This window comes from Cibotium barometz, chromosome 1, assembly GCF_041138505.1.
Source record: "Cibotium barometz isolate CiBa-2024 chromosome 1, ASM4113850v1, whole genome shotgun sequence".
In the NCBI taxonomy this organism is placed as follows: domain Eukaryota; kingdom Viridiplantae; phylum Streptophyta; class Polypodiopsida; order Cyatheales; family Cibotiaceae; genus Cibotium; species Cibotium barometz.
In genome coordinates this window covers 78,183,315-78,248,405 of record NC_141046.1, presented here as the reverse complement: position 1 = coordinate 78,248,405, position 65,091 = coordinate 78,183,315, and the positions used below count along the sequence as shown (strand labels likewise).

General features: G+C 38.7%; 1 protein-coding gene across 1 annotated transcript; it reads right to left on the bottom strand.

The window, feature by feature from the left end:
• Positions 1 to 26,548: 26,548 nt before the first annotated feature.
• LOC147642456 (uncharacterized) lies at positions 26,549 to 31,334 on the bottom strand. The gene is made up of 4 exons (XM_086806794.1): positions 30,187 to 31,334; positions 28,074 to 28,123; positions 27,896 to 27,921; positions 26,549 to 27,796 (listed from the first exon to the last, which is right to left on the bottom strand). Exons 1-4 carry the CDS (start codon positions 31,021 to 31,023, stop codon positions 26,823 to 26,825), a joined length of 1,887 nt encoding a protein of 628 aa, XP_086662920.1. The 5' UTR covers positions 31,024 to 31,334; the 3' UTR covers positions 26,549 to 26,822.
• Between the last annotated feature and the right edge of the window lie 33,757 nt (positions 31,335 to 65,091).

Sequence of the window (65,091 nt, the reverse complement as noted above, 5' to 3'; positions counted from 1 at the left end):
CCAAAAGAAAGTCATTGAGGAAGATGAATATATTGTCGTATTGTTAAAAAGTGTTGACAAAGAACCTTATGAATCACTTGTTTGCTACACTTAAAAATGTGCCCAACACTAAAATTCAAGATATAGAATCATCTCTACTTGAACATGAATCAAAATTCAAGGATAAAGAATCATTCAAATCACATTCAAGTGAGAAAGCACTATATGCAACGGGTGGGAGATTTCAAAGAACAAATCAATCAACATTTCAACTTCCAAGATGCTAACTGCAGAATACTTGGTCATACCAAGAATGAATGTCACAATAAAGATAAACCAAAGCTTTTTTGTGACTATTATGGAAAAATTGGTCACCTAGAAGAATATTGCTATCACAAAAAGAAGAAAGCAAACTACATCGAGGTCAAAGCTTCCCCAGCTAAAGACGCACTCTTCTAGAGAAAGAACCATTGTACTTTTCACCCCTCTTGTCTCTACAAAAAGTGTGATGTAATCAGACTCTGAGGCCATATAATGCACTCAAGCTGAAATTCATAGCCAAAGTAGCTATAATGCCAAAGTGGCATAAGGGCCAAAGTAGCCTAGCACAAGGGGAGAGAGTGGAAGAGTGAAGCCTGAAAATTATACCTAATCTAGCATCAAGGGGGGGGGGGGGGGGTGTTGAAATGAGTGATGGTAGAGTGTCAAGTCACGTAGCCAAGTTATCCCACATGATCTATCATAACTTTTTTGTATTCTCCTTATATAAAAGGGGGTCATTTCAAGCAATGTATCAAATCAACTCAACTCAAGCATCAATATCAAGTAAGTCTATTTAGTTCATATTTGTCTATATTTTTTGGTCTTGCCATTTGGTTAAGTAATCATGTTTAGCATTCTATTTGATCCACCATAGTTTAGGCTAGCTCTCAATACTGGCTTAAGGTTGGGGACACTCCAAGCAGGGTGTTCTTCAAATCTCTTAGGGCCAAGAAGGATGCTGACCTTATCTACAGTCAAGGACTCGGACGGTAGGATTACAGAAAATGAGGAGGAGATAAGACAGCTCTTTGTTGATAGCCTCTCCAACATTGTAGGCACAACATTGGACACAGCAGGTGACTATCAAGAGAAACTACAACAATTTCTGGAGCTTGTACATGATGACATCACACTGAGGAAAAAAGGCATCTATTGGGTAGACCTTTTTCCCCTTATGAGGTTGAATATGACATCAAGTCTCTGAAAAAAGAAAAGGCCCCAGGCCTTGATGGTTTGCAGGCTGAAGTGCTTCAAGAAATGGTGCCCTACGCAGTAGATGACATCTGTGAGCTTCTTAATGCATGCAAGAGGGATAGATACATGCCAGGGAGCATCAATACTGGACTTATTAAACTCATACCCAAGAATAGGGACAAGTATGAAGTAAATAACTATAGGCCTCTGACAATGCTAAATACAATTTACAAAGTTATGGCTAAGGCTCTAGCCTTAAGGATAAAGGCACTGATAAGTACCCAATGCAGTATGGCTTTGTGCATGGCAGGAGCATACATGAAGCTATCTTTAATGTCTTAACAACCATGGATTGGGCCACTGAACAAGAAGAGGACTATGCTATGATTAACATGGATCTTGAGAAGGCATATGAGAGAGTGGGTTGGGAATTCATATTGGCAGTGCTTAAGAAGATGGGCTTTGGGTCAATGTTCACTAGCATGGTACAAACACTTTTCAATAATGCCTATGCTACTGTTCAAGTCAATGGATATGTTTCCAACAAGTAGGTTGTTCACGTTCGTGTAGCGTCTACACTAGCTAGGGCAAACGGACACTCATTTGACCCAACGAAGAGTATGACAGGCCTCTTGAGGCTATAACGTGTATACTTAAGAAAAACGGACACTCGTTTGACCCAACGAAGAGTACGCCAGGCCTCTTGAGGCTGTAACAAGCTATGAGAATATATAAAAAGGAAAAAAAAAAGGAAAAAAAACCACACATGTGCTTACTCATTAAGGAGAATTTGATAGCATCAAACATGGCAATGATAGAGGGACTACGTGGGCCGACTTTCTAACTGAACCCAATGGCTAACATCTTCAAGCCATTGAGATCTGAGGAGATTAGTAAGACAAGGTTGCCCCCTTGCTCCCCTTCTCTTTACCTTAGTTACAGATCCTCTGCTAAGAAATATTGACTTAGTTATTCAAAGAGATGCACTAAAACCTCTCCCATTGCCATTTGGCAGGAAATTTGCATGCCAATTGTTTGCAGATGACAACTCCAATATAGTCAAGTGTGAACAACAAAGTCTAACTAGCCTAATGGAAGTGTACAACCAGTTTTACAGGGTGTCAGGTTCCAAGATTTCTCCACATAAAACTAAATGCATTAAACTCAAATATGTGGACCAAAAGGATTGCCTAGCAGAGTTTGACCTAAAAAACTTGGGACCAAGAACCATAGTTAGATACTTGGGCTGCCCAATTGGAATAGGGCTGACAACCCATCAATGTTTTGAGTGGTTACATAAAAGAATCATCTAGAAAGTGAAAGCAAGAGCACATCTCAGATTGAGCATAGCAGGGAAAGTAGTTACTCTGAGACACATTTTGACAGCTCTGCCAGTGTATGTTGCATCCTTGATCAAATTCTCTAAGGCAAATTGGCATAAGATTGACAAGAGTCTCAGAGAGTTCTTGTGGACCTTTGCTGATAGTACGAAGATGTGGAATTTTGTATCCTGGGAACAAATATGTACTAGCCGGGAGAATGGTGGCTGGGGCATCCCTAATCTGGTAGACAAGGCCAAGCAATTACTGAACAAATGGGTATGCAAGCTAGAATCTAACCAACCCTAGGCATGCATAGCTAGATGGAAACTTGCTACTACTAAGGTGGAAAATCAGCCCTGGCCACAAACACAGTGGATGGACAAACTCATATACCCTGGATCTATTCAAATACAAGGTTCTAGATACCTTCAATTGTTGGTAAGTAATTGGAAAGAAGTGCTAGCCCAAGCAGAGTGGATAGGGGGAGGCAGGGCTGATTCATCCCTGGAACAGAATGTTTGGCTAAGTAAAGCAGCCATGAAAGATGGCTCTCCAGCACTATGGCTCAACAAAAGAGTGGCCAAGAAATTAGAAGCCAAGGGTATAGTCAACTTTAAGGATATATGGGACAGGGATACCCATCAATGGTTAGTTTCGCATGACCAGTGGAGTCCTATCACAAGAAGGGAGTAGAGACATATGCTACATGTGATCAGCAACATCAAGGAAAACTGGCCCTCCACATCCTTTTGCTCCTCTGAACAGAAGTTGAAGGAATGGATGGTGAATGGAGTAAGGTTAGATAAAAAGTTAAAGAGGAGGAAACACATCACCAAATTGGTGGATGCACTAGTTAAAAAGTGGGAGAAGTTGGGCTATAAACTAGCAACTCAATTCTGTAGGAAAGGCCTAAGGCTATATGGAAATCTACTGGTTCTGGGAGACTTGACATGCTGCTATGGAGAGTCCTCCACCATAAGCTCCCTGTTAGACAGCTCACCTGTAAGTGGCAAGATGGCAATCCATGGTGCGCACTGTGTAAATGCCAAACAGAGACACTAAGACATGCATTGTGGGAATGCAAGGAGGTCTATCCCTTGTGGGCTATGACTAAGACCCTCCTGTCTGAATGTGGAGTTGTGGATAGGATTAGCTGGAGGCAGGCCCTACTTGGATGCAAAAGCAGAATGAATCCAGCTATCTTTAAGTTGTGGCATGCAATGAGAGGAGTTCTTTTGAGTGTCATCTGGGAGCATAGGAATTCCAGGGTTCATTATGCACATGGCAGACCACTCAGTAGCTCAAGAGTTTATGTTAGGGACCTCCTAGTTGAAGTTTGCAAACTAGCCATGGATAATGGATGTGAAAAGAGATCTGGGACAGCTAAGCTTCTATACAAGAAGCTAAAGAGAATTAAGGTGGGTAATGTATCATTTTGATACCTTTAATATAAACAATCTCTTGCATCAAAAAATATATATATATGATATTTCATTGAGAAAACTGTTGCAAAAGAATCCTTCATGCTCACAGTATACACGTTTTCGAAAAATACCTTTCACCTTGGACCCTTCATTATATACCTCTTATATGCTGCCAGACAGGTCTTATGACTCTAGGTAGTAGGAGGCCCATAGCCCCCATTGGTACTGTAGCCACTCTGCAACCTCAAGCTGTAACGCCTTCAGGTGAGAAGCTCAAGCCGCCTCTGAGCGATATGAAACCTTGCGACTATTTAAGGATCTACCCATGGAAGAAAAAAAAAACACACTATCTCTGCCCTTTACCTGGCCTTCCAAACAAATACAAGAACCGTAAGATCGCCTTTCCTATCACCCCATCATAAGTCCAAATATAGTTGGATGGCTAGGCTAGATGGTAACACGAATCATCAATGGATTGTCCTACATATACACACACAATTGATCCAAATTTAACAAAACTTCAGATCTACTAGAACTTGAGTATGAGATCGCAGAGGCACACATAGTAGTTCAACAATGCATTCAAGCATGTAAAATTAGGACATAATTACGTCGTGTAAGCATCGAGATGGCTTTAGGGCACGCACATAGTCTTCTATACATGTTCTTGCAGCAGCTAATGGTAGCTATGGCAAACATTAGCTAAGGAATGCGGGCGTAGAGTACGGTGGAGACTGCCAATCATTGGTATAACGATAGTAAGGATATGCATTGTGAAGATGCAGTCGAGAGTTTGTGACCGTGCTCGCTCTCTTCTTCTTGCAAAGGTTCCTCTGTGTCGTCACAAGAAGCTTCAATTTCGGCTTGTAAAATATCAATATTTGGAGCATTTTTTTTTTCTAAGGTAAAGGAAATTTACACACCCAGCCTCCGTGAGGTGGAGGCGGCCCCGCCGGGCTGAGGCTGGCGAACCCATCGTACATGCTTATATCAAGGGTAGGTACTTAATGAGGCCCCCAAGACTTGAACCCAAGACCTTGGGAGTGGAGCCCAACGCTCTACCAGATGAGCTAGCACTTGATGGTATATTTGGAGCATTTTTGAAATTTTAACTTTCAAACGTGTTGTCATGGATAAACATAAATGCTTCAATTATTTAGGCAATTGTTGGGATTGTGTGCTAGAATTTGAAGGTTGTAGTACCCTTCCAAGGGGGTCAAAACCTTCACAAGAAGGGTGAAAACACAATTACCTTTAAAAAAAGAAAGGTAATTTAGTTATATGCCCTTCCAATCTCTTCATAAAGAAAAGCTAATTAAAGAAAAGCCCTTCAAAAGAAAAAATAGGGGTGCCCTTCAAATTCTAGGCCTGTTCAACTTGGGAAAAGGTTTGCTCAACTTGAAGGTTGTAGTACCCTTCCAAGGGGGTCAAAACCTTCACAAGAAGGGTGAAAACACAATTACCTTTAAAAAAAGAAAGGGTCCCGAAAAATTTAGTTATATGCCCTTCCAATCTCTTCATAAAGAAAAGCCCTTCAAAACAAAAAATAGGGGTGCCCTTCAAATTCTAGGCCTGTTCAACTTGGGAAAAGCTTTGCTCAATTTGAAGGTTGTAATACCCTTCCAAGGGGGTCAAAACCTTCACAAGAAGGGTGAAAATACAATTACCTTTAAAAAAAGAAAGGGTCCCAAAAAATTTAGTTATATGCCCTTCCAATCTCTTCATAAAGAAAAGCTAATTAAAGAAAAGCCCTTCAAAAGAAAAAATAGGGGTGTCCTTCAAATTCTAGGCCTGTTCAACTTGGGAAAAGGTTTGCTAACCGGTCAGGTCAACCTTCGGACTATTGAAAATTCAAAATGGATCGCAAAGGTTCCTCTCCAAAAAATTTGCATACCTATTCACCTTTTTAAAAACTAAGGGATAGAAAAAAAATTTCTCATTGTTTTACTAAGGTTCTTACCTTAGTATTTTTTTCGTTAGGTTTAGACCTTAGTTTTTATAAAGAATTATATATTTAATGTTTTGTAAAAAATATTTCTCTTTAAAAAAAACCATAAATTTACAAATTGCACCACTAAATTCAATGGTTTGCAAAAAAAAGAAAAAATCTCTCTTGTTTTTATAAAATGCCAAAATTTGACAAATTGCACAAGATAGATAAATTTTCAATGACAAAATATATATATATGAATTTCGAACAAATTTTGCACAAAATTTCACAATGTACAAAATGACATTTTTCAAAAAGTTATTGTATATATTTCTTCGTGTATGTACAAGGGTGGAGTACTATTTACATTGTATTCTGAAAACTGATATTCACATCAAAACAAATTAGTTTCTTTCTTCAAAGTCACATGAAAACAGCATGTTTGGTTGTCTCACAAGCACAGAACAAAGGCAGATAGTCGGAGCCATCTAGAAAAGATCCATGATTCCCTTCTTCAAACAAGGAACCCAACCCAACCTAGCCCCGCAACAGAGAGCCTACGACAGTCAGATAGACCCAACCCAACCCCAATAGTGAGTCCCCAAGTCCACAACACAAAGCCTACGACCCAACGCTACGCCAACAGTGAGTTCCCATCCACCCAAGTGCCCATGCCGGCCCAACCCCCACAACACAGAGCAGACAAAGCCAACCCAACCCAAGCTCCCAAAGCCCTCCACACAAGTGCCCTTTTATTGCCCTAGCCAACCGTACAAAATCACATCCCACCCACGACCGTACCAAAGGCTCCCAATCCAACGCGGATTTGTCGTACGTGCCCTCACGAGGTCGACGTACAGAAAGATATTAATTAGTTTTAATCTACATTTAATTACTCACACATTTAATCTACATTCAATTACAGAATCTCACTACACAATTAATCTACAAAAGCAGAAAGAACAAGCATTAATTAGCAACTAATTAATAAAATCAAGATTTATAGGGTTCTCATCAAATCGAACCAACAAACAAGCATTAATTAGCAACTAAACAATAAAATCGAACCAGAAACTAATCATTAATTAGCAACTAATCACATACCATCACATGAACTAGCACTAGTCATTAATTAACAACTAATCAAATACCATCACAGAACACCACACAACTAATCACAGACGATGAAGCATAGACCTCCAGCAACCAACCACATACCATCACAGCACAGGCCACCACAGACATGTGGACGCTCTGAGCAACATGCAGAAAGAAAGGAGCGAGCCGCATCTCACCTCAGCACGATGCGCAGGCAGAGGAGATGCTGACAAAGGAGCAGGCCCACACCACAAACCACGTGACCCCCTGCCCTAAACATAGACATCAACACAAAGGAGATGCCAACGAATGAGTAGCCTCACACCACGAACCACGTGACCCCCTGCCTGGAACACAGACAGCAACACGCAGGAGCGAGCCGCATATACGAAGGAGCAACCCCACACCACTAACCATGCGACTCCCTGCCCTAAACACAGACATCAACACACAGGAAAAAAGGAGCTAGCTGTATCTCACCTCAGCAGAGCAGAGCAGATGAGGTGCAGACGATGATGAAAGAGACTCCCACGACCGATGAGCTGCCCTATGCACCCCCTTAATTGCCATCTAGCCCCCATGCATGCACATTGCTCCAAACATTTCACAATCATGCTAAATCCTACATAAATCCAAAGATTTCACAATCATGCTAAATCCTACATAACACCCAACTATTAGACTTATAAACATTATAATTTTTTTTAGCCTTATAAACCTTACAAAAAAAATTCCTCGGAGGGCTCTTTAGGCCCCCTCAACCACCATCTAATTAATCAATCAAAATATGTTCTAGGGGGGCTTTAAGAGTCCCCACAAGAAGCTTCAATTTCTACAAGATTGTAATTTGTTTTATTTTTTTTTTTAAGAAGAAGGAAAAGACATTACATTTTGCTTTTTTATCCAAGAAGCTTAACTTAATCCCAAGCTTATTTAACCAATGTTTTTTTAATTGAGAGGGATATATTTTTATTTTATTTTTAGTGTCCATTTTGAACCACCAAATCTAGAATGTTTTTTTTTATGAGGGATATTTTTTATTTTATTTTTAGTGTAGTGAGAGAATAGACATACCACATGCCATTTAGGAATGCGGGAGGAGGGGACGAGTATTGAACCCAAGTCGTTCGCAAGAGCCTTTACCATTGGAGCTATCCCAAAAAATGCAAAAATAATGTAAATGTTTCATAAAGTATGGCGGTATGTTTTTTTTTTAATTTCTCGTAGTAGCGATCTTCTATCTATAATATAACGGGCCTTCTAATGATGTGCCACTTGTTCGTTTTTTTTCTCTATCGATTTGCCCCACCGCCCACATGCACGGGGCCCTCATGTGCAGCTCGAATCCCCACATCGACTTGCCATCGCCCGCCCTCCATGCATGCATGCATGCAGGCTATCTGCACAAGCTTTCGTCGCCACCCTCCCTCTAGACTAGGTTGCAAGCTTTCATTGCCGCGGCCCTCCATCTAGACTGCGCTGCACTCTTGATTCAAATTTCCTTCCTCGTTGCCGCCATCGTTGTTGTTGTTGGTGAGCTCGCGCTCTCTCTCTCTCTCTCCTAACTGCCTTATTTGTGGTTATGCAAGTTGATGGCGAGGTGTGTTGTCTGCGCATTTATAAGGGGCTTGATCAATCAACATTCATCAACAAGTAAGGTCACGTTCTATGCTCTGTCTCTTTTTTTGTTTAAAACGCTTACATATAGTAGCAAGAAGTCCATGCTATGGTTGTGTGAGAGATAAAGAGAGCTTGTGCGTATGCGTGTGCGTGTGCGTGTGTGAGTGTGAGAGAGAGAGAGAGAGAGAATTGTACATACCGTTGTATCGTGATGATTAGAATTAGCTAATGTTTGATTATTAGTATGTTTTAAGCTTAGATAAGGGATTCTTATCACTGCAATTTTCTTGATTTGGAAAAGTTATTTGAGTGACTCAGAAGAGGATTAGTGGTGAGCTAAACTTTGGATTTGTCTCAATACTCTCCAAAGGTTGTCCATTCTCATCCAAAATTCTCCCCACCACTTCCCTACTATTCCTCCCTTTGGCTAGTCTAAAGACATAGCTCTCTAGTTTCCTTCTATTATTGAAAGATTTCCATTTTGCCCAGTCTCCCTCCTCTCTAGCACACCTATCATCCTCTTTTTTTTAATCCAAATTGACATTTGAAGTATAGATTAGTCTCCTCACCAGCGAGTTTATCAACCTGCCTTTTCTTTTGTAGACTCTCCAATTGCATTGCCAACATCTTTCTTACCTACCTTCTCTCCTCAGCTCTCAGTTTGCCAATAGCTCTAACGATACCTTGCATTTCATTGGCAAACTGTCTCCATGATCCATTTGACATACCTCTCCTTTTCAGCCTCCCAATGGCTTCCTCAATGTATTCAACAAATAGATCATCTCTAAGTAGAAAGTTATTAACTCTCAATTTCCTAGTAGTAGGAAACTGAGTCAGTTCCTTCTCATCATTGGCAAACCAGCTCCATTTCAAGGGCATATGATCCCAAAGTCTATGGAAACCCTTAGGGTATGAGGGGCCCATGATGCTTGTTGACTGAGGAACACTCTGTCAATTCTGGAAAAAGAAGTGATGTATTGTAGGCTAAAATAAGTATGGCTAGGGTTATCTCTCCAATCCCTAGATTACAACTATCAACCAATCCCAGTTTACCTCTCAGCTCCTCCCATTTTCCTTTTTTCTTGACCCATTAGAATGGTGCTTCCCCCACACCTATCTACTAGTCTCGCAACCAAATTAAAATCACCCAAAAGGATGCAAGGAACTTGGATGTTCAGATTGGCAATCCAATTCCACGTTTCACTCCTAATCTTATAATTATGAGCCCCATAAATGTTAATAAGCCAAGTTCTTTCCCCCCTAACCAGGATTTCTACTATAAGAATCCTAACATTAGGATGATTGGCAATAATATTACTGTTAAGATCATTTCTAACTATAGTCATTACACCACTATACCCGGAATTCACCCCCCCCCCCCATACATCACAACCCAATCTCTAAATCTATCTTGCCTTAGGATATTACCAAAAAGATTATGCTCTTGTATAGCCATAACAGATAACCCCCATTCCTTAACTAGCCCCCAAAAAGAAGCTTTCTTTTTTTTTAATCTTTAATCCCTTTGGCATTCCATGTACAGCCTGAGAATTCTACTGACTTATTTATGACAAAGCCATTTTAGGAACCATATCAACTTCCTCCCCTTCCCTTGGTGACACTTCCTCCTTCTAGATCCCCTTCCAAGCTTCCTCAACTTCAAAATCGAACCTTTGAACCAAAGAAGGGCCACTATCCTGTTCTCTCAAAGGGCTATAAGGATTGGAGTACACTATGGGACTCAAGCTACCTTGCGATTTGCTTTCTTTTCCTTCTCCTCTCAGATTAGCATGATTTTTTATGGCTTGCCTAACACTAGTCTTCCTTTTTACTCTAACCCACTCCCCTCCAGATTGACCTCCACCCCCATCAACACCATATTGGGGAATATGGGAATTTCCCACAAGTTTGGGACACGTGGTCAAAAGTTTGGATTAACCATAACTTGAACACCACTAATCCAAAATGATAACTTTATAGCTCTTTAGATTCCATTTTTCAAGCGCTTTCCAACGATAGGTCATATGATAGGGTTTTGAGAAACTTACAAACATGTTATCCATGTCCCCTTTTTTAAGTATTCAAAAATGGGAATTGGAAAATTCCCAAATTCACTAATATGGTGTTCATCCTGCGATTTCTCTTTACCTTTTACTTCTTTCCCCTGGCTAGCAACCGACTTAGTCTTTTTGACATTATTTTTGCTTACCTCCTTTTCCTCCTCAAGTTTACCATGTGGCTGTCCTACACGGTTTTTGGCTATATGTCCAAAGCCTCCACACTTAAAACACGCTCCAGGAAAAGGATCGAATTTTAAACCCAATTCGAATATTCCCAAATCCCCTAAATCAACCTCAACAATTTTCAGGGTGTCAATAGTAGTATTCCATGAGATGCATACGCTATTAGCATGTCTACCCCTAGCCTCATCATTTGGAAGGTGCAACACTGTACCGAATGAGTAAGCAATATCCCGCAGAGCTAGCCTAAGCCAAGGAGGAAGCCCAACAATCTCTACCCATACCGGACAAGCATTTTGCAGGCTTTTATTAACATCAAACAATATTATGGATCAACGGAAACACATGCACCAGCCTCTGCCCCATGAAGAGAGGACCTTTCGCAAACAGTTCCGTCAGACTATCCTTTTACAAAAAGCACGTTACAGAAACCATTAGGGAAAAAGGGAGCTCATTTTGGGGCCCTGTAAGAAATTCACTATTTTTCGATTTATTTCTCTCCTAAAAGACCTCAAAAATAATAAAATATGGAAACGTGGCTCAGAACTGTCAGTAAGGACTACCGAACTGTCAGTTCAGAAAAGAATAAGATAATCTTTTGTCTAACTAACACGATTTTGCATTAAATATCTCCTTAATTTTTTTTTGTTTCTCGAAGATTTCGCATCTCTTTTGACGACGTGTGCAGGCCTCTCATAAAGAATCCATCACTGAACTTAATGATTGTATGAATACCGCCACACTTCCACGATTCATGTTACAAAAAGACTATGAGATTGACAAGCAAACTTTGCAACCTCAGAAGCACAAAAAATGGTCGATACTAGTGAGTTACAATCTCAAAAGAAGCGATTACACCATCTTCACATCGACTTAGAAGAACAATATGCTCCAGCACAAAAAAGACGAAAGGATACGGTGCTGAATGCTCAACAACAGGAAAATATAAGAAGAGAAGGGCTCCAACATATTGACTTATGGTGTGATGGAAGTATATATCCAAAATGTCTAGTAAAAAACTCTACACCTCCATTTGTCAATCCAACCACACTACTGAGGTTTGCGGGCGATGGACAAAATGGACTTCTTGGTTATATTTCAGCACAGTCTGCATTTGCAGAAACATATAAAACAATGTACCTACAAGAAAAGGGGGCCAGGATTCAAGAGATAGCTATTCGTGCAAAATTGGAGTAGCAGTTGCAGAATGAAATTGAGGAGCATTCAAAGAGTAAAAAAGAGTTGACAAGATCAAGAAGGAAGAGAACCGTGCTTGGAGACAGACAACGAAGCAGGAAGATTAAAAACATTGCAAATTTGAAGGCTAGGACTGGTGGATGCAAGCGAAGAATTCAGGAAGCAAGGCTAGTTTGTAATTTTTTATTTTTTATACTCAAAAATGCTCTCAAATGACTATATCTATTTTGTCCATTAACGCAAAACAGGATTGGAAGTGTTGAATAATATAGGCATATTGTGTTATTACTATAAGAAACTATTGGAGCCTGCAAAAGAAAATATGGATCCCAACCTTCTTCCAGTTAAACAAATGAAAGGATTGCTTTTTTGTGGTGTAGCAAAAGGTTTAATTGAAGAAAAAAAATACAAAACAATCAAACGCAATGTTGTAGAGGACTTTATATCCAATAATCAAGTTGATGGTACTACAATCCAAGAGGCTCTTGATGTTAGTGGAGTTAGCAGGAAGGGATATAGTTCGATTTTCCATGCGATATCCTCAACTTTGAGAGATCAAAGGATTAAACGAGTTTTACTGCCAAATCCAGCAATAGTGTGGAAGATAAGAGGTCATTTGAATGAAAGTATAGATGAGTTTATTGGACAATATATCCATATTGAAGAAATATTTCATGGTGGTAAAGGAACCACTGTGTATGACCCTTGGAACAATATATTTGTAGATCTACAACAACTTCAAAGAAGAATGGTCGAGTTTTATAGAATAACATTTGAAGAGTGCAGAGGCATTTTGAAATTTGTTATCAAACTGGATGAGTGTGAGGTTGTAAAGAAAAAGAAAATGGAAAGGATTACTATTACATTGATGAATGGAGCACTTAATACATCATTGACTGAAGCGAGTTCGAAGTATTTTAGTGTGCAGTCGGAGAAACACATAGGGTGGTTAGGCTCGTTCTAGGTATGATCATTTTTTATTTCGTACTTGATTTTAGTCAATGTTTTCAAATCTTTTATAGTAAGACTTTTGTTTTGTATAATCACAGGTGAAGACAGAAGACCATGAAACACTAGATTGGGTGTTTCACCACACAGAAATACCAAGAATAATTAAAAGACAAGTGCAAGGAGAGAATCTCCATGTTGCAGGAAAAGGTGATTTTCAAGTAGAGTGGCACATGGCGGGGGATCTTAAAACACTTAAGTGCATGTATAACGTTAGTAAAGGAGGTAACTCAAAGTCTCCTTGTCTTTACTGCAAAGAATCAGCTCAAGTAATGGATTCTAAATGGTGGAAGAGAGCACCTAATAGAGATAAAGTTGACCCTGACTTCAAGGCCATTCTTGACATTCCACTATGTAATGTTCACATATGTACATTGCATGCTCTATGTTGAATTATTGAGAAATTGGTATTTTTGTATATTGGATTTGCTTAGAAACTCCGTCCCGAAAGAAATAGAAAGGATGCTCTTCATGCATTGGAAAAAGTGTTATCCGATATAGGTCTGCATGGAGATGATGTTCATATCACAAAGGATTTTAAAAAGTCTACCAATGGCAAGGAGGTACCAATCAAGCCCTCTATTGGTGGTGTTAAGGCAAGAAGATTCTTGTCTCGACCCAAACACAATAGTAAGCAAGTAAGGCAAGGTAGAACAGTTTCAAGGATTAGTTATGGATTGTGGAAGCAAGTCCATAATGCCGTGAAAGATCATGAGGCAGATGGGGAAGCACGAAATGTGAAGGCAGAGGTGTGGAGGTCTCTTGATCAACTCTTCATGTTCTGTGACAATGTAACATGGACAAAGAGTGATTACAAGAACTTTGAAGAGGCAATTAAACATTTTGGGAAGTCAATGAAAGATGCGTGGACAGCCTGCAATATAACTCACTACATGGTAAAGTGACGTCTTCTTCTTTTACTTAAGTGTGATCCTCTTTTCTTTTATAACTTACTATGCATTCTTATGTCTCTGTGAAAACAACATATCATCTACAACCACCTTCCCTATTTTGTCAAAAAGTATGGATGCCCAGCAATTTGGTCTACCCAAGGCATGGAGAAGTCTCACTACATGGCACGTAATGCATTTTTCAGACACACACAACACTATGGAGGGAGTCAAAAGGCAAATAGTCTGAAGGAAGTCTTCCAATGGTTTTACCGAGGTATTCTACAAAGGCTGCATGCTAAAAGAAAAGTTGCTAGTTCCAAAGTCAAGCTTGCTTTTATTCTAGCCCAAAAGCAAAGACGAAGACAAACTTTGGACAACTCAATGGTAGCAGAGAGACATAGACAATGGAGGGATTCAAAGATATTTAGAAACCATAAATGGACAAGTAAACATGAATAGCAGTTTGTAACTTATTGGTGTTATGTCCACATGTTTTCAAACTCAATCAATAGATTTTTATTCTGTGGAACAAGTGACTCTTGGTGTTATGCCTATATGTTTTGAGACTCCATCAAAAGTATTTCTTTTGTGAAACATGTGATCTATATTAACAAGCATCAATACATCCATGATCTACACACAAAAAATTCAATCAATACTACTTAATTATGCTAGACACACTATTGATCCTTACCAATAAGGTACTGAGTGTCAAACGCTTTTAGAAGCTACTGAGTGTGGGAAGAGTACTGAAGTGTCATACGGTGATGGGACAAATGCAAAGGGGTACTGATCGTCCGTACGGACAAGGAACTGATGAGGATCAAAGACTTTGTACAAATCAGTTCAACTTCAACATAATGTTTGTGCTATATTTGATGACTAAATCCTATTACTCCCAAGGCCTGCCAGTCAGAACTCTCTTTTTGAACTTGATTGGACTCTTTTTCTTCCTTGTTGGCTTGATGTCGACTGTCTGTTTATCAATGCTTATCTCTGTTGCTTGTCTAAGAGGGGTATCCTTGTCTAAGAGGGGTATCCTTGTCTTCAGCTATCTCCACGTGTTCTTCTTCTTGGATTGTGTGGCCTGATGCAATCATGGGTGGCTCTCGAAACCTTATGAGCTTGTGTTTTCCATAGCCCTCCAGACATTTGGGCTCCTTAACACCACATGCTAATGCATAAGAAGTGTAAGACAAAAAGTAAGAGGCCCTAGAGGCCTGCTTATTCACATAATCCCCAAATATATCTATGGCGGACAACCTCTCTATTAAAATGATCTTTTCCTTTTGCCATGGAAGATCATGTCCACCTAAAACCCTAGACAAACATTTAAAGAAGTAAACAATGGCTTCTCCATTGTTGCTCAACTGCCTATGGTAAATCAAGATCTTAGCACTGCCTAGATCATGAATATAATGAGCTAAGCTTGACATTTTGCCAAACCCAGCCGGCTTGCTTCCACTTGTTCTCTGGAGGAATGTGTCATCCTCAATTTGTAGCTGCCATGTATCAAAAGATTAGAGTGAGACAATAATACATAACTACAAAACATTTAAACACAAGATAAAGTATTTGATTTGAAGTAATAATATCATACCTTCTCATTTTCATCAGCAACAAGAAGTTCATCTTTCCAAAGATTTATTCCTCTTCCCTCCAGTCCAGCCTCTTCTTTAAGCTTTTCCTTATGAAGTGCTGAGAGATTCATAGCTTCCTGGGTGAGCTGGAAGGTAGCTTCATCTGGCTCTTGGAAATTTTTAGCCTCTTTGAAACAAATAGTAAGGGCCTCTGTAGGATCAAAAGTTGTTTCCAAAGCCAGTATAGTGAATGGTCATCCTCTATGCCAACCTCCTTGTCAAGCCTTGAAGCCTGGGCAATAAGGGAAATGGCATAGTCCTCTCTCAAATTGAACATACACTCTATATCATGGAGGAAAACATAATCTTTACCACCAATCAAGACACCTGGAAGCATGGGCACTGCATAGTTGCTGCTCTGAACATCAAAATCTTCAACTGGCTGTGCTGCCCTAAGAGTTTCAGTCCTCAGTTGAACAAGGTCAAAAGCAGCCACTTTCAGCCCCTCATCCTCAAGGTTGATATCTTCTTCCTGCTCTGCCATATCTATTGCCACAGGAATATCCTCTTTTACCTCCGCTACTACAGATATATCTTCTTCTTCAGCCTCCTGCAATTGCTCTTCTAGAGATTGCTGATGGAAGACAATGTACATAAGGAATGCCATGGTTTTCTCAAGCACTGTACACTTTCTGGTGTGCAAGATACAGCTGAATTTATATTCCTCAAGCAGGCTGTCAAATCTTCTATTCACATGGTACCTCAGCCTGTCAATGGAGACAATATGATTTATATGCACAAAAACCTTTTCACCTTCCACAATTCTTCCTGCCTCTGTCAGTTGTTTAAAGGTATCCCAATGGTCTGAGAGAAAATCTCTCTGATGCTCCAAAACAGAGCTCATAGTGAACTCCCTGTTGAAAATACTGTGGTATATGTGGAAGTTTCTCTGAGCCTTGCACTTGTGAAGAAAGTCAAATAGGAGAAAATCTGGAGATTTGTCCTCTTCTGGTTCCCTTTGTTTTGAAAGGGAAGACTCACCTTTCTGCTCTAGTCTCTTGCTTTTGCTTAAACAGAAATTTATATATCATGAATTCTATATGCTGACATATGCAATCAGGTAATGTATAGGATATCACCAAACAACTCTCTTCATGAGCACACATGAATCACCTGGTGATTGCTGTGGTCTGAGTATAGCAGCAGAAAAGTCCAGCTTCCTCTTGAAAGAAGGGGCCTGAGAATCAACTGTTCCAAAGCAAAAACTTTTCTCATCATCAAGAAAGAAATCCCCAGGGACATAGAAAGCAAAACAATGAGGAAAAAGTGAAAACCAAAAGGGACACAAGAATTTACAAGAAAACGCGATGCAGGGCCATTTGGAAAATGTCAAGTGCTCTCCTCGCATTTTGTTGCGAATTCTCCATTTCTATTGACATCCATCTCCAATCAAATGCTAGGAACATCTCACAATGTTCTGGACAGTAAATGACACTAGGAGGAATTCCCCAGGGCACAAGAGAGCAAAACAAAGAGGAAGAAATAATAATTGAAACTAATATCAGAATTTGTAGGAAAACGCGATTTGGAACATTTGGAAAATGTAAAGCACTCTCCTCGCATTTTGTTGCAAAATTCTAAGTCCTATTCATATCCATCTCTAATCAAATCCTAGGGTGATGTACCAGATTCCTAGGCAGTAAGATTCAAGAATTCTATAGATGGAAGAAATATATATCAGAAAACATTGAAAAGAGTATAGATCTCTGACCTTTCTTTTCCTCTGCCATACTGTTGGAGTTGCCCTGGTGATTCTCTTGCTCTCTTCCAAACTTGAGCTGCAGCCCAGGTAACCTGAGATCTGGCAGTGGTAGTAGTCTTCAGACAGGTTGCAGAGTGGGTGGAGTGTGTTGGGTAGGAAGTGATCAGAGGGGGAAGAAAAAGGATGATGGGAGGGTGCTGGCAGGGATGGAAGACAAGGAGAGAAGAGTGTTAATGGATCTGATTATCAAATCATGATTGGCACAATTTCCAAGGCAAAAAGTGACTTTCACACTTGTCAAATTTCAAATTCCAAAAGATCTGGGTGGGACCCACACGTGTGAAAAAACGACTACATTTCACACGTGTGGTATTTAATAGCTACTTTATTTGTATTTTGCAATAATCTATTCTCCTAACTCAGCTCTCTTGCATCTCTACCTCCCTACTCTACACCATCAGCATCCAGACCAGCAGCACAGGTTCATCCCCAGCACAGGATACTCATCATCAGCACAGCAACCTACAGATAGCTTCCAGGTCAGTAAGACACTCTATTTCCTTCTCTTCTTGTTTAATAGTATATTAGGGTAAGGTATTGATTGATGTGATGTAGGTTAGATATTATGATAAATATTATATGCATTTCTTAGATTTTTTCCACTGCAAGTAGAAGCAGGGAGACTTTTTAATTGGGCTTGTTGTGTGAGAGCTTGCTCACTTCTTGCTTTCTATAGACTCAATCCATCTTGCACCAAGTTGTAAAACCACTGAAATGACTGAAGGCATGCTCCAGTATGCTGCCTCAAGAATTTGCAGTAAAATGCGAGGAGGGGGGTTTAGAAATCCCAAACAGCCCAAATCGCATTTTGTTGCAAATTTGAAACTGCTGCTTCATCCACCCCTATCATTGTGATTTTGTGTCTTTCTAGGCTATTCATGGCTGTATACTCCTTGCATAAACATAATCCATATTGTTTGTAGTTGTAAAGACAGAGAATTCACTGTAGGAATGCAATAGCATGTTGTTTCAAGTATTTGCAGAAAAACACGATGATGAGCAGTTAGAAATTTCAAATTATCATAATCGCGTTTTGTTACAAATTATTAAATTTTGCTTTATCCAATTTGTCATTGCCTTCTTTTATCATTCCATGTTCTCCATGGTTGTAATCTTTTTCCATTGCTTTGTATGCAGCTTTTCAGAGTGATGGCAAGGACCAAGGCAACTGCAAGGAGGTCTGGCAAGGGGCCAGGGCTTGCAGCAGCAGCAGCTGGAGCTGATATCAAGGAATCTAGTGTGCCTCCAAAGGGAAGAGTTACACATGGCAGGAAGGGGAAGCCAATGAGCATGCTCCAGCAAAAGTCCAAGAGATTAAAACATTCTGCAGGTGTGCTAAAGGAGATCAGGAAACAACAAAAAGCTATAGGCTTTGCAATCCCCAAGACACCTTTTCAGAGGCTAGTGAGAGAAATATGTGATAGTTGGCACCTTGGTTTCAGGTGGAACAGGACTGCCATTCTTTCCTTATAGGAAATGGCAGAGGATTACTTGGAGAAGTACTTTGAAGATGCAATGCTTGTAGTAGCAGCCCATGCTCACAGGGTAACTCTGATGACCAAGGACTTCAACACTTTGTCCAGAGTGAGATGGAGGTATGACAAGCTGGTCCATCCTGTGGAATGGTAGGACATAAAAATGAGACATATTATTAATTCCACCTACAAGGAAATTGAAGGTAGATAAGGTGAAGGTTGTTGAAGTGACCCACTCAAAGAGCACCAGAGGAAAAGCTGCTTATGAGGAGTCACTGAAGCAGCAAATAGAAGAATCCAAATCTGCTATAGATGTGGAGACTGTACAGATGGAGCTACAGATACAGAGAAGGCTACAGGAGCTGGGCCCTAACATAGTTGTACATATTGAAGATGAAACTTCAGAGAATAATTTTGACTTGACAAAAGCATGCTTGGCAGCATTGGCTCATAAGAATGAGTATTGCTCAGATACTATCATTCTTGCAATGCTCTAGTAAGTGTCTTTTATTTTACATTTGTTTGCAAAACAATCCTTATTGTACCTCCTCCCTTACACCTTACCCTAATTATTGTTTTGTCGTAAGTAGCATGATGAGAAGCTGGCTGAACCATGCTGTACAGCATACAGTTCATATTATTGATCCTGCAATTTCCTTCAAGTTAAGAGATCCAAAGGAAACTCCCATGGATATTTCCAATTGGTTCAGACACTGTGATTTTGATCATGTTGATATTTTGCTACTTCCATACCATAACAAGTATGTGGGTGACTGCTTCTTTTGGGATTTTTCTTCAAGATTGAGTACTCTTGTAGCCTTTGATTTCTTAATGCTTTTTTCTTATGCAGTGACCACTGGAGCTTTGCTTCTATTGACATCCAGCAGAAGCAATGCTTTTTATTCAACTCTCTTAGAAACACACACAGAGAGGTGAAATTGTAAGTGGTCTGTGTGCTATTTTTAACTTTAAACTTCATTATTTGGATTTAATGCACACTAACTGAATTATATGTATTGCAGTTGTATTAGAAGGCTTCTAGATGCATTGGATCACTGTCCTCCTAATGTCATTGGATCACTGTCCTCCTAATGTCAATCTTTTGGATTAGAAGGCTTCTAAATGCATTGGATCACTGTCCTCCTAATGTCAATCTTTTGGATTCAATAGAGCCAATAGATTTAGAGGTAGAAAGTTGTTTCCTCTACTGATGTCTATTTCTTGCTATGCCTTTGAACTTATTGAATAATTTTATTTTGTTCAGATATTAACAGTTTCTAACATATCTTTCCAACTATCCAGACACCACAACAAGATGATTCAAGTAGCTGCGGCTGGAGAGTGCTGATTAGTGCCAAATATATACTTTCAAGCTATTTTGAGATAGGACAGCCAGAGCTTGTAAGAAAAAATAATTTTCATTTAGCTTCAAAAAATTTGATATTGGTACAGTGTTCTAAATCATCATATCTCATTGCAGATGAGAGAAGATAGCTTCAGCTCGAACTATGTATATAGTTTCAGAGCTGATATAATTTGGAAGTTTTTGAAGTATGCCTCCCCCAAACCTATTGTACCAGCTACTGTCGAGTTGGGTGAGAGCTCTAAAGTCCGAGAAGGTGTCATACACCTTGATGACACAAATGATGCAGATGTGGTGCCACAGGAAAAAGGACCTAGTGCTGATGAGGAGAAGCCACAAGAACAAGGACCTGCTGCTGCTGCTGATGTTATTGAGGAGATGATGGAGCAGCAACAAACAGATGCTCCAGGGGCAGTAGAGGAGACAATGGAGCAGCACCAAGAGACTGTACACGATAGGATGGAGCAGCAGAAAATAGATTCTCCAAATAAAGATGATACGGTGAGCTTGGACCATGTAGAGCAGCCTCTAGATCAGCCTGTAGATAAATAGAAAATTGTTATCAAGAATATGTTCTACATATATAATTAAACACTTCTGTACAGAATTCTACTTTATTGAATATATTACCTTTGTTTATGGAGTCTGTGTGTTATCTCAATTTTCAAATTTTCAATGTCTTTGCATTTTATTGAACTCTCTCTTCTTTTGAGCACCTGCAAAAAAGCAATATGAAACAATAGGGTAAAGTAAACTAATAGCAGTGCTTAATGAGACTAGGATAAGTCACATGGTATACCTTCTTATTGTTGTAGATAAATAAAAAGTCCTTTGAAATAGAACCTTCTATCTCAAATAGAATGTCATTGCGCAATTGAGCTAGGGAGCAACTTTGTCTTAATGAGATATTGACTAGCACATCACCATTCTCAACAACATCAATATCAAGAAGTTTATTTTCTGCACCAAATGAATTCTTCATCTTGATCCATTGGGACTAGTTTTGTACCTAGCATTCGACTGCGCTTATAATAAAAAGAAAAAATGAAATTTTGTGATGCAACCATGTACTTCAGTTGCATAGAAGATTGGACAACCTCACAAAACACTGAACTACATGTCTTCTTATCCCAACCTTTTATCCAAAAATTGTGGCATGCATGCCAGACTTGTTGCTTTAACTGTGAACATTGTTTTTGAAACCTTCACTGGAAAGGTATTAAACAAGTCTACAAAAACTGTGAGGCATGCATAAAGAAATTTTTATTATCCTTGTGGCAATATTGGGCCTCAGAGCTTTCTGTACAGGCTTTGAAAAGCTTGGCCCTATATGCCTCTGTAACACTAAAATGTGGAGAGGCAAATCCACTGAATTCCATGCCGAAAGGTCTTGTTTTCTTAACACACCATGTGTGTTTGCATTGTCCAGCAAAAACTGATAAAAATGATCAGTAAAAAATATACCGGATTGAGCTAGCTCTGTTGCACATCGACCTTGGTATTGTTGTTCTCCTATCGATCCATGCAAAACATCTATAAATCCCAAAATACAATCGATGTTTTGCCATGTCTCATACGATGAAGGGTATAAATCTGAAATAAAATAACACAAGAATGTCAATAAGCAAAGAAAGAAAGCTTTATCTTAAAAATCCATACACCTCATAAAGAACAAAACCACAATAGAAAAATATACAATTAGGCCTATGTTGCGGAAGATCATTTGGATAGTCTCGCAAGACAAGTTCTTTATGCATGTACACATGCTGAATCAAAACTTCTTTCACCGATATCTTCCCTCTGGTGATTTTAAAATCTCGTACTCTTCCCTTCCATGATGCCAAGAAAATGTTTTTTGTCTGGGGTCTCTTTCTTTTGCTAGGTTGCATGAGCACCCATGCTCCTTTCGAAACACTAAACCTTTCCCAAGTTCCTTCCGTTTTGACTGTACTTGAATTCTCTACCGAAAAAATAGAAGAAGCAGGTCGACGGGGTAAGGATGTGTGGTATAGTTCTGCCTTCATAGCATTATCATCCACAGAGCGTCTTCCACAAGAACGGCCATAGTTTTTATTCACCATGGAGACCTTGTGAATCTGTAACCACAGCAAAGTAATGTAAACAAGATAACAAAGTGAAGTTTCAAGAAAGAGAAAGTGGGCAGATAGACAGTTGACAAGAAACATCTTACTCTAAGCCAAACAGGATCAAGGGAGCAGTTTTGGAAAAGAAGAGCAGTGGTGTAGAATGGTAGACCTTTCGAAGGAAAGGCAGCACAACATTTCAAAGTTTAAAGGAAGGTGGAAGCGGGAAGGCCCTTGTCAGAGAAAATGTCAGACTAGATTCTATCTTCATGTCCAAAGATCTTGTGAGAATAAAAAACCAATCTCCACATTAATGTAGCACGCTTGTACCTACATAAAATATTGTTTCTTTTATCTATTTTCTCTTATTTTTGTGAATTTCCAACGTTACGTTGGCCCTCTGTTCACTGGTTGAGAGCTTATTTTTCCAAACCGTAAAAGGTCCCAAAATGAGCTCCCTTTTTCCCTAATGCCTTGCCTAGATAAGAGACTTTGGAGACCACCTTATCATGCAGAACATCCTCTTGGAGCCCGGCTCGCGCCAACCTCAACCTTAGAAGGCTGTCTCCCAAGACAAAAGATAATAAAGCTGCACAGAGAGAAGAGCCCGACCTGATTCCTAATCAACTCAGGGTTGATCTTCAAGCATACCTTCTTCCCTTGATTCTAAGCCTATGCACTCAGCTTTGCATTCATCCAATCCGGAACATTCTTCTTCCTCGCACTCTCACCACCTTCCTCTTCACGGAGCCGCTTCATCTCTTCCGGGTTGTCGGCCTCCCAGTCCCCCCATTTGTCACAGTTTCTACCACCCCATGTCGCCAAAGACAAGCCATCCCAAGCATGCAATTCCCACCTAGTCGAACTCTCGTCGACGTGTACGAGCGCATGTGCCCACCACGCATGGAGTTAATATTAGTACCGCCCCCACTCCGATATCCCACACTTGACTACTCGTTTTGCTCGTCTCATATCTAGGTCACTTTTAATTAACATATAAAATAATTATTAACCTATAAACTTTATTAAAGATATTTATTAGTCTTAATCTCTAAATCATAAATTCTGAGACCATTGATTGGTCCTTTTTTTTCCCGAATAAAATATACTCAAGGACGGTTTTTTTCTGACGCGGCAGTACAGTATCCGCACTCCTGCTCGTTCCCACGTGGCACGGTCCACCTGTTACTGCTCTGGTGGCCCACCTTCGATACCTTCAACTCCCGCTCTGCTGGTCCACCTCCCCATCAAAGCGTTCCCATAACATCAGACACCATCGTCTCTTATTGCATCGTGTGTGTGCGTGTGTGTGTGTGTGTGTGTGAGAGAGAGAGAGAGAGAGAGAGAGAGAGAGAGAGAAAGCAAGGGAGCACTTATTAGTGAGGGAGGGACATACCGTGAGAAAATCTCCTACTACTGCGAAGTGCAAACCAGAAAGGATTTGAAAGAAACAGAGAATAAACCCTCTTGCTGTGCGTAGAGAGAGAAATGCATAGATAAGAGGAGGGCTGGGTGGAGATGCCCGAGGTGATGAGGTCGTCCGTGGAAAATTGAGCAAGGACCCCCCTTCGGCTGAAGTGCTGAAGTTGTAGGACAGCAGAGTGTGTCTCCAAGGTTTGTAGGTGTACTTATTGCACTAGGAAGAGCAGAAGGGGCTGGCCTATGCAGACCGCTTTGGTATCACCATGCCCGTCTGAGTCACCCGCCCCATCGAAGGGGCCAGAGGTATCACCACCAGATTCGATGTGTGCAGTTTGGAGGAGGGATGCCAAAAAACAAGTGATTTCCTCTTCATCCGCAAAATCGAATAGGGGACAAAAGAATGGAGAGAGCCTCTGGAGTGAGAGTTGGAACGTCTAGGCTATCGATAGGGGACAAAAGAATGGAGAGAGCCTCTGGAGTGAGAGTTGGAACGTCTTGAGCCTCCATGGAGCGAGGCTGTAGACCACAAAGGGCGCTTTGGGGCTAAAGAGTGTGTTAGCACCAAGAGGAAACCAGGAGGAAGCGATGATACCATGTGATGGCTTAGAGAGAACCAAGGTAGCCTTGTTAGAGACTGTAAGTCTCCATAGCTGCATAGAGAGAGATGAACACAATTACCAAGAAGTGTATGTATTAACACTATTATAGTGAGCAGGAGCTACATCTGCTTGAAGTCCGCATATTTATTGCCTCCCTTTTCTCATTAAAGCATTCATCTCTCTTTGGAAAGGGCTAGGATTTGGATGCATAGAGACAAGGAACTAGAGCTTGGAGGGGCACAGACTCCGAAGGGGTGTAACAAGGTCAAGACAACAAGTGAAGAAGTTGATTATGTGGTAGGAGGTCGGCGAATGAGCCATCAACTAAAGTGTGAATAACATGTGTTTTTTTTTTATAAAGGTGGTTCCTTAACGTAATTAGGATCACAATAACTAAAGTGTGAATAAACACAAAAAGTATTCGGCTATGTTACAAGGAAAATCTTCTACAAAAATTATTAAAAATCGCCAATACTTACTAGTTTTGAGTGTGTTATGAAGATAAATTGCCAAAAATCTACTACATGTAAGCACATAAGATAGAAATTTTGAAAGATTTATCCATTGTTTCTTTACTGTCATATATATGAAAAATCTTATTTGCCAATGCTTCTAAATTTACACCATGACAATAGGCTCTTATTTTCTACCCTATCTTTTAGCTTATGTAAGGCATGCTTTCAATCTAGCCCAAATGATAGGCCATTTGGCTTTGTAGTAGATGGATAGAGGCCCAATTCACTATGACGGACCAACAGATGCTGGAAAATAAGTTGTATTGGTAGTCTACCCTTGTCCAAACATGTTAACTTAACCAAGAATTTCAAAGAAGATCCCTTTGTTCATATATTGATGTGATCGAGTGGGACATCCAACTCTCGAGGTTGCTTCACTGCTTTGCAAGAAGTCAAAGAGGTGCCGTGTGTCCTTATGTCTGGGTAGCCACTTGTGTTGGAAGGTCTAAACACCTCAACTAAAAGGTCAAGATAAAGGAAACTTTATTTGTTGCGATGGTAGCCACACATCTCCTTTTGCCATGTATAAGAATATACAAATATAGACAAGAACTTTGCCACCCCAAGCTACAGGGCCATGCTTAGAATTTTAAGACTACATTAGTAACTTAAAAGAAATCTTTTACAAGAGCTAATTACAAAAACACTTCCTTTCACATCTAGCCTATTCCCAGTCACTATTCAGCAAGCTACAGATTTGGTCCCATCTCTTATCCTTCCAAACAAAAGAAGAGTGTTCACAAAAGAAAAGACTACAATACCCTTTTAACGGGGGTTTATACTTCTGATAAAGTGTGGAAAAAAAAATCTCAAAGGGTGCACTATGACGAAATCCTATGTATCACGTGCGTTTAATGAGTATTTAAAATATCCCATGCACTTACATACTTTTGTGAATAAAATAAACCCTTTTTCTACATAAACTTAGGGTTTTTTTAAATTTGGTTTAAAATCCCCTTCTATATATATAATTATGTAACTTTTTTAAATTAATATACCCCTCTTGATGAGCTCATGTGCTCCACTTACATATTTTTAGGTGAAGCTCCTAGGAAAAAATTACCTTTAAAAAGAAAGGCATAATTTTAAAAAAAGTAGTAGAATGTCTTTCCAATATATTCACAAAGAAATAAAACAGTGATTCTGGGGTTTCCCTTCAAAATTTTAGGCTACCAGGGACATCTAGTCGAAGTATATGCACCAGAAGGTGGGCTCCTCTTCGTGTGAGGACTAGTACATCGATCTAGGTCACCCTTTCTACCATTGTCCACTGGTTTGTGTTCATCTCTCTGTGATAGTAATTTATATCGCTCCTGAATCTATTAGAACACACAATTATCTACAAAAAATTTGAAGCACACTTTTCATCGAACTATCATTAATAGAAAAGCTAAATCGTACGCATACATGCTATTGATCGAATGATTCTCAATGGACATGCTAAATCTCATGGTTGCAATTCTTGAAATATGTTGTCCTGCCATCATTTGATGAATTATTATTTATACATAATGCAGAATCTTAGTTTTGCTTAAAAAAACGAGGCAAGAGGTTCATTTATGTGATCCCACACCTTGTGATGTGGGAAGGGGGAGGGTGTGAGCTGATTTCGAACTATGCTCGAATGCTCTCTACTAGTGGGAATAGATAGTACGTGGTCTCGTTGTAGTCCAAATTAGCCATTGCTTGGTGCTCAATAATTATTATGATTACTAGTCCCAATTAAAATAATATAGCACACATAACTTTGAAGCAAACTTTAAAAAACATAAATCACACGAACCCTCGCGGCAACATTACAAGGTAGCATCATTCGAGGTTAGCCATAACCTCAGGCATATCAACCAAACACCTTAACAACAGAGCTATTGCATGATGATAAAAGGCCTTGAGAGGAGTCCTCTCACTAACTAGGAATTAGTTGCACAATTTTTTTTAAAAAACATAAATAAAACTCTAAAGGTTGTTTGCTTGTTTTAAAAAGGTATTCTCAAACCCAAAAGTGAAGTACACATTTACGGTAAGTCGGCTCTCCAGTCACGGGGATCAGTGTTGAGCAGGCACTGCGGCAGACGATGATGTGGAGGACCAGGTGGCTCATGCGTTTCGGCGAGTGACGTGGAAGGGGAGGCGTTCTCTTTTGCCTCCCGTTCCGTGTGGTCGTCGCCGGCGGCAACGACGGCCGGCTTGGCGCGCTCTTGAATCTCTTGCAGCCGCCTGATGCAGGGCTTACACTTCTTCCGCCACCGCGTCCTCATTAACACTAGCTGATGCTCCACATGAGGCCTCGACGCTTGTTGCTCATGTACTCCACTGGAAGAATCTACAACCTGAAGATCAGCCTCCCCTGCCACTATAAGTCCTCCCTCTAGTTCATCGATTGCGTTCCTTAATGGCTTTCTCCTCGTAATGAGTTTCACTGCGTTTCTGGCGTGGTTCTCTTTCATCTTAAGCATGTGGTACTTGCAAAAACTGTCCCCGGCCACCACCACCGGCTCTCTGCACTGCCACTCCCTACCATCCTTCCTCTTGCACCGCTCCAACACTACCGCGTGTTCCTCATCTACCTCTGCTGATCGCTTCCTCTTCTTCACCTTATTTTTCTGTCCCACCACCAGTTGGAGCTCTTGATCCCTCTTCCACTTCTTCTTCGTCTTCTTCGTCATGGACTCCCCGACGTTGAACAACGTAGCGTTCGTAACAACGTCAGCGTCCTTGGCCACCTTTTTCTTCATGGCCATCGTCTTCTTCTTCACCCTCTTGGCCTCCACATTATTACTGCCAATGCCCTCCTTCTGCTCTGGAATTAAATCAGCTTCCTTTTCGCTCATATTACAGCTGGCCGCCGTCTTTCGGGCGGGGTGTCGACCTGCACCAACCAGTAAGTGCTCCAACGCCGCCCACACCGGATGATCAGTACCACCACCAACAGTGCCCACCATGCGTGATCCTTGGCCTCGCCCAGCGAAAGAGCGCACCCTCCTATGCCCTGTGTGTAATCAATATCAAAGGACCAGATCGAATGGGCATAATTAGTTTGGAAAAGGATGAATACCAAATATATCGATTCCAACGTCTTAATACGCACCTTTTACAAGCCACGCGAAACCATTCCTGTTCCATCCATCCCCAACAACCACGTTGTTAGAAGATTACCGTAACCCAACTTAAGCTCTATAAGTATTAACATACCACCTTCCACCCAATGCTGAAAAGAAAAAGAACTAGGCGAAAAATCGGTTTTTAACTATTTTCAAACTAATTACCTGATTGTATTGTGCTCCCTTTTGCGTTTTCGTTTCTCCAAAATAGCAAACTGCAAGCCCCAAATATTTTCAGTCACAGTAAGACAACCACACGAGCACACAAAGTAGACTAAGTAACTCTGACAGAGCTGCCGAGGGCAATATTTGTAAAGGAACTTGCTACCCTCAATCCTGCAAAAGTTATTCAACCAAGTAGTATGACCTTGTGGATCATCTAATTCATTGATCATTGATGATGACCAATTAGGCTACGCAAATTAAAGAACAGCAAGTAATCCCGCTGTACTATAACTGCTTCTTTATAAGAGAATGAAGTGAAGATAATGTACTTTATTTTTTTATAATGAAATACTCCCTGCATGGTTGCTGTCCCCGGATCACCTACTGACGCTCACAAGGATATAAAGTCTGAGAGAGATGCACACTAAGGCGGAGGACAAATGCATGTATGTCATCGGAACCAAAAAAAAAGTGTTACAACCATGGGTACATGATGAGAATCTCCTTCAGCCAGACATCTTAGCTCCACCCGCAATTTAGATGCCATGAAGGGATGGATGGATCCCAAGCACCCAGCACCGTCTCACAACCACTAATTTTTTGGGGCATCGGGAAAGAAAATCCAAATTTTATACCCATTGAAAAAGAATTGCAGTAACGAGCATATAAATGGTGCGAAGGTTAGTGAGGGAATGTGTCAAGCCCAAGGTGATGGGTTTAGATCCATAAACAAAATTTTGATACTCTTACTTCTGTGTGTAAGGGAGTAAGGCGTCTGTGTAAAGGCATAAGGCATGTGCGCAGTGTGTAAGAATTGTGCAAGCGTGTGGATAGGAAAAAAGTGTGCAAGAGTCTGTCTAGGAAAGATCTCCCGATCACTGATAGTTCTTTAGGTGTGGGGGCGCTTGTGTCGGTTCCTAAAGACAAAGAAGGGCTTGCTTCGCGTTTCTACCTTCAATTGTAGCAATCACTTGGCAACACTACTACGCACCCATGAAGGGCTTGCTTCACGTTTCCACCTTCAATTGCAGCAATCACTTGGCAACAACACTGTGGACCCTAGCTTGTTATAAAGCTTGTCCCATTGTAGATGACGGACATTAGGTACGATGGACATAACAACAATGCAAGTCATCTCCAAGGCAAGGTTCTTAACTTAATAAATATGCAAGTTGTTCATGTGGTTCTTCTAATAACTACAACTATGCATGCAAGCTCACTCCAAGCAAAGGAGCTTATCACCTTGTTTATATGAAAATATTACTAATAAGGATGGGTAGTATCCCTTGTGGTAGTCAGGTGTGTAGGTTTAAGAGACCTTGAGTAGAGAGAAGCACTAGATTAGATTGTTAACACTAAGAAGTCCAATCAATCCGGGTCCTACAGGCGTCCTTGCCCCTTGCTTTACTCTCATAGTTAGGACATCAAACTGCACACTTGCAAACAAACTACCAAGGCAAGAGTGATGGCTGATCTCAAGAACGACCGTGTCTGTGTGGCCTGAAGAATAACCAGAACTGTCTTATAGGAAGTGAGGCTCTCGACTAATGTAGTGGTGTTTAAAACAAATGCATGCTGCTTTTTCAACGATCCCTGGGAGGGCGGCGGGGGGGGGGGGGGGGGGGGGGGGGGGGGGTTTGCAAAAGAGAAAGCCTTATCAGAATATGGGATGTTGCTTAGTGTTAATCTTACTGCTAGATTTGTGTTGTGCTGACCTTGGACAGAATTGCGAGGTGTCGTGAAATGAGGTGGAAAGGGTGGCTACTAATTATTGGAAAATATAAGCGCTGGGTCAAAGGGGGCAAACATATCTTTGTTGGGCTTAGAGAAGTGGAAAAAACATTAGGCTCGAGCTTCATCGACGTAGACAGAGAGTTCACCCAATTGGAGTACGTTGTTCTGTGAGCAAATATAAAAATTGATAGCGTGTAGCAAGCTGTGTACAGTACACCTAGGGATAACCATAGAAGATGAAGCTGTGGCCAGTATTTGTAAGTAGAACAATGGCATAATATTTTAACGTACATAATTAGAAGACTAAGCATTAGAAGTAAACAAATATGTGATAATAACAAAGACCCTACTCCGGTGCACAAAAGATTAAAGTATGGACCTTGGGGTCGTTTGAGCCTGGTAAGGTAAGACCTTGTGCTTCCTGCAACACTTTGCTCGGTCTGCTATGCCCCCCCTCCAGCGTCTTCCTTTTCGCCTGATCCGCGTCTTGCTCCAGCTCCTCTTCCAGCTTCGACATGCTGCTGCTGTGTCGACGTTTCAGTGTGTTGTCGCAGCTAGCCAGCCCTTGATGAGTTACCCTCTTCTTTGTGGATTTCCGGACCGGCCTCGCTGGTGGCCCACAGCTCAGTATGAGCTCCAACGGCAGGACCTTCATGTGGCCGTCCAAAGAATTCACACTATCATCGGGCAGCTTGGATTCCACAACCAGATCTGACGATCGTCCCATGTGAATATCTTTCTTGCATCCTGCAGATCCCACACTGTTATCGTCTTTGAAGCCTGGAAATTCAACCCCATCACCTGCTCTAATGACACTCTCTAGCTGCTCAGAGCTCTTGTCGATACATTTCGTACTTGCCTGCAGTATCTCACTCACAATATCTATCCTGGCTCTGCGGTTCCCCTTGGCCACCATCGAGGCTCCAGGCCTACTTGATGATCTCCCGAAAGTGGTAGCATCGCAAAAGTTTTCGTCTCTTGCGGGAGGTGCTGCTGCTGCAGGCTGGCCGTGCGTCCCGCTAGCACTAGAATCCAAGGGAAAATCATGCCGGAAAGTCTGAGACTCGAAGAGGAAAGAGGGCAGGATCTTGAGATCACTAGAAGAGGAGGAATTGGGCGGATTGACAGCATAGATTAAGCCTCCGTTATCGATTACGCCGGCGCCAGCAACGTCTAGCTGCTGCTTCCCAGTAGCCGCTCGTTTCCTTATCCGCATGGCTGTAGCTAGGAAGCTGCACACCTTGAGCTCTTTTTGCAGAAGAGGCTGGTGATTCTGCTAATTTCTGGAAACTACCTGCAGTGTCTATACACTGGAGAAACGAAAAATGGGAAGAAAGGTAAAGAGTGTCGACAGCATGTATGTACGCGGAGCTATGAGATCAAGGTGTGTAGAGCGGAGATCTAAACTCCAAAACATGGATAGATATAAGAGCCAGCATGCAACAAGAGAGCTGAGAGAGCTGGAGGCACCTGATACTTAGGGTTCTCATACAAAGTCGAATGGGAAAAAAAGAAAAGAAAAGAAAACGGCACTGATATATACAACATCTCCGTCTTCCATGTGGCCCCCGCATTGTGCCGCGTGCGGCGTGCCACGAGAGCTAACCGCCTTGCGCGCACAAATGCCAAGCTGGGATAAGGTCATGCGTGCATAGAAAACAATGCGCCTTTATCAATGGATCCTTTGCGCCCCTATAAAAAGAAAAACAATGCCCTTTATCTTGGGCCTTCTTCATCATAAACCTTTATCAATCGATCCGTATAACTCTTCGACCATGAGCAATGCATCCGTTAACATTATTCCACACCTGGAAAAAGCTCTAAGGATTTTTATAAATAAATCCTGGACCACCACAACGGGCGGGCCCTTGGACAAGAAAGATTGCCTAGGCCTCTAAGACGCGCGCGCGATGGTTCTTTCTCTCACCGTTGGTCGTATCTGCCCTCGTGTTGCATTCTACCGACGTTAATACCTCTCTCTCTCTCAGCAGTGAGTGTCTTTTGCATGTTCATGCCCAAAAATCTCTTGCTATAGCATAAACAATCAAATGAGGCATCTAGTGAGAGAAATCGAATGGGTTTCTTCGGCCTTCAATCACTGGGCGAATATAGTCCAAGGGCAAATAACAAATACAAAACACAAAACATGATTTTTAAATGACACGCACAACTTAGCTAATTAAACAAATGTAAAATTGTAAGTGCCCATATACTTTTAACAACCCAAGCCTCCAACAATACACTTTAAGGTCCTCTTTGACTTTCTTCGATATAAAATGATGTTGCCAAGATTTTCACTATCAAATTCCATGGATACATTGCTTTCTCATTTAAAATGCATATATGCATCACATTTGGCATAATACATCCCCCTCTTAGCACATGCATGCTAACATTCAAGGATTGAGATACATATCTTTGAGACACTCATCAATAATAGTTTCTATTACCCCATACAATACAAATTTCAAATAGATTTTATCTAGCATGAAAATATGATAAGGTCGTACCACCATAAGAAATCTATAAGATATTTCACATGCTATTAATTGTACAATTTCAAATTGATGTGAGTTGCTAAATAAATAATATGCCTATTCTATTCTTTTCATTCATAAAATAATATGTAGTTTACAAGATGAAATTTTGACCTAGGAGTTTTAAATGGATTAGCTTGTATCTTAATGTTACATTTAATTTCTCTCTCTCTCTCTCTCTCTCTCTCTCTCTCTCTCTCTCTCTCACACACACACACACACACACACACACACACACACAAACGCGTGCGTGCGCATTCACGCATGCAAAGTGTTAATTTGACAAGGCTTGTTTCTTAACTTAGTAGCCTTGGATTCACACACACACACACACACGTATGCATATTGTATAGATGTGGACACACATTCACATGCACACACACACATAGAGGCATGCACATATGCATGCATGCATGATGCATGTATAGGCATGCACGTATGCACACACGCATGCTGATACGTACACACACATCCATATGCACATAACACACACACACACACACACATGTACACACACACACATGCACATACACACACACACACACACACGCACATGCATGCCACAAGGGAGTGAATGGAAGGTGAAAATTCAATTCACACAAAAACGTACTACTAGAGAATGGTACTCCAATGAGAAAATAACCTAGAAGAGCCACCTCTTTTTATGGATTAACTTGATGAGCCCTTCTTAATGCTAGGTCCAAATCCTTGCTATTTAAAGTCTTCTTTCACTAAACGCCAATAGAGGTGATCCCAAAACTCAAGCAAGAAATATACAATTAGACAAGAACAACCAAGGATTTCTCCCTACTCAAGACCTTGAAGGCTTCTAGATAACTCATCTTCAAGAATGTCACTTTGTGGCCCATTTAGCTTGGTCCTCATCAATAGCCCTTGAGACAATGTCCACCATTAAATTATGCACACGGAACCTACCCTTGGGGGCTACCTAAAAATATGTAACTATACCATGTGGGTTCAAGCTAATGGGTCTTTTAATCCAAAATAAAATCATAGAATTATATATAAAAAAAGATTTTTTAATTCACAAAATCATAAATTTCATTTTTTTATAAACTAAGAGGAATGTAGAACCTATATATTAGTAGAAGGCATTTGTGTGTAAGCTAAGGCCAAGTTGTATTCATAAGCAACTTAATAAACAAGATGTGTTCTTGTATTTTGTGGGTCTCTCTCCTCCACTTATCTTGATCTAGCATAAGCACCACGTTCTCTCAACATGGTATCTAGAGCTTGGGTAGATAAAGTCACATTTTTGTGGTGTAGACTAGGTTATCCATATCTCACTACTTGTGGAAATGAACCCCCAGCCAGTGGAGGCCTTCCCAGCTGCTTGTGGAGGCCATATCTTGGCTTGATTCCAACTAGGAAGATGAAGAACATCATCGGGCGCTCAGGAACATACAATCAATTGAAGGGTTACTCCTCTCTTCAGCCATGCCATTGCGTTCTGAGCAGGCCGGCGCACAGTCCTGCAGTGCTGGATTTCGTACAGCCATTTGCATGCTGTGGGTAAGTATAAGCTACACAAGCTTAGGGCTAAACCCTAAGCCTCAAGGTTCTATAGCCAAGAAATTAGCATCAATGGCTACTCGACGTGTGCACTAGAAGCAAAAGACCAGGCTGCTCTTGTTTTCTGCCATGAAAGCTTCTTCAAAAGCTTGATAATGGTATTCGTAAACACTAATAGTGTTAATTAACACTAAAATGATGCAACTAATCCAACAAAGGGGAGCCATTTCAGAGTGTTTCTAAACACTAAGAGTGTTCTTAAACACTAATGGTAAATCTAATCACCAATGCAAGTGTCATTAGACGTTAAAAATGTGCTCTTAAACACTAATAGTGTTGCTAAACACTAACGGTGATCGTAATCACCAAAGAAAGTGTTCTTTGACACTAATGAAGCTCATCTCCATCAAAATTAGTGGTTAGGCACAAACCCTAAGTGCTAAACCATAAGTTTCATCATCTTAATCTCTTTTTATGCAAAATCCTTGGCTTGATTAAGGGTTGTTGCACTCTCATAAGCCATTCTCTTTCTACTTAAGCCAAAACATCACAAATTTTATGGTTTTCTTCTTCATAAATCAGCCCATTACACTCTTGTAATCTCCCTTCAATACCCAATGTTAAAGGAAAAAAACCCAAATTAAGAAGTTCTCAGGAGAGGGCTTCCACACTTGGCAAGTTCTTTGTCAAGTACAAGATGATGTCCAAAGGTTTTTGGCCATTCATCTCCGGCACTAAGGTTATTGATCAAACTAAGGCTGAAGATATTGAAGATGATGAGAGGGCACAAGCCATCATCATGCTCCATCTTGATGAGGCTCTTATTTACCATGTGGACCAGCTTCCAACTGCAAAGGAGAAATGGGATGAGCTTGACAAGCTCTATGGAGCTCGTGGTAAGAATTCCAAGATCTCACTTAAAATTGAATTTTTCAGCTTGGAGCTCAAAGAGGGAGACGGCATTGGAGCCTTTATCTCTCACTGAAGGGCCTTATGGCTCAACTTGCATCAGTGAATGCGAGAATGGATGAAGATGATGCAGTGGCTATTTTGTTAAAAGCAGTCAAGAAGGTGTACCCCATCTTAGTCACCACCCTGAAGAACATACCTAATCCCACCCTTGAAGGAGTCATTCAATCTTGTCTTGATGAAGAAAAGAGGCCAAAGGGAAGAGCTGAATCTTTAAATGCATCGACTCCATTGAATATCGAACAAGCTTTGTCACATCAAGTGAGCAAAGTAAGGTGTACCCATTGCAAAAAGGTAGGTCATTTTGCAAATAATTGTTGGATCAAATATCCCAACAAGATGAAATGTAACAAGTGTAAACAAATGGGATATATCACCTCTAAATGTCCTAACAAAGAGTCAGAGGCTAACTTTGTATCAACCTCTAACTCCTCTGAGCACTTTTGTTTCTGAATACAAGAAAATATTATTTTTCCTTGTTTTGGCCTAGTGAGATGAAAATTTCTAGAGAGTGATAATTAAATATTGAGATATTTTTTGATATATAAATGCTACAAATATCAAAAATATATTTCCCTGAAACAAAAAATCAAAATCAATTTTCCAAGGTGCAATTGGAATTAATTAAAGATGATTTAAAAGACCTTAGCCTAAGGGTCAAGATTTTTTGAAAATTTTGGATTATGGTCCAATTAAGGTTCCTATGGACCAATAAGATTAATCCAAGTGTTGGGATGAGATTAAGATATTTTTATCTCTCCTCTCTCTTGGATCAAACCAAATCAAAAAGGGAGCCAAATTGGTCCAAATCTTATCTAAATTCAATCAAACTGAAGCTGGAAAATTCTAGAACTTAGTTGGACTCAGCTAATGGCCTCCCTCACCTATAAATAGACCCTCATTCTTTCGTATTTTCATCTGTGACTAGACCATGCCAGTATTACTCTAAAATAAGCATATTTTCTATTATCCTCTAAAAATCCTCTACAATTTGAAGAGATTGGAGATTCTCTCTCTCTTAAACCTTCTTTGGAGTCTTCATCAACATACTAAACCAATTGATTGGTTGGGGGCCTCTCCTAAGACTAAAGAATCAAGCAAAACAAGAGGTAAAGTGTGACTTTATGATTTTTTTTCTTCTTCTAAATGTTTTTCACTTCTCAAGCTTGAGAAGTATTCAATTGAATGGTTCTTCAATGTAAATGAAGCTCTCTAATGAATTTTAGTGATAAATCATATAAAGTTTACATTTATGCTTAAATTAAAATATTTTTTTAAGCATATCTCTCTCTCCCCCAAAGAATGGTCATTCCTATGACTATTCTATATTCAAATTATGCTTCTCATGGAGCAATTCTTAATTCTAAAAGTAAACTCTATGCATGTCAAATTAGAGGCCAAAGAAGTGGCTTTTTAATGCTTTTATGTTACTTAAATTATGATAAACTTAGGGATAAATCCATAAATTGGATATTGATCCAAATGATAGTTATTCTATCATATTGTATTAACTAAACCTTATGCTTTTTAAATTTATTGAAAATTATCAGTAATAGTAGCGGAGCTATGGCAAAATTTCTAGAAAATTAACACATAAATCATTTTCATTGAAAAGAGGAATTCCTACCATATTTTAGGATTAGTCATCCTAGGTTAATTGAATAATTCTCATCATAACCATGGAAAAATAGATTTTTAATGTTTATGCACAAATAGTTAATTAGGAAAAAAGAAAAAAATTTAGTAATTTCATTTTTATGAATAAAGAGAAATTCCCATGACAATGGAAATCCATGTATTCCAATGGAGAAAGAGAAAAATTTGGAATACTAAAATAATGGATATTTTATTTAAAATTAAAGAAGAATTTTAGTTAAATTAATTTTTATGCATAAATAAATTTAAATGATAAAAGAGAAATTTCGAACATATTTGGAATTCAATCATTTAAATGAGAAAAGTGAAATTTCTAGTAGAATGGATATAATAGATATTTTTATGTAATTTTTAAGAGAAATTTCAGTTAAAATTATTTTATCCATGAATAGATTTAAATGATGAAAGATGAATTCCCATCGTATTTGGAATTCAATCATTTAAATGAAAAAAGAAGAATTCTTGATATATTTGGAATATTAATTATTTTTATTTAATTTAAAGAGAAACTTTAGATAGATTTAATTTATGGTAAGAGAAATTCCCATGATATTTGGATTGCACTCATCAAATGAGAAAAAGAGGGATTTCAAGTTTATTCAAAAAAATAGATACTGAATTTCCACCATAATTCTACCTAAGGAATTAAGGTCGAGAAATTATGTGGAGAAAGAATATCTTTAGATATTTTAATTGGTAAAATCACTACCCAAAATTAGATGTTTATTTGAAGGGAATCCTTGTTAGAACTAAACTGAATGAATTTGGTTAGACTACGAGAGGGATGGACAGTAAACCTACTTGTCCATCTCTTGATCTGGCAAAAACCTCGTTACCAATTCCAGTTTCTAAATATAAAGAATAGACTACCGTTAAACTAAACTAGTTTTCCTTTGACCGAACTCACCAAGAATCTAGTTGGACAATCAGACAAAATGATGGGTAGATTACCCTGATAAGAGATCTCTTCACCTAAGGGGATGTCTCAATCTAAGGTAATGACCTCAATCTTTCTTCACACTAAGGGAGGATTAGATGCCCCAATACAAATAAAAGACCCTCCTTATATAGTAAATGGAGGCATCATGAGCCCATGGGTACACGCCATGGAATCCTATGCACATGTGGGAGACAAGGTGAAGTGGATGAAGCTAATCCATACAAGTGGAAAATAGGTTTCTTTGTAAAAGTGTGGCCTTAGAGTATATAAAAGACTCACTTTAGTGGGAGATGGAAATTCATTTAAGAGGGAAAGTGGGAAGTGGACACCCAATTTAGGAGGGAAAGTGGGAATTTAGGAGGGGAAGTGGGAAATAAACATCCAATTTATTAGGAGGGATTTTAGTGGGAACTGGACATCCAATTTAGGAGGGAAATGTAGAAATCTAGGACTTGGGAAGAGACTTGAGCCTCAAGCTACCTTCAAATCTCACTCCTCATTTTTAAACCTCCGCATCTCTTAGTCACCCTTAACATTTTGAATCTAGAGCTCATGATCCCTTTCACAATGAGTCATTTTCTTATCACCCCACACTTTATATAATATTATGATATTTTCCATAGATTTAGCTTCCACTAGTCTTTCTTTTCAATCATAGAAATAATAAACCTTTATTATGTAGATTAAATCACTTATTATATTTATTAGGATTTTATGGATTTTTATGCCAAACCTTAACCCTTATCCTAAACCCTAATTTGTAGCCAAAAATGAAACTTTAGTGGATAGGGTTAGCACAAGTCCCAAATGAGAGTCATGAGACTCTAAAATGATCATTTTTACACACTGAAATCTCCTTGATTATTGATGCTCAAAATAATGGGCAACTTCTTTGTGTGGAAGATGTTGGTAGGTTCATAGTAGAGTGGCATATGAGTTTAGGTTTGAATTCCTTAAGATACATGTATTGAATAAGTATATTTGTAAACCTCTAACTAGAGATAAGATGAAGAAAATGGAGTCACAACAAGAAATGAAGAGGAAAGTCAAGAAAGATGGAGCAACTTCCTCAATCACAACCACAACTTATCCATGAGGATCCTAATTTAGATCCAATATTACATATATGCCTAGAGAGAGTGCATATTTATACATAGCTAAGAATACTTGATAAGCTATTGTGGCTTACATATATGCCTAGAGAGAGTGCATATTTATACATAGATAAGAATACTTGATAAGCTATTGTGGCTTTACCTTGATTATTCATCTTGATTATGCTTGCTCTATTAGGCCACTGTAGCTATCAGATGCATGCATTGAACAACATGAAAGTTTATGCTTGCTCTATTAGGCCACTGTAGCTATCAGATGCATGCATTGAACAACATGAAAGTTTATGCTCTAGAGTGGGTAAGAATGTCTTGCAATGTATTTGATGGATATGTTATTAGGTCACTAATGTATTTTTTTTTCATATGGAGCACATTCTCTATGTGCATAGACCATAGTTTGAATTCATGGGGGAAAAATAAAATAACATGTTATGTGATAAGGGTAAGAATGTCTTACAATATATTTGATGGTGGACAGCTCTAAAAGGTCACTTATGTTTTTCTTTTGTATATGAAGCATATTCTCTATGTGCATGGACCTCAGTTTGTCAAAGAACATGGACCCTTATCTATATGGATCACCCAAGGTAACATGGAGAAATCACACTATCAAGCACAAACTACTACAGTAGAAAAACAAGAAGCAATTCTATGTGTAAACTATTTAATTAGTATTAGAATCAAATATCAAGGCACAAGCCAAGAATTTATAACTCAAAAGTTTGAATTAGTTACGATTTCTATTTTTTATATTTTATATTTAAAAATAGGGTTCACCTCTAAGAAATTTTATGTATCACATGCGTTCAAGGGAAGTATGATCTTGGGGGGTTCACCTCTAATAGTGGAAGTAGGATCTCGAGGTATTCATAGGCTTAGTATTCACCCTCTACTTTCTGAGACCCTACAAATCATTACACCATATCATTAGGCACAGCCCAATATGTTTTCAATTGACCCCAAAAGGAGAAGGATCAGATTATAGCATATTGCAAAGGACTAATTCAACTGAAACAATTCAACCCCACTCAATTTATTAACCAAACATATAGAGTAGCACATACGTATACATTTATGCATCAATCCACTAGCATCAATTCCTATATCCTCACAAGCTTTTTAAAACACAATGCAATTTCTGGAGTTTTGGATTTCCCATAAATAACAGCATCTGATGATATTAAAGATCACATCAACATGTCCACCATTAGTTGTCCATCTACTAATCAACCAGTCCCCCCACTAGCATTGCACCCCTAAATAATTATGAACCCATTTCCCAATCTTAACCCAGGCTCCTCTAATAGCAAGGCAATCCCAAAATGTGTGATTCCCATCTCCCACTGTCCTCCATCTGAACCAATTTAGAACCCATGGACAGAGCTCCCATGCACACCCATACACACTCTCCATAGAAAAACCTGAGATTTAATAGGTATTTCCATCTCCCATATTTCCTTCCACTTCCTTCTCCAAAAATTGGAGCTCTAACTCACTTTCCATATTCTGTTACAGTATATGACGTTGTCCTCACTTATTCTCAAAGCATTGTATAGAACTCGGGTCGTGCCTCTGTCTAGCTTAGAACCATTAAACTAGGACCAATCCTGATCCAACAAGATTCATCCACTATAGTGGATGTCCAGCCTTTTGCACCTCTTCCAACACATGCTTGACTAGCTAAGCTTCCCTATTGGATAAAGTCAGATCCATCTCCAATTGCTCAGGCTCCTTCCATTAAACCAGGACCAATCCCTGATCCAACAAGATTCATCCACTATAGTGGATGTCCAGCCTTTTTGCACCTCTTCCAACACATGCTTGACTAGCTAGCTTCCCTATTGGATAAAGTCAGATCCATCTCCAATTGCTCAGGCTCCTTCCATCCCACTAATACTTCATCCCAACAATACTTAAATCTCGTCAAACCCTTATTGTTGAATCTTTTGGCTATTCTAGGGTCTTGAATGGCTAAAGGGGGGCTAAACTTATGAGTCCACCATATCCAACACATTAAAGAGTTACCTGATGCTCTACCACATCCATCCCAAACCATGAGTTCCAACACCTCTTTCCATTTAATACACAGCATCCTGCACAGAGGGGACCCTCTTATTTTGACAAGGGCATGAGAGAACACTTTATCTTTCCATCTTAGACCTTGCCATACTCCATCAAGATAGACAGTTGAGCAATCTACTAGTTCCCTTAGCATTTTTGACCAGATTCCCTTCTGATGAAGACATTTGGGTAGAAGCATAGCCAACCTGGCAATAGTATGAGAGGAAAGGTGAAGAATGCCTAGCCCACCTTCAGATTTAGGCCTGCATGTTTTTTCCCATGCTAGCCAAGCCAAAGCTTTTTTGTTGGACCCAACATTCCTCCACAAAATCTCTCACAGGGCTAATTATTTTTTGCATAGAAACATTATATAGGCATTCAATACTGTGTTGCATATAGCCACCCTATCATGAAAGGGAACCCTGACACCCTCCCATTTCTTCAATTTCACAAAGAATCTATCTAATGCCCAATCAGTCAACTACATATTGGTCACATCCACCCCAAATGGAACCCCTAAGTAATTTGGCTTCTCCTCATCACCACCTCACACCCCCATCTCTCTAAATAAAAGTCATTATCTTTAGATAGACTAATTAACTTAGACTTATGAATGTTGCATTTGGATCTCAAAGCATCAGCAAAATCTTGTATACTATTTAGAGAAAATCTAGCATTATCATTAGAAGCTTTGAGGAAGAGTAAAGAATCATCAGCAAAACATTGGATAACCAATTGCTCCCTATTGCTCAACTTTAAACCATTCACCCTCCCTCCAAAGGAGGCCATCTCAAGGGCACTAACCAGAGGATGGGAGAAGCAATAGCAAAGAGTAGGGGGGCAAGAGGATAATCGTGTCTCACTGATCTATGCACCTCAAATCCTCCAACAACTCTTCCATTCAACAATAAGTTGGACTTTATCCCCAAGGTAAGAGTATGCAAGAAGATATTTTAGAACCAAATCCCATTTTTTCCATTACTCTAGCCACCACAAATGACCAATGCACCCTATCATATGCCTTTTTCAAATCTAGTTGTAGGAGAATACATTTCTGCTTAGTCCTCAGCGCCACATCCCTACCCAGCATAGCAACATAAGGATCTCCCCTTTATAAAGCCATGTTGTTTTTCAAAAATCATCTTCTGAAGAGCAGGGGTTATTCTAATAGCAATGACTTTGGCCAAGATTTTGTATATAATAGTTTATAAAGTGATAGTCCTCTAGTGATTAAACTTGTCACACAAGCATTCTGTTTAGGAATAAGTGATAGGCCTCTAGTGATTAAACTTGTCACACAAGCATTCTCCAGATTGCCTGATTTAAAGACTTCCCTGCACATTCTCCAAACAAACTCCTTAAGAGAGGGCCATAAGGAAATAAAAAACTCCACAGATAACCCATCCTAGCCAGGAGACTTCTCTCTCCCTAATATTAGGAGGGCCTCCCAGCATTCCTCCATTTCAATGTCCATTTCCATCGATTTAGTTCTATCAGAGTCCAGACTCTTGTTAACCTATTCTAGAAGCTTGGATTCAACTTGGACCCTTCTATCTGAAAGATTCTCCTTAAGATTGAGAGTTGATCCTAAGTACTCCACCCATTTCTTGGCTATCAATCTCATCCCTTTTAGTTCCTGTGCCCATTTTCATCCAATACTCTACTTACAACCTCCTTGCCTCTCAGCTTTTCAGTCAACTTGAAAAAATACCCATCAGGCCTCCTTTTGTTAGTGAAGTTTTTCCATTTATACCTGACCTCCTCCTTCTTGGAGAATTTCTCATCTTCATTTTTTAGCCCAGCTTGGCACTTAAAATACAAGTTTGTCTCTTCAGAATATAGTTTCCCAACATGCCTCTTCTTCTGAAGAGATTCCAAGAGATCACCCCATCTTTTTCTTTCATATCTACTTTCCTCAGGCCTTAGCTTCCCAACCCCCCTAATTATGCCATGCATTTCATTAGCAAACAATCTCCAAGATCCTTTCATATTGCCTCTCCCTTTGAGTCTCTCTATGGCTTCCTCAGTTTGGCTGACAACCCAATCATCCTTCAAAAGCATATTATTAACTCTTAATTTCCTAGTGGGGAACTTTTGTTTAATTCAGCTTCTTCCCATCCAAGAACTTTTGGAGCTATATACATCACACCCTAACTTGACCTAGATCTCACCTATATATACAAACTCATAATCAATATGAACTAGTCTTTTGGGAGTGTATCTGGTGTAACTCTCTTCCTCCTTCTCTCTCTCTTCGTGTTCGTGTATTTCCAACATGGTATCAGAGCATCATTGATCTTGGTATTGTGAAGAAAAGAGAAAGAAAGTATCAATTGTGTTAATTCCATTCATGTGCATGTTCTATGTTTCATTCAATCTCTTATTCATGTTTTGTAGAATTCCAATGATTAATCACTATTAACAAGTTTATGCATGTCCACCCTATCTTATCCTAATTGGAATTGTATTATAGAAACCCAATTGGTACCAAAACAAATTGTTTTTGGTGTGTGCATGACGACGTCGCAAGTTTTCTATAGAGTCAATTGGTTTGTCGATCTGATATTCCTATCAAAAGTTATGACAACACTTAAAACATGAAAATAGGTAATGTGCAGCTCGTGCGGTAAATTCTGAGTATTTTCTTAGCTTCATCGGAGTTCGGCATTGAAAGTTATGGTGTTTTTCGTGCAACAGACTTTTGCTCATTTTTTGTGTGCTACACGCTTTTCATGTTTTAATCCAAAAATAGCCAATTTTTGGGCTCGTCCACGTCTCAAAATAGCAGTGCTCCAACTATTTTTGGAGTTACTCTCTTATTGTATATCACGTTTCGTCTATTTTTGGGTACTACTTTTCATCGCCACTTGCTTTTCAGGACCCGTAAATCACGTTCTATATTTGATGAGTTCATTGCCACTCACTTTTCATGCACGTATCTCATATAACTTTCAGGGTCCTCCTTGTTTATGTTCTTGTTTCATGGTCTGCAAATCTGTGATCTCGTTCTATACATATTCTCACAATCTGAGATGGCAGCTTCTATTCTCGTTTTTTCCTTCTGGTCAAAACGATCTGTTCCCCTGTTTCAAGGCCAAGATGATGTTGATACTTGAAGGTGACGATCTTTCTGATATTGTTTTGGGTAATCTTGTCTGTCCATCTCAACCTATTGATGCAAAACAGGATAAAGCTCTTATTACTGTTAGTCCTATTTTTAAGCAATGGCAAACTAATTACTCGAATTAGATCCGTCATGATAAAGTTGCTCGTTGGTATATCTTACCTACTCTTCATGATTCTCTTATGCTGGATGTATTCAATATTCCTACTTCTCATGATATATGGCAGTATCTTCTTACTACTTTTAAGAAGAAATCTATTACAAAAATTCTTTATCTTCGTAATCTCCTAAAAAATTTACAATACAAAATTGGTACTTCTATGACTTCGCATATTGAATCCTTCAAAGACATCCTCAATCAACATGCTGCTCTACGAGTGCTCCTATTGCACGAAATCAGTCAGTTACACATCTTCTTCATACGGTCAAGGATCATTCATCTGATAATATTGTCACTATTCTGCCTAACAAGGATGGCATTGATTTTGACACTGCTTGTATTTCTCTCGTTGAATATTCTCGACATGAATATTGTACAAAGAATTCTGACACTATTTTGAATACACAAGAAGGTGAAGATTCCGAAACGGCTTGTATTGCTCGTAAGTGTTCCTTTTCGCGTTTTACTCGTGGTGGTCGCTCTTATCAAGGTGGCAATTCTTCTCAACTTTCCTATCCTAATAAACATTGTTCCTATTGTGATAAGAATGGTCATACTGTCTCTGATTGTTAGGCACATCAATATGATGAGAGTGTAAGATTCCTCCCTCCACAGCTTTTGAGGTGTAAAGGTGTAAGAACATCCCCCTTCTGTTCTTGTAATTATTCCCCTCTCTGAAATAGAAGAAAGATCTTGTTTAACCCTGTTTTGGCCTAGAGAGAGATAATCCAAAATTTAGATATCTTTGGATATAAAAATCCTCCTAGTGTCTAAAATGGATTCCCCTGAAAATAAACTTTCCAATGTGCATTAGGAATTAATTGAAAATGGTATAAGGGACCTTAGCCTAAGGGTCTACATTTTCAGAAATTTTTGGATTATGGTCCAATTAAGGTTCCTATGTGTGCCAATAGGATTAATCCAAGTGTTGGGATGAGATAAATCTAAAGAATAAAAGAAAATACCCAAAAATGAGTAAATTCTCACATAAGATGAAGAGTTGACTGCTGAGTACAAGGTTTATTAGTTAAAAATTAAGAGATATTACTAAAAAATAAAAAACAAGATATTTTTGAAGAAATGATGAATTTTTGACACCTTGGTAAGGAAGGGGGGACCTTTGAGGTAGGCGCCTCCTTCACATGTGTGGGAAGGTTTTTTAATTCAAAAAAATGTGATATTTTTATCTCTCCTCTCTCTTGGATCAAACTGGTCCAAATCTTGTCCAAATTGAGTCCAACTGAAGCTGAAAAATTATAGAACCTAGTTGGACTTGGTTAGTGGCCTCCCTCACCTATAAATAGACCCTTAGTCTTTTGTAAAAAAATTTGTGAGCTATACCATGCCAGTATTACATTAAAATAATCATATTTTTTATTATCCCTTAAAAATCCTCTACTTTTGGAGAGCTTGGAGCTTCTCTCTCTCTTCAACAACTCTTGGAGCTTTCTTCTCAACTCACTAAACCAATTGATTGGCTAGGGACTTCACTTCTAGATAAAGAAGCACGCCAAACCTAGAGGAGGTAAGAAGGAATTTCATGGTTTTTGTTAATATTCTCAATTGATTGGCTAGGGACTTCACTTCTAGATAAAGAAGCACGCCAAACCTAGAGGTAAGAAGGAATTTCATGGTTTTTGTTAATATTCTCAAATGATTTCACTTCTCAACCCCTCTCAAGCTTGAGAAGTTTCTAATTAGTTGTTTTTAATGCAAGTCAAGCTTCCTCTAAGAACTTTAATGATTAATCACAAAAAAGTTAATCTTTATGCTTATTTTGAATGCTTTTTATGTATATCTCTCTCTCCCAAAAGAATAGTCATTCCTATGGCTAATTCTTTAGAAAAAGAATGCTTCTCATTGATAAATTCTTAATTCAAAACCAAACTCTAAGCTTGTTAAGCTAGAGGTTAAGAAGAAAAATAGTATTTTTATGCTTTTATGTTAATAAAACTATGGTAAATTTACGATTTAATTCCATAATTTGGATTTAAGTTTAAGGATAGTTCTTCTATCATAATTGTATCACAAAGTCTTATTCTTTTCTAGAAAAATTAAAAATTATCTGTAATAGCAGCGAAGCTATGGTAAAATTTTTAGAAATTAACACATATCTTATTTTTTATGCATTTAAATGCTAAAAGAGGACTTCCTACCATATTCTAGGATTAGACATCCTATGCTAAAAGAATGATTTTCATCATATTCATGGGAAATAAAATTTTAGTGTTTATGCCTCAATAAGTAATTAAATAGAAAAAGATGATTTTTTGGTAAATTTATTTTTATGCAAAAAGAGAAATTTCCATGATATTTGAGAATCAAGTATTTAAATGGTAAAAGAGTAATTTTTGGTAAATTTATTTTTATGCAAAAAGAGAAATTTCCATGATATTTGAGAATCAAGTGTTTAAATGGTAAAAGAGTAATTTTTGGTAAATTTATTTTTATGCAAAGAGGAATTCCCATGATATTTGAGAATCAAGTAATTAAATGGAAAAAGAGAAATTTTTGGTAAATTTATTTTATGCAAAAAGAGGAATTCCCATGATAATTGAGATCCAAGAAATTAAATGGGAAAAGAGGAATTTTTGGCATAATTCAAATTATGAGTATTTATCAAAAGTGAAATTTTGAGCATTATTAAATTTATTGGGAAATATAGGTAGAATTGATTTTTGTAAATCCCATGAATCTTTTACGTAAAAAGAAGAATATTGAATATATTTCACTTGAGAAATTTGAGAAAGAATATGAAAATATCCATCGAGAAAAAGTACCTTTAACTAGGCCAAGCAATTGGTAGAAATTTAGAAAAGTCCCATCATCGGTATCGAAAGTAGAAAATGTTACTAAATATGAATAGATGTGAATACGATGTGATAAGATGTGACTGGATGTGATAAAATGTAAATGCGATGTGATAGGATGTGATAAGATGTAAATGTGATGTGATAGGATGTGATGAGATGTGGGTGGGATGTGATGTGATGTAAATGGATGTGGATGTGATGTAAATGGATGTGGATGGGCTGTGATGTGATGTAAATGGATGTGGATGTGAATGTGATGAGATGAGATTAAGATGTGATGATATGTGAAAGGATGTGATGTGATGTGATGTAAATGGATGTGAATGTAAATGGATGAGAATGAGATGTGATGATATGTGAAAGGATGTGATGTGATGTAATGTAAATGGATGTGAATGTAAATGGATGAGAATGAGATGTGGATGTGATGTAATGTGGATGCAATGTGGGTGGAATGAATGTGAAGTGATGTGGATGCAATGAATGTGTTGGATGTGAATGGGTGTGATGGATGTGAATGGATGAGATGTGATGTGAATGGATGTGAATGTGAGTGATGATATCTAAATGGATGTGATGCGATGTGAATATGATATGATGAGATTTAAATGGATGTGAGTATAATGTGATGTGATGTGAATGGATGTGAATGTGAGTGATGATATCTAAATGGATGTGATGCGATGTGAATATGATATGATGAGATGTAAATGGATGTGAGCATAATGTGATGTCACGTGAATGGATGAGATGAGATGTGATGTGGATGGATGTGATGTGATGAGATGTTGATCTGAATAAATATAAATGAATGTGATGTAATGTGAATGGATGGATGAGATGTAAGGTGGATGAATGTGATGTGATGTGGATCTAGGTAGATGTGAATGGATGAGATGTGATGTGAATGGATGTGATGCGACGTGATGTGGATATGGGTAGATGTGAATGGATGAGATGTGATGAGGATAGATATCATGAGATGTAATATGATGTGATTAGATGAGAATGGATGAAGGATAATGGGTATACATATGATTGGACGTGGAATAAGCAATGTGAATTGATGTAGAAGAATGTGGAATAACGAGAAATGATGTGGAACAATGTGGAAAGATGAGATTTCGTTAGAAACTGTATTTATGAAACCTGTTTTTAAATGACTGTTTTTTAAATGACTGTTTTATGTCAATAATGCTGGGAAAGCATTTTGACCATCTTGTGAATGAGGTCGTGGAGACCTAATTGATAAAGTTACAACAGCTGACAGAGAGTCAACGGAGGACGTCTCGCATAGCAAGGTCGGTCGAGGTCTTAACCAGCCTCGGTTCGATTTAAATGGTGAGCTTCCGGTACGGTGGATGAGGGACCAAGGAAGCGGCCTATGAGTGAAGCGCTAGGTGACCTGCGAAGGAGCCTAGAGGGTGCTGACCATACGGTGCTCGGGTTCTGGGTCGCCGAAGATACCCACGCGTGCGTTGAGGAAGAAAATGGAACAAGGTGTTAGAGTTGTTTTTTGAACTCAGGCATGGATCTCGTTGATTGTCCTTACTGGTCCTCAACGGATGAGTCCATGGCTCTTTTATATGGATCTGTTGGTTGATCTTGCTGATCTTCAATGGAGCGTCCATCTAGATTTTCTTATGTGATTATATTGCCGGGTACTATGAGCTAGGAACTATTGAAAAGGCCCCTGAGTGAACAGGTGGTGAGCATTCTGGTTTGCCAAAATGATGCCATAGATACACCGATGAAGGAATGATTGGAAATTAGAATTCAAGCTCGATATTTTGGAGGATTATGATCAATGATACTATGGTTTCATTAAAACAGCTGAATCTGTGAAAGCGAGCAATTTCATATTGGGTGTGTAAGTGGTGTGACTATCTTGAAGTTTTCTTGAAGCACTATGGGACCTGGGAACTCTTTTCGCTGGTACCAGGGACAAAACATAACCAAATTTCTAAATGGATTCTGTCACTATACAGTGGTTGGACGGTTGGCTAACCCATGGGATTGGATATGGGGTTAGGCTAGACTGATGGATCCCTAAAATGAGACTCAATTCTGTTAAGTTACGATAGTTGAAGTAAATCCCGGATAACCCTTGTTCTATGAAAAAGAATCAACGGTTGTGCCTCTTGATGAGGAAAAAAGCGTTGGACTCTTTGATCCAAGTGCAAGTCTTTTCCTTGATCTAACCATGAGACTTACGGGTTCAGTCGGAACAGTTTGGTTAGTGATGACCTTGACTACGTTAGAATAAAATTATCCTAGAGGAATCACCTGTCTGCTGGGCAAGGGAAGTTTTTCCGGGTTTGATTTTGGAAGAACTGAGGGATTAGTCTCTTGTCCGGATATCCATGGGCGAGGCCCCGAGTGAGAGGCTCTGCCCTGCGCAAGAAGTGCTACTTCCGCTACTAGCACCCCCAGAATTCGTTGCGCGAAGGGGGCAGTGATCTTTCAAAGAGGAACATGGCATTACCACCAAGCAACCTCGTTGAAAAACTGTATTCCTTGTGACTATTGTGGTCGTATAGATCATCTATCTCATCGTTGTTTCAAAAGGCGATATGATCAAAACGCAATCACGCATATGCTACTCAACATACAAGTAGTGATGAACATAATCATCACGAGGTAAACTGTGTTCATCATGATATTTCTCCTAGAAAAGAGTACTTGTTCGGGATGGTTCTCCTTTTATTGTTGATTCTAGTGCTACTGATAATATGACTTACCAATATCAATGGCTTCATACTTATCATGCTCTTCCAATTAAGAAATTGGTGTATCTTGCTAATGACACTACTTGTCAAGTCATGGGTGTTGGTGATCTATATCTTGGAACCCTTTCCTCTACTAGAATATTGCGAGGAGTTTTGCATGTCCTAGATCTTCAAAGGAATATTCTTTCTATTGCCCGGCTTGTTGATCTTGGCCTTTTGGTTGGTTTTGATCATACAAAGTGTCGAATTGAGAAGGATGGCATACTATTGCAGTAGCTCCTCGACGTGGTAATCTGTTTGAGCTATGTTTGAGTGATGATGTTGCAAATGTTGTTACTAGTCCAGGAGATCTTAATTGCAAGTTATGGCATCATCGATTTGTCCATTCGGATTTTGCAAAGCTTTTTGATATTCATCGTTGTGATCTCATCAGAGGTATGGATCTTAAAGCTCATCCTCATATGGGCATCTGAGTATTGTGCTCTTGGAAAGCATCATCGATAACCTTTTCATATCTCTACCTCTATACATTCACATGCTCTTTTAGATCTCATTCATACGGATAGTTATGGACCTTTTCCTCCCCCCAAATCTCACTATCGTTATTTCATTACCTTCATTGATGATTTCTCTCGTTTCACATATGTTTTTCTCTTGAGACATAAGTCTGAAGCCTTCTCCATATTCAAGCAATATCAAAAAGCAGTTGAACTTCATACTAGTCACTCTATCAAGACTCTCCATAGTGACAACGATGGAGAATATATTTCAAATCTCTTTGATGACTATTGTATTGAACAAGGAATTCATCATGAGTTCACTATTCCATATTCTCCTCAACAAAATGGCATTGCAGAGCATAAGAATTGAACCATCCTTAATGCTATGAGATGTATGCTTATTCATTCTGGATTATCCAGGAGATTTTGGTCTGAAGCAGTTCATACAGTAGTGTTTGTTCAAAATCATCTTCCCACAACTGTACCTATTGATAATATTCCCATTACAATTTGGATAGGGAAAACTCCTTTTGTATCACATTTTCATACCTTTGGATTGCTTATATTCACGTGCCAAGAGAAACGCGATAAAAGTTGGATCCTCCTAGTTTGAAAGTTATATTTATTGGATATTATGATAATTCTAAAGGATACAAATTTTATGATCCTACTTCTCAGAAAGTCATGATTAGTCATGACACTATATTCGATGAATGTTCGATGGGAGGTACATGGTCTAGTAAGTATTCTGATGATACACAATCCTTACTCACTGCTTTTCCTTTTCTGTTTGAATATCATTGTATCTCTCAAGATGTTGTGCATCCTTCTTCTCCTATGAAGGATTATGAAGACCCGATGATTCAAGATGTTATGCATCCTTCTTCTCTTATGAAGGATTATGAAGACCCGATGATTCTAGTGATAATCTTAATATATACATTGATCTTCCCATTAATTGAACATGGTTCAAATCATGTCTATAATGACGATTTTGATGATGCTATGAACGTTCATGAAGATCCGGCAACTTCTATAGAAGCTATCTCTTCTCCACACAAAAGGATTAATGGCAGGAGGCTATGCAAGCCGAATATGATTCTTTGATTTCCAAAGGTGCGTGGGTTCTTATTGATTTGCCTCCTGATCATGTTCCTATCAAGTGAAAATGAGTATATAAAAAAAAGACAAAGGATGATGGATCTTTTGATAAGTTTAAAGCTCATTTGGTTGCAAAAGGATACTCACAAGTTGCAGGTGTTGATTATCATGATACATTTTTCCCTATTGTTTGCATCACTAGCATATGTGTCCTTTTGGCATTTGCTACTCATTTTGATTTAGAGATTCATTAGATGGATGTGAAAACTGCTTTTCTTAATGGTGATCTCAAAGAAGAGATTTATATGGAACAACCAGAAGGATTTTCAATTCCTCGCACTTGTGTCGTCTTCGTCACGCTCTTTATGGTTTAAAGTAGGCATTACATTCTTGGTATATCAAAATTAATATCTTCCTCACATCGAAATTAATATCTTCCTCACATTCTTGGTATATCAAAATTAATATCTTCCTCACATCGAAAAGGTTTATCTCTTGTTTCTCTTATCCTAATATATATGTCAAGTACGAAGGTATTCTATTTGTTATTCTTGCTCTATACGTCGGTGATACCATACTTGTTTCCAATAATCTTGACTTTATGCAACTCATAAAGAAGATTTTATCGTCGGCTTTCGAGATGGTGGATCTTGGTGAGATTCACTCTTGTCTTGGTATTCAAGTTCAGCGCTTTCACCAAAAAGGTATCTTGTTTCTTCGTCAATCAAAATTCATTGACGATATTATTGAAAAGTTTGGTCTGGTCAATGCTCATTCTGCAAATACTCCATGTCTTGTAAGCTCCACCAAGTATACAGCTATGACTCATGACAAAGCATTAGCCCCACATCAAAACCTTATGCTAATCTCATTGGCTATTTACAATTTGTTGACTTAAATACCAGACCAGATATTCTCTTTGCGTTAATTTCTTGGGGCAACATCATGCTTCTCCTTCTATTGGGCATTGGTTTGGACTGCAGCCAAATGTGTTCTTAAATATTTGAAAGGCACTAAAGACTTTGGACTCATCTATTGCCACCAACAAGACTCCTCTCCCTTGGATTCATTATGTCTTCTTGGTTATTCAGATGCTGACTGGGCAAGTTCTCACTCGTCTATGCGATCTATAAGTGGAAATTGTTTCTTTGTTAATGGTTACTTAATTTCTTGGGCTATAAAGAAAGAGCGTTGTGTTACAGTCTCTACAACCGAATCTGAGTAAGTAGGTGCATCTTACTTAATTTCTTGGGCTATAAAGAAAGAGCGTTGTGTTACAGTCTCTACAACCGAATCTGAGTAAGTAGGTGCATCTTTACAGCTCGTGAATTGGTATGGCTTTGTCAATTACTTGCTGATCTTGGACATCCATTATCGTCAAGTACTCCACTTAGATGTGACAATCAAAGTGCCATTAGTCTTGCCAAGGATTATGTTCAACATAGCAAATCCAAGCATATTGCTATTCATTATCATTATGTTCGACATGAAGTGAAGAAAGGATCAATAATGATTGAGCATTGCCCCACAGATTAGATGACTGCAGATATATTCACCAAAGGACTGAGTGAAGCTCGATTCACATCATTACATGGAGAACTTAGAGTTGTTGCAACTTCATGCTTTGGAGATTAATACTTTTCACACTCACACCCTGAATAATTAAACTTGTACAAAATGTATTTTTGTATCCTTGTAGATACTCTTTCACATTAAGCACATTGATCTTTTGTATATGATATGTATGTATAGGGGCTCGGGTTTTTCGCTTGTACTCCCCAAGGGTTTTTTCACTCTCAGCTAGAGACCTTTGTTTGAGTGGGGTTGTTGGAGCTATATATATCACACCCTAACTTGACCTAGATCTCACCTATATATACAAACTCATAATCAATATGAACTAGTCTTTTGGGAGCATATATTATCAAACAAAGCAGTGTTGAAGTCAATGGATATTTTAAGAGTATGAGGTACCCATGTAGCTTGCTGGTTGGAAAAACCCTATCTATCCTAGAAGAGGACCCAAAATATTACATACTAAAATAAATATGTCTCGGATCTAAGCTCCAGTCACCCATCTCCCAACCATCCCTTAGGCCAAGTTTACCTCTCAGTCCTTTCCACTTCACTTTTTCATGTCCCATCAGCATAGTGCTCCCCCCACACCTATCCATTTGATTCTCAACCATGTTGAAGTCCCCCATGAGGATGCAGTGCCCATGACAATTTAAATTAGCTATCCATTCCCACATCCCACTCCTTATCTTATGGTTATGAGATCCATAAAACTTAATTACCCAAATCTTCTCACCTTCCAAAACAATCTCTACTACCAAAATTCTCTGATTGGGATGATTGACTATAATATTAGGACATAAGCTACTCTTAACAATTGTCATAAGTCCACCAAACCCATCATTCACACCCCCATACAAAATAACCCAGTCCTTAAACTTGTCCTTTCTAAAAATTTTAGGCCCAAAGAAATTATGTTCCTGAATGGCTATAATAGACAAATCCCATTCCTTAATCAGACTCTAAAAAGCAACACTCTCCTTTGTATCTTTAATTCCTTTAATATTCCACGAACACCCACTAATTTTGATGGAAGAACTCATGAGAGAGAAGTCTCGGGAGCCATTTCTACCTCCTCCCCACTACCCCCTTGATCCCCTTCTTTTTGAATCCCTTTCCAAGCTTCCTCAACTTGCTAATTAAATTTTTGAACTGATGAAGTCCCACTATCCTCTTCCCCTAATGGATTAAAAGGATTAGAGTATATCATTGGGCTTAAACTGCCAGACTGTTTACTCCCTGGATTATTCCCAACACCACCCGCACTTGCCTTCTTTCTCGCTTCATCTTTGGCCTACCTCACACTCATTCTCCCCTTTACAGTTTTCTAGACCCCCTCTCCAATAGAGTCCCCAATGTTCTCTTCAATATTTTTACCTTTATCCTCTAACCCCTTACCCCTATCACCTTCCTTTTCCCCACTTTTCATCTCTCCCTCTTGTTTATGCTTGTTTTCTCACCAGAGCCCCTTTAACATAGCTCCTAGCAATATGCCCCAACCCCCCGCATTTGAAGCCATACACCAGGAAAACGTCCAAATTTCAACATCAACTCCATCTTGCCCAAGTCACCTAAGTCCACCTCAACAAATTTAGGAGTTTCTACAGCTCTATTCCAAGCAATACATACGGTATTACCATGTTGATTTCCCACTTCTTCCTTAGGTAAGTAAAGCACCGGGCCAATCGTGCAAGCGATCTCCCTCAAAGCAAGACGAAGGCAGGGGGTAGCCCGACGACTTCCACCCACACAAGACGGGATTCAGCCAAGTTTCTATCAACATCAAAGAAGGGATCAAAAGGAATAACATGCATCAATGTGTGGCCCATGAAAAGGGGGGCTCTGGCAAACAATTATGAGATGGCTTGTGCTTTAGTAAGCAAGATGTCAAAGAAGCCTTTGCCTAAATAAAAAACCTGAGAAATCACACTACCATGAAAAACGTCATCATTGTAGCCATCTCGCTACATCAGCTTTGGATGGGATCCTACGACCTGAGAAAAACACAATCACACTGCATAAAGAAAACAAATCAATTTGGCTCCTCACCGGTTCAGGGGACACTTGGAAGAAGCATACCTTCTCTCCTCTAGGTAGGGGCTTCTAAGCATGCGTAATGAGCCTCTTGGCTACCCTCTCTGGGCGAGGACTTCTTACGGTCCTCCCTGCCCGCTCATGACCTCTTCATCTCATTAGACCCTTCATTGCCCCAGTCCCCCTAATCACTAGCTGCTTCATCTGAGCGATGCTCCTAAAGGCAATCCATGCATGCAGCCCGAAACCATTCACAAGGTACGGGGGCATGCACAAACACATGTCCCCCTAATCACTAGCTGCTTCATCTGAGCGATGCTCCTAGAGGCAATCCATGCATGCAGCCCGTCACCATTCACAAGGTACGGGGGCATGCAGCCCGTCACCATTCACAAGGTACGGGGGCATGCACAAACACATGTCCCACCCCCCCACGATCTCCACCACATAGTACAAGAGTAAATATCCACTTTTACCCACTCGATCTCTCGCTCTCCCGCTCCTTATGTTTTTCTAGTGATATCAAGATTTTCACATTTTAATTACAATATTTTATGACCAATTTATAAGGGATTGGCTTTATTAGTTGGTCCGCAAATTTGTAAAAGCCAATACACATCTAAATTTGCTCCTTTATTTAGTAGGATGAGAACCTTTATTTAGTAGGATGAGAACCTTAGTCAACTAGCAAAATAAAGTCTCAATTTAGAAACTTCATAGAAATAAAAGTTGTATACTTTTGAAATTCTAATAAAATACCAAGAAAAGGTGGTTTGGGTGGTTGGAGAAGTGCATGAATTCTTTCTCATGAAAAGAGGTTGTGTTTTTCTTTTTTTCCCTCTCTTCCACTTTCTTACTTCTTGCATTTCTTCTCTATCTTGTGGAACAATGTCTCCTTTTAGTGATGGAGAGAGTGTGAGAAATCAAGAAAGCAACATAGCTTAGTTGTGTGTGTGATTTTTGGGCATAATCTTGTGTTAATTACCTTCTTTCCCAAATCTTAGAGCAAAGCTCTCAACATATACTTTTTGGCTTTTTACCCACAATTATACACTACAAGGAGGGCATTTCATTGGTGCATTTATCAGGAGGAAGCAAGCTTTGGAAGGTGTGCAAAGAGGAGGTAATTTTCAGATTTCACAAAAGTGCAAAGTTTTCAGTTTTGTGTACAAGAAAAGCATCAATGTTTCAAATTTGAGGGAGGGTCTTTGCAGAAATTATGGTGATTTAATCATTTAATTACTTACAATTTTGGGCCTGATGCTGCTTTTGCGAATTTCAATTTCTTGAGAAAAAAAATCTATGGGAAGGTTGTTGTGTGGAAGAATACAAAGTTATGTGTAATGATGGTAGGGTTCTTAAGGTTCAATTGCTTCTAGCTTGTTTGACTAAATGAAAAGAAAGATGAGACGAAGTGGCTCAAGGAACTATAGAGGAGGGAGGCAGTCAACCAAGACAAGAAATGGCTAAAAACACGTCTGCGAGTAAAATAGATAGTTGACCTAGACTACCTGGAAAGATTCCCTTCCAAATATTGATTTTATATATATATATATATATATATATATATATATATTGAGTATTGGATAGAAATTTGCAATTTGATTCTCAGAAAAGACTAAATTTTACTTAAATTTAACTGAAAGTAAATCAAAGGACTACCTTCAAAATATATCAATTTTTTTGTACTCGAATCGTCTTTAAAATAACCATGTTTATATAATGCTTTATTTTTTGATTATTTTTAAAATGATTCAAGTACAAAAAAATGGTGTAGACGTAGACCCGGGCGTCGGTAACGAAAACTACAACGGTGTAGACGTAGACCCGAGCGTTGGTAATGAAAACTACGATGGTGTAGACGTACACCCGAGTGTTGGCAATGGCAACAAAAGAAAACAACAGCACAACGATGGAGCTAAGGCAAAAGACTACGACAAGCTTTATTTTTTGGAGAAAGCACGTGGTATTTTTGGAAGATGGGAAGCTGTGTTTGTCTTTTTTTTTTTTTTTGGGGAAAGGTGTGAACTTTTGTAGCTAAAACTCAACTTAAAGTGAGAACTTATCCGAACCCCTTCTTCTGCCCTCTCCATAGCTAGAACTCCCTCGTCATAGCCACGCGCTTTTCTTATCTCGTCGCCAGATCCATAACCTCATATCATACCCTCACCGTAGCCAAGCATACCATCAATCTGCCAGTGTTAAAGCCCTGATTTTCTCTTTCTCATCATATGGGTGTCGACTACTACAACGTTCTCAAGGTCACGCCCACCGATGATGACCTCAAGAAGACTTATCGCAGGCTTGCCATGAACACTTCCAAGGATCGTGACCACCCGTTATCCATCGGTTTCAAGGCAGTAATGCTGGAAGTGATTGAAGAAATTGCACACCGGCAGGAAGCTACGGCTAAATTCAAGAAAATCTCTAAGGCCTATATGAGGTTTGTTTCATTTCTGTGGGTCTGTTATCTCTTTTGTTTTTTTCCCTTTTAAGGGGAGAGAGATTCGAAACTTTGTGAGTAGACTGTCGTGGAGTCAAGATCGGATGGGAACCTCTTTGAAGCGCAGGGGAGGGTCGTCGGCATCGGAGCAGAGGCCCTAGAAGTTGACACCACATAGACATTCTGCTGATCGGCGGTGGGAGTCTGAACTTTCCATTGGCATATGTTTCCCACTATTAAGGCCATGCTGTATTGTTTCTTTGTATTTAATGCAGAGTCCTGCTTCTAGGAAGAGAGGGCTCTGGTGCGTAGATTGTCCATGTGTCTGAGTAGACTCTCATCATGGAGTTTGCTTGCTTTCCATGTGCTGAGTTCGACTAGTATATGGGGAGATGGAGTTGGCTTTCTCCCCATGTGCTGAGTTCGATCAGTATGGGGAGTAGGGTTTGAAAGGACAAGTCCCTCCCTCCTCCTAGTGCTCACGGCCATGGTCCAAATGTCTTCACATGATTGACTGTAAAGTGCGTGTAAAAGTGACCTTGTAGAGTGGCCGTTAGAGAACCCCTCGTGGTGATTGGTGCCTTGAGAACTATAGCTTCCTTATATAAGCAAGGCAAGCCAAAAAGTAGAAAAAGGAAGAGGCTGGCTAAAACTTACTTTTTTTTGAAGGTCTTTTAATCATGCCACTGAAGTAGTTTCACTATTACAATACTTTTCACATTATCAGGTATGAGTTCATAGTTGAAGACAAGTGGCATGGATTCACATTCAATTGTTGTTACACACAAGATAGGATTCAAGTGTTACACATATATGGAGTTTCTCTTCTTTCCTTTCTTTTTTTTCACTTTTTTAAAGGTTGGCTTTTTTTTTTAATGTTGTGGGTTCTGGTTGTGTATATCCAGGTGAAGATGTCCTTATAACTTGGGGTTGTGTATATCAGGTTATAATAAAAATAGTAATTCTCTCTCTCTCTCTCTCTCTCTCTCTCTCTCTCTCTCTCTCTCTCTCTCACACACACACACACACACACACATAGAAAATTCAAAAAGTTGTAATTCAAACTTCAAATCGTCAAACAGATAGCAATTACTTGCCGCAAATCCCACCCCATGAATGTTAAAGATATCTTTATAGAGTTCTTTGGTGGAGGAAGCCCTTTTGCCATGGGTGGACTAGGGGGGATGGGCGGCGGCGAAACCCCTTTGGTGACGGCATATTCGGAGGCTTCAGTGGCACAAACAGTGTCTTCAGGCCTTTTAGTGAATTTGTGCCTCCCTTAGGTCCGAGGAAAGTGGTTGCGGCTGCTCCCATGCACATTAGAAGAGTTGTACAACGGGTCCACCCGAAAGATGAGGATTTCAAGGAATAATGTCAATGCTAGTGGGTATGTATGACATGTCTCAATGTGGCTCTACATGGAACCTTTCACAATGGGGAATACAGAGATTGTGATGCTTGCATGTCTTTGGTATGCAGAAAAACATTGCCTGTGGAGGAGATATTGACAGTTGATGTAAATCCAGGTTAGAAGTAAGGCACACAAATTACCTTTCCTGAGAAAGGGAATGAGCAACCTAATGTTGTTGCCGCAGACCTAGTGGGTGGTTGCAAGATCAGGGTGCCCAGTTTTGTCCACTCAGGCACCCTGTAAACAGTAAAAAAACAGGCATTTGTTTACCTTTAGTGGCTAATCTCTCCTAGTAAATGAAGGAATTTCGTTTCAAGTTCTTTTGTTGAAACATCATATTCAAAGTTGGAAATATAGTTGCATAATTTGATTAAGCATTAGATGGTCAAAAGTCCTCATTTTCTTAGGTACAAGGTCAATGTATACACCCTGTCCCAAATTTGAACTGATTCCATAAAATGCTAATATCTTTTACATATAAACTCACATGAGATTCCCACTTTGTACCTTAGATCTTCACATAATATGGAGCTTAACTTGATTTTTCAAGAAAATTTTAAGATATTTGTCTATTTTCTTTAAATATTTCAAGGTCTCTAAAGTGTTATAATATACGCCTGTTTTTGTACCCACAATAGCTACCACTTAAAATCCTCAATCTTGTAGATCAAAAGAGTGGGAAGATACTAAGACATTAGTAGAATGTGGTGGTTAGTAAAAATTGCAAATCCAATGGTTGGATTTTTAATGATCTCTTTTTCAAAATTCTTCCAGACTATCAGAAGGCCTGCAAATATTAATAATCTAATTAGTAAAATTACATTTTTGATGTGAATCATCTAAAACCTATAGGGACTAGTGTACTTGTAATGGTGCATCTATGGAAAAATAAATTGGATCACTTAAGTATGGAAAGATCATTTGTTTATTATTTCATCATATTTTTGATTAATTTTGATTAACTAGACTAATTTATATTAATTTAAGTTATATTAGGTTAATTTAAGGGCAAGTGTATTTTTAATTATTTGCTTGATCTAATTTTAAGTACCTTGCCTCCCAAAATTTGCTCTCCAAGCTATGTCCCAGTTCTGCATAAACTGGACAAAATTGGATACCCTGATCTTGCAACAGCCCTAGTGTTCATGATCGATGTGAGGCCCCATGATGTCTATATGTGCGATGGTAACGTCGTGATCATGACTCAAAAGATCCGCTTGGCTAATGCTCTTACAGGCACAACAGTGACATTGAATACCCTTGATGGTCGACGAACTTTGACCATACCTTGCAATGAAGTTACCAGTCTAGGGTACGAGAAGTAGTCCCAAAGGAAGGAATGCCTATAGCAAAAGATCTAGGGAAGAGAAGGTACATGTTCATCCGTGTCTACATCGGCCTCCAGTCAACAAGCACTTGTGATTGCATTAAAGAACCTCAAGTGCTCTTTTTACAAGAAGAAGGGCCATACAGAGAACAAGTGCTATATTAAAGATCCTAACAAAAAGTGATGTGGTAAATGCCATAATCTAGGACATCTAGCAAGAGAGTGTAGAAATCAAAAGGAGGAGAACAATTACTCTTCCACATCTGTATTGCCTCTTAGTGGAGATACACTCCTTTAAAGGAGAAAATCACATCACCAAAACTCTTGTGATTATATTGTGAGTTATAACAATCCTAATCACTATGTAATAGCATTGAGGAGGAGTGCTAAAACTCACCATGTAAATCCACACTACGAGCGAATTGCAAGGTGAGAGTAGTGTGATGTGTCCATCAAAGAACGAGAGATGTGGCACCCCAAGTGGGTGAAAACCGTAGGTCATAAAACTTATTTAAGTGACCTAAGGTAGCTTATATTGAATAAGCTGAATAATAAAGGACCCAACCTTAGTTACATCCTTTGTCTTATTTTTTTTTCTTTCACACTTTTGTGAATGTGCGACACACACAATCTCTACTCTCCACTCACACACACACTTCTGTTGTGCACCTTTCAACTTCTTTCTACAATGTCGACGCAAGCCTCCATGACAAGTTGTTTTCATCGCCATTTTGTCATGACATACATGATCTAGGTACCTGCTTTATCAACCATTTGGAGCATGTGTTCCAGTAGTAGTTGTAAGAAGGTGCCTTCTTGCATTGAAGCTTTTTCATGCTAAGTTTGGAGAGAGGTGAACTTTTGTAGCAATTTGGATGTTCAACATCCAAATGGCCACATAATTTGTGACCTTTTATAGCATTTTGGATGTTCAACATCCAAATTGCCACAAAACTCAACCTAGAGTGATATAAGTGAGGTTTTATTTGATATAGGGCAACATTAATTCTTAATAAGCAGAAAACTCCTACTTTGAATGTTGGGATGCAAATACTTCATCACCAAATGTGTCGTGGACACACCAACGAAGTAGTGGAGTTCTTCCTCCAGTAGCTCACTTAGAGGAGGGAAACGTAGTTGTGGATAGTGAGGAGGAGCTCACTTAGAGGAGGGAAATGTAGTTGTGGATAGTGAGGAGGAGTACGCATCATCAACTTCTTCAAGGGATGAGACTGTCACTAGTGATGGTGAAGGACTCAGTAGTAGTGAAGAATAAGTAGTGTGGGAGTTGCACTGAGCAAACTATGGTTTTTTATTGACATTCCAATCATTAATGTAAGACTCCAAATTATGACATAAATTTGTACTTTTATTCGAGAAGAAGTCTACTTTTCAAGTAACATTTTATCAAAAAAATCTCAAATTTTTGAGTTTATTTATCATTTTGTATTAGGTCAAAGCTCAAAATTTTATCATTTTTTAAACATGCTTTACTTATTATGAGTATAATGTTTTTTAAAAAACCCTTTTAAAATGTCTTTTTAGAAAGGAATCTTTGAAAGATGCCAAATGTTTATTTGTTGAGGAAATATTACCTATCTTACTCGCAAACGTGATTTTTTTTCTTCTTCTAAATGTTTTTCACTTCTCAAGCTTGAGAAGTATTCAATTGAATGGTTCTTCAATGTAAATGAAGCTCTCTAATGAATTTTAGTGATAAATCATATAAAGTTTACATTTATGCTTAAATTAAAATATTTTTTTAAGCATATCTCTCTCTCCCCCAAAGAATGGTCATTCCTATGACTATTCTATATTCAAATTATGCTTCTCATGGAGCAATTCTTAATTCTAAAAGTAAACTCTATGCATGTCAAATTAGAGGCCAAAGAAGTGGCTTTTTAATGCTTTTATGTTACTTAAATTATGATAAACTTAGGGATAAATCCATAAATTGGATATTGATCCAAATGATAGTTATTCTATCATATTGTATTAACTAAACCTTATGCTTTTTAAATTTATTGAAAATTATCAGTAATAGTAGCGGAGCTATGGCAAAATTTCTAGAAAATTAACACATAAATCATTTTCATTGAAAAGAGGAATTCCTACCATATTTTAGGATTAGTCATCCTAGGTTAATTGAATAATTCTCATCATAACCATGGAAAAATAGATTTTTAATGTTTATGCACAAATAGTTAATTAGGAAAAAAGAAAAAAATTTAGTAATTTCATTTTTATGAATAAAGAGAAATTCCCATGACAATGGAAATCCATGTATTCCAATGGAGAAAGAGAAAAATTTGGAATACTAAAATAATGGATATTTTATTTAAAATTAAAGAAGAATTTTAGTTAAATTAATTTTTATGCATAAATAAATTTAAATGATAAAAGAGAAATTTCGAACATATTTGGAATTCAATCATTTAAATGAGAAAAGTGAAATTTCTAGTAGAATGGATATAATAGATATTTTTATGTAATTTTTAAGAGAAATTTCAGTTAAAATTATTTTATCCATGAATAGATTTAAATGATGAAAGATGAATTCCCATCGTATTTGGAATTCAATCATTTAAATGAAAAAAGAAGAATTCTTGATATATTTGGAATATTAATTATTTTTATTTAATTTAAAGAGAAACTTTAGATAGATTTAATTTATGGTAAGAGAAATTCCCATGATATTTGGATTGCACTCATCAAATGAGAAAAAGAGGGATTTCAAGTTTATTCAAAAAAATAGATACTGAATTTCCACCATAATTCTACCTAAGGAATTAAGGTCGAGAAATTATGTGGAGAAAGAATATCTTTAGATATTTTAATTGGTAAAATCACTACCCAAAATTAGATGTTTATTTGAAGGGAATCCTTGTTAGAACTAAACTGAATGAATTTGGTTAGACTACGAGAGGGATGGACAGTAAACCTACTTGTCCATCTCTTGATCTGGCAAAAACCTCGTTACCAATTCCAGTTTCTAAATATAAAGAATAGACTACCGTTAAACTAAACTAGTTTTCCTTTGACCGAACTCACCAAGAATCTAGTTGGACAATCAGACAAAATGATGGGTAGATTACCCTGATAAGAGATCTCTTCACCTAAGGGGATGTCTCAATCTAAGGTAATGACCTCAATCTTTCTTCACACTAAGGGAGGATTAGATGCCCCAATACAAATAAAAGACCCTCCTTATATAGTAAATGGAGGCATCATGAGCCCATGGGTACACGCCATGGAATCCTATGCACATGTGGGAGACAAGGTGAAGTGGATGAAGCTAATCCATACAAGTGGAAAATAGGTTTCTTTGTAAAAGTGTGGCCTTAGAGTATATAAAAGACTCACTTTAGTGGGAGATGGAAATTCATTTAAGAGGGAAAGTGGGAAGTGGACACCCAATTTAGGAGGGAAAGTGGGAATTTAGGAGGGGAAGTGGGAAATAAACATCCAATTTATTAGGAGGGATTTTAGTGGGAACTGGACATCCAATTTAGGAGGGAAATGTAGAAATCTAGGACTTGGGAAGAGACTTGAGCCTCAAGCTACCTTCAAATCTCACTCCTCATTTTTAAACCTCCGCATCTCTTAGTCACCCTTAACATTTTGAATCTAGAGCTCATGATCCCTTTCACAATGAGTCATTTTCTTATCACCCCACACTTTATATAATATTATGATATTTTCCATAGATTTAGCTTCCACTAGTCTTTCTTTTCAATCATAGAAATAATAAACCTTTATTATGTAGATTAAATCACTTATTATATTTATTAGGATTTTATGGATTTTTATGCCAAACCTTAACCCTTATCCTAAACCCTAATTTGTAGCCAAAAATGAAACTTTAGTGGATAGGGTTAGCACAAGTCCCAAATGAGAGTCATGAGACTCTAAAATGATCATTTTTACACACTGAAATCTCCTTGATTATTGATGCTCAAAATAATGGGCAACTTCTTTGTGTGGAAGATGTTGGTAGGTTCATAGTAGAGTGGCATATGAGTTTAGGTTTGAATTCCTTAAGATACATGTATTGAATAAGTATATTTGTAAACCTCTAACTAGAGATAAGATGAAGAAAATGGAGTCACAACAAGAAATGAAGAGGAAAGTCAAGAAAGATGGAGCAACTTCCTCAATCACAACCACAACTTATCCATGAGGATCCTAATTTAGATCCAATATTACATATATGCCTAGAGAGAGTGCATATTTATACATAGCTAAGAATACTTGATAAGCTATTGTGGCTTACATATATGCCTAGAGAGAGTGCATATTTATACATAGATAAGAATACTTGATAAGCTATTGTGGCTTTACCTTGATTATTCATCTTGATTATGCTTGCTCTATTAGGCCACTGTAGCTATCAGATGCATGCATTGAACAACATGAAAGTTTATGCTTGCTCTATTAGGCCACTGTAGCTATCAGATGCATGCATTGAACAACATGAAAGTTTATGCTCTAGAGTGGGTAAGAATGTCTTGCAATGTATTTGATGGATATGTTATTAGGTCACTAATGTATTTTTTTTTCATATGGAGCACATTCTCTATGTGCATAGACCATAGTTTGAATTCATGGGGGAAAAATAAAATAACATGTTATGTGATAAGGGTAAGAATGTCTTACAATATATTTGATGGTGGACAGCTCTAAAAGGTCACTTATGTTTTTCTTTTGTATATGAAGCATATTCTCTATGTGCATGGACCTCAGTTTGTCAAAGAACATGGACCCTTATCTATATGGATCACCCAAGGTAACATGGAGAAATCACACTATCAAGCACAAACTACTACAGTAGAAAAACAAGAAGCAATTCTATGTGTAAACTATTTAATTAGTATTAGAATCAAATATCAAGGCACAAGCCAAGAATTTATAACTCAAAAGTTTGAATTAGTTACGATTTCTATTTTTTATATTTTATATTTAAAAATAGGGTTCACCTCTAAGAAATTTTATGTATCACATGCGTTCAAGGGAAGTATGATCTTGGGGGGTTCACCTCTAATAGTGGAAGTAGGATCTCGAGGTATTCATAGGCTTAGTATTCACCCTCTACTTTCTGAGACCCTACAAATCATTACACCATATCATTAGGCACAGCCCAATATGTTTTCAATTGACCCCAAAAGGAGAAGGATCAGATTATAGCATATTGCAAAGGACTAATTCAACTGAAACAATTCAACCCCACTCAATTTATTAACCAAACATATAGAGTAG

Bases quoted from the DNA above. Each gene is read 5' to 3' on its own strand.
- LOC147642456 (XM_086806794.1), bottom strand. From the start codon at position 31,023: ATGCGGATAAGGAAACGAGCGGCTACTGGGAAGCAGCAGCTAGACGTT. The intron at 27,922-28,073 runs GTAATTAGTTTG...TGGATGGAACAG, and splicing joins AGGGAGCACAATACAATCAG to GAATGGTTTCGCGTGGCTTG. The intron at 27,797-27,895 runs GTGCGTATTAAG...GATTACACACAG, and splicing joins TTTCGCGTGGCTTGTAAAAG to GGCATAGGAGGGTGCGCTCT.